The following is a 64,062-nucleotide window of genomic DNA, read 5'->3' as shown; positions in this document are numbered from 1 at the left end:
AAAGCAGAGTTGATCAGGCAGTTCCTTGTAGGCCTTGCCAGGCAGTGCTGCTTCTGTTCCAAGTATGCTGGAAGCCACAATCCTTTTACAGGTAGCAGTCAGGGTGCCGAGTGAGGGGTGGATTGGGCAAGAGAAGAGAAAGGAGCAAGAGCTCAGACATCGTCCCATTGCCTGGTCTACATGAGAGATGTTAGGAATCTGGCTAGTGCAGAAGCCCATAGAAGATAAGAACCTGATGGATTCCGAATACATTTGCAAATAGATCCCACCTATTCACTTTGATCTCCAGCAAACCACAAGAACCAAATCAAAGCTATTCCTAAAGAATGTTGGAGTGAGCATGATGTGCATTTGAAAAATTCCTCCTTCATGCTTATTACCTGACAAAAATACTCCCAGAAAGAAGCAATTGCCTAATCAGATTAAATCAAAGCAAAAAGATGTTGACCCTAGTCTGCAGCTTATATAAAAATTTTTTAGATATGCAGTCACCTATAATCACCCTTCTGAAGTTTGGGCTTCAATCAATATATGATAAAAACTACACAAATCTTTTTAAAGAAATAATTCCAGGAATTACAGAAACATAGTGAATCATGTTACACACCATCTAATAGAAAATCGGATTAACAGCTCTATTTTCACTAATTATTAAAGTGCAGACTCTTCTCTGCTGATGTACAATTATTACATTCTCTGACATTTCTGCATGCCTTCAGGTATGATTGTAATGGAAGAGGTCTGATTTCCATGACCTTGAACAACCAAGGGTGATGGGTCACAACTTTTGCAGGCCATTTCAAGATATACGTATAATTCTGTTAATGCATGATTTGTGGAACTAGTATCTTAATTCATGGATTTTGGATATTCAAGAACGATTAAATACAAGAAAGTAGTAATGTCTGACATATAAAATATATTACATACATGTTTCCAGTCAAAACAAACAAAAACCAGTGAAGGCAAAGTCTCATTAACATACTCTACTTGGTGAATAATAGAATTGTTATAGATAATAAGGGTTTAGAAATCACAGAAACCTCAGAAGCTACCGCCCACTTGAATAAATATTCATTCTTATTGCTTCACTCCTTATGCCGTGGTTCAATTTTTAGCAAACTAAGGAATGGTTTCTTTAGCTTTATAACCTGTGATGTGTCCTACTGTCCAATTGTTATATTTTCAATATGGTGCATCAGTTGAACCACAATATACGCATACAACGGAGCTCCCTTCTAACGATTATGGTTATTATTGTTATGATCCTCATTTCTATTTCAGCCTCTGGAGTAAGAGCCAGTTTTAAGTTGGGTTTAGGTTTCCAAAGCCATTATTCAGAGAGTAATAACATAACCACTCAACAGAAACCACTGGAAAATGCTCCCTTCTTTCCTTTTCACAAACAAATGAAATGGCAAGTGAAAACACTGCTTAGTCCAAAGGCATTATGCAAATGCTCTCCCTTGCAGAAGTAACCTCCACTACCTTCTCATCACCATGTAAATCAGGCCCCAACAACATGTTTTATTACCTTACTGAAGTCTCAAATCCTCCAAACAAAAGGAAGTGTTGGCTTAAAGTATTGTCAAGAGCACATGGAAGATCAGAGAGCACTGCCTGCCTGTAGAATGCACAGTGGGATTTGTTGTGGATTTCTACAATCCTCCCTGACTGGGACAAGTAGATGGAGCCAGGCTGCAATAGGCCAAGTCGGGTATATTTCTTCCTACAAGGATGCCCATAGCTTTTACATACCACCTGATCAATAATCTGGAACTGGTATTTTAAAATACAAAAGTAAAATACTTCCTTACCTGTGTTCAGGTAGGGAAGGAGTGGAAGCCCCTAATTAATTAAAGTTGTCAAAGAACTGGAATTTTAGAACAGGTAAATCAGAACAAAGTAAACCATGTCTAGAATCTAGATTCAATGCAACTTATGGGTATGACTAGGAATATCATAATTCACTGTTATCATCTTTTTAATCTCTTTTGTCTTTATTTTTTTAAGATGTATTTATTTGAGAGACAGAGAGAGAGACAGCATGAGCAGTGGGGAGGAGGCAGAGGGAGAGGGAAAAGCAGACTCCCCACTGAGGGGGGGGGTCAATCCCAGGACCCTAAGATCATGACCTGAGCCAAAGGCTAGCTGATTGAGCCACCCAGGCACCCCTCTCTTTTGTCTTTAGTACAATATTTTGAAGAATTCCAAGATATTAAAGTATGGGAAAGAAAAGAATTCATTAAATTTTTCTCTTCTTTCCTGCCCCAAAGTTTACAATGTTATTCATAAAAGGCTCTGCACAACTCTTCATTGTACCACAAAAGCAGTCATTCGTAACACATAAACAAATGGGCATGTCTATGTTCCAATAAAACTTTATTTACAAAAACTTTATTACAAAAACACAACATTTTTCTGGAGATGGATCTTGGTGATGATTGCACGGCAATGTGAGTATACCACTAATTCCACTCAGCTTTACACTTAAAAATGGTTAAAATAATCAATTTTGTTATGCATATTTTACCACAATTTAAGAAAAACAAGAGTTTGCCCACAAGCTGTTTTTTCCCCTAACTTTTAGACTAGAAATAATTTCTGTCTAAAATACTCCGTGATTCATTCAAAAACTAATGATGTACTATGTGTTGGCTAATTGAATTTAAATTTTAAAAAATTAAAAATAAAATAAAATACTCTGTGATTAAATGGTTTCCCTGAAATTAAAACGCTTCCAAAACCTGATGCACAAATACTTACAAAGATAAAATTGTTCTTCTACCAAAACTTTCTTTAAATATTCTGGAATATTTAGGGGCACCTGGGTGGCTCAGTCATTAAGCGTCTGCCTTTGGCTAGGTCATGATCCTAGGGTTCTGGGATGGAGCCCCATATCAGGCTCCCTGCTCAGTGGGGAGCCTGCTTCTCCCTCTCCCACTTCCCCTGCTTGTATTCCCTCTCTCACTGTCTCTGTCAAATAAATAAATAAAATCTCAAAAAAAATGTTTTGGGGCGCCTGGGTGGCTCAGTCATTAAGCGTCTGCCTTCAGCACAGGTCATGATCTCAGGGTCCTGGGATCGAGCCCCGCATCAGGCTCCCTGCTCTGTGGGAAGCCTGCTTCTCCCTCTCCCACTCCTTTGTGTTCCCTCTCTTGTTGTGTCTCTCTCTGTCAAATAAATAAATAAAATCTTTAAAATAAAATAAATATTCTGGAATGTTTAAAAGCGTTTTTAACTCTAGTGTTATAAGCAAACTAAAGTGGTGTTAGTAGATTTTCGCCTATCCCCTAACTTAGGTTGGCGTCCACATATTTAGAAGTGCATAAATATATGGCAGCAAGAGGGTTTACTGCTCCGGAGGAAATGTTTTGAGTAATTAAAAGTGCACAAAGATAACCTTCACTAGGCAACCTACCGTTTAATTTATAAATTTATAAATGAAAAGGAATACAAGGGGAAAGATGTCATCTGATTATTATCAGGGATCTGGTTTTGCAATGCATTATTTATATATTTCAAATATCCAAGGCACCATGTAACTGTTTTACTCCAATTTTATTCCTACTTATCTTCAGTTATTTCTAATTATTTTTTTGATTGTTTTTCAATTATTTCTATTTTTTTTCCAAAACCTGTATTAAGAGTTGCTTAATGCGATGGTTTTCTTCTTCGAATTTGTATGACTTTCAATAAAGTATATTATTACTTCACACTGACATTTCGCTTAACTTTCAATCTGCCCACATATATTCAGACTAAAAACAAATGATCTTCCACAAGTTAGGTTTTGGGGGATTTTTGTATGTTTTGTTTTGCTTCTCAGTTTTAATTGTAACCCCGAAGAAAAGCCAACTAGATTCTTTTTCAGTGTAGTCAGGACTAGCTTTGCACTTCCACACCATGATTAATTTATTATTCATCTGGAACCTTCAAGACAAGTATACCTTGTCTTCAGCCTGTGGACTTTTCTTTCAGCTTCCAACAAAGGATTTCATTGCTTTTGGAATTGAGGTGTGTCTAAGTTTTTACCTGGGAGCAAAAATGATGCAAGCGTTTCTGGTGAGACCAATCCTTGGTTTAGGGTGGGGAAGAGCTGCATAACAGACTATCTGTAGACTCCAGGAAGCAGAGACGCTACCAAAGGGCTTTTCTTAGACATCATATGCAAACAGTTGGAAGGACTGAAGCAGCAGCTTCCTTGGATTTGTCCACTAGGGAAATCAGAGAAAATGACTTGGCTCCTTTTCAGAACATCAGGGGCTCTGGCTATTTTAATGGTAAGTCCAATTTTTTTTCAAATAATTGCAACTTTCCCTGTTTCCTTCCTTGTTTGATAATACTCTCTTTGATTGCTGAATCCCTCTTATAAATTCTAAAAGGAGTGAAGTGGAAATAAACATTTTGGAATAAAATCATAAAGATTACCAATTTCCTCCTTTGGGTGGTTTTTATTTTTTTTTTAAAGATTTTATTTATTTATTTGACAGAGAGAGACAGCGAGAGAGGGAACACAAGCAGGGGAAGTGGGAGAGGGAGAAGCAGGCTTCCCGCCTAGCAGGGAGCCGGATGTGGGGCTCGATCCCAAAACCCTGGGATCATGACCTGAGCCAAAGGCAGACGCTTAACGACCCAGCCACCCAGGCGCCCCTTGGGTGGTTTTTAAATGTTGTATTTTACATTGAAAAATAAATCAGAGAGAAATAGAATTTGAAAGTAGACATTTAGCATTTCTTTAGTTAATGAATTAAATAATCCTGATCTTAGATCTATTTTCCATAACACCTTCACTTTCTTCAAAGTAATGCTTTTACTCATCTTTCCAATACACAAACTAAAACACATGAAAGAGAACCAGGTCTATTTTCCAAGGTTACATATCTCTTAAGCATATGCTAAGAACTGTACGTGCCTGGTCTTGATACCTGACATGCTTTTAAAATAGACAGACTGTTGAATTAAAATCAAAGCAATGTTTGATTCTAGAGAAGTTGAAAGTTATTAAGAAAACTATGTTTAGCCATTATGTGCAAAAAATATCCCAACTTTGGGGGGAAAAAGACATACGACATTTTAGAAGCCATTTTTTTTTTATTCAGGAGAATAATACTTCTGTTGGTTGAGAAAGATTTATATAATGTTATCTAAAAGAGAAGTGGGACCTGAAGAGCTAAGCACTAGCCAGAAGGTTACAGACTAGTTTGTTCCTTAACTATGTTGTTTCAGTGAAGGGAAAAAAAAAAAAAAACAAAATTTTATCAATTACATTAGGATATCAAAATAGTGACATATACCATAAATGAATATTAAAAAAAATTCCTAATACTAATTCCCACATCATAATAAACTGAGTTGGCCTAGGCACCAGTTTCCCTCACCTCCTCAACTAAAAAAATTGAGATGATAATTGGATTTCAAGAAGTTTCAGGGAGATAGATCTTTAGAAAGAACTTTCTAAAAATTAAAGGTGTCTAAAATTAGAATAGGCTGCCTTATGAGCCAGTTTCCCAGCTTCCCCTCTCAGGACAATGTCCAAACAGAAAATTGTTATCTTCCCTTCTGCTAGAGTCTATTTTTATTAAACAATGTAACAAATTGCTTTGGTTATCTAATGAGTTTATTTGACCCAAGAATGTTGTCAAGAGAAATGAGATAGTTGTATGATGTTCCCAACTTCCCAGATGGTCATTTCCAGACTAAACCTCAGGTATCCTGATAATCCACATGTCCAAGCCAATGACCAACTCAGGAAAGGTGGCAGAGGGTGTCAGAAGGTGTCATAAGAGCACAGAATTGGCAGACCACAAGCGTAGGGGAGCTCTTTTCCCTGCTTTGACATAGACCATTCTCAAGTACCCCTCGGGTTCTACTAAGGGCTGTTTAAGTTAAGATCGTTATACTAAGGGCTGTTTCATTCATCTTTATATCCCTAGTGCCTCCTATAATATCTCTCTTACAGTGGGCACACAGTTGTTTGAAAAATAAATAGATGAACAATTAAACAAGGCCTCTCTAAACTCTAACTTCCCACAGTGCCTTTATAATGCTGGTCATGAAGGAAATTATGAAAAGTAAGACATCTTCTTCCCCTTAGAAAAATTTTACACACACACACACACAAGCTATTTAAACAACAATATAACTTCATAGATAATTATTAAGCTGAATGGTCCAGACGCTGTCCAATATGGCAGCCACTGGCCACATGTGGCTAATAACCACTTAAAATGTGGTTGGTCTGAACTGAGATGTGTTGTTAAGTATAAAATATACATCATATTTTTGAAGACTTTGTATAAAAAAAGAATGTAAAATGTCAACTTTTATGCTGACTACAATGAAAATTAAGTATTTTGGATATATTGGATAAAAAATATATTGTTGAAATTAATTTCACCTTTTTAAGCTTTTTAAATATATGAATATTAGGGGACGCCTGGGTGGCTCAGTCAGTTAAGCATCTGCCTTCGGCTCAAGTCATGATCCCAGGGTACTGGGATCTAGTCCTGCATTGGGCTCCTTGCTCAGTGAGGAGCCTGCTTCTCCCTCGGCCTACAGCTTCCCCTGCTTATGCTCTCTCTCTTTCTCTGACAAATAAATAAAATCTTTAAATACATAAATATATATATAAATATTAGAACATTTAAAATTATATATTTGGCTTGCATTTGTGGTTCTCATTATATTTCTATCGAACAGTGCTTGTCTATTATTAATGCTGTTAGTGGAATGCAGTATCAGTCAAGAGTGAGGTCAGAAAACAAGGCTCCGTGGACTAGGTGAGATTTGAGCAGTTTTTTGATTAGTACAGATGGGCCAAAGGGGGATAGCCTATATCCTCAGTTGTCAGACCAGCATGAGCAAAGGAAAGCGCAATTACGGCATTTACCTAGGGGCAATGGACATACTGGTTTTGCTAGAATGACAGTTTGCATTGGACATGAGTTGGAAAGGTAGGTGAGGGTCAGATTGAAAAGCATACTCCATGAAGGCTAATGGAATCCTTTTAGAAGCAAGGAGCCACCCCGAGTTTTGAAATAGTGTGGTAAGGGGAAAAAAAAAAAAAGTTTTTAAAAGCATTGTGGAGTGGGAATGTACATCTTTTGTTGTCGAAGGGTGAGGTCTGAAAGTTGGAAGACATAATTGGAGGTGTTGAATTAATTCCACCATCCTATGACCATAGGAGGTTGCCTAGAGAAGTGATATGATAGCAAAGTCACAGGCTTCTGTCTATGCCTGTATGACTGACTCACTCCAGGCTTTGTTTCCTCAACTGTCATATGACAACAATCACAGTACTCTGCTACAGTAAGAATAAATAGGCAAGTTCTGAGCATAAACCTCTTAGCCTTTGGCTCTTCCTTTCCAGTTAAGAGTCAATCTGAGAGCACCTGGGTGGCTCAGTTGGTTAAGTGACTGCCTTCGGCTCAGGTCATGATCCTGGAGTCCCTGGATCGAGTCCCGCATCGGGCTCCCTGCTCGGCAGGGAGTCTGCTTCTCCCTCTGACCCTCCCGACCCTCCCCCCTCTCGTGCTCTCTCTCTCTGTCTCTCTCTCAAATAAATAAATAAAATCTTTAAAAAAAAAAAAAGTCAATCTGATAGCCTAAGGTAAGGGTTTGTTTTGGGAGGTTCATCACAAGAAAATTATATGGGCAACTTGTTACTATCCATAATTACACTATAAATAATTTAATCCATCTAATATGCACACTTTTCTTACTTTGGCCACTGCACAGTTGGCTAGGCTAAACACTGCACAACTCCAGGAGACACATTCACATAAACTACAATGTGAACAGTACCCCTGAAGTTGTGCAAGGAGGAACCCACACAACTGTACAGTGGAACACTGGTTCTTGATTCTTCCCGATGCTCAAGAAAGAGAAAGTTCTTATGTGCCTTGACGTGAATAGTAATAAAAGGTCACTTCATAGTAAAATGACTCTCTTACACCTTTTATTAAAGTTTGGTGATTGTGCTCACTTCGGCAGCACATATATTAAAGTCTGGTGACAGAAATGATTAACACTTGGTAAGCACTTACTGTGGACTAGGGCTCATCTATGTGCTTTAGACCGACTAATTCATTTAATCCTCACAATAAACCTATAAAGTAAGTAGAATTATTATCCCTATTTTACAGATCAGAAAACTGAAAGATTCATGTTCCCAAGTTAGGCAACCAGTAAATGGTGAGACTGGGATATAAATTCAAGATTCAAGATCTGGTGTCCAATTTTGTATTACTACACTTGACTGTATCCTACACAGCATTTAAAATAAGCATTTGAGAATATCCAATTTGTTGAGAATATTAGAAAGAGAATATGTTCATTCTCCATAGTTTAGAATTTGTCCTTTCTTTGCTTCCCAGGAAAACAGAAATGATGCCTTAATGTCTATTAGAAGAATCCTTCTCTGTGGGGCTAGTGCAAACATGATTCATATTTTCGGGATGACTCTTTCCAGTTTTTCTGTAAAGGGAAGGGTGCCTGGCCCAACCCTCCCCTCACATATAGCTGAGTCGGCCTTATGAAGTGAGAAATTAGTGCAATTACAACAGTGCTCGTGCCTTCTCTCCCAAGTAACTCATGACAATGTTTAATAAAGAGAAGCAAAACTGTAAAATCACTTTGAGACATGTTATAACCATATGCAATGGTCCCTTTTCACGACAATTTGCAGACCCTTTGAAATAAGGATTTCAATGAAATTTTTAGAATGCAAGCGTCCTGGCATCCTATGTCTGTTGTAGTTACTTCTTTGGTTCAGAGTTCCACCTGCCTCTTTATTATAGCCTTCCAAAGTAAACAATGTAATAAATCTACATTGTTTCAGCAGTAACCTCCACCATTGCCAGGAAGAAATCTAAATTGACTATCATATGACTTTCTTTCTACCACTAGTTTTTTTTATTTATTTATGCCAACTTTGGCTAAAATCTAATGATGATGTACACATCATCATTGTGTGTGTGACTTTGGAGTCAGGCTGCAGAGGTTCAAATCCTGGCTCAACTAGGGCTGTTGGGCAAAGTACTCATTGTCTCCTGGCTCCATTTCTTCATCCATAAAATAGGGTATAATAATAGTATCTCCATCAGCTGGCTACTATAAGTATTAAATGAGATAATAAATATAAAGATCTATAAATAGCAACTGACACAAAAACCATAATAAACTTTAACTAGTAATATTGATCTAATTCTTTTTCTTCTGATTTATTTTTCACAATCCTTTCCCTACCAGATTCTCTTCACATCAGATAATCAGCAGGTCAGCAAATATTTGTTAAATATCTGCTGAGGAAAAAGTTATAACAATTGCAAGAAAAAAATAACAGAAACACTGATCCAGAAAGTCTACAGTTCTCTTGGCTTAACATCATAATGTACATAAAGCAATGAGAAATAGTAAATCATGGCAAACCCTTATGGGTTAAACTGCATGGTACAAAATACATGTTGAAAAAACTCAGAAGAGAAGACACCAGTAAGGACAGTTTCGTGGCAATTGTTGGAACTTGAACTAATTATAAAAGATGAGCAATATTTAAGTGGGTAAAGGGGAGATATCACCTTACCAGTTAGAATGGCTAAAATCAAAATGACAAGAAATAAAAAGTGTTGGCAAAGATGTGGGGGGAAAAAACCCTTGTACACTGTTGGTGGGAATTGAAATTGGTACAGCCTCTGCAGAAAACAGTATGGAAGTTCCTCAAAAAATTTAAAACAAAATTACCATATGATCCAATAATTCCACTATTGGATACTTACCCAAAGAAAACAGAACATGATCATGCATCCCTATACTTACTTCAGCATTGTTTATAATAGCCAAGATATGGAAGCAACCTAAGTGTCCATCTACAGATGAATGGATAAGGAAGATGTAATGGAATATTATGCAGCCATAAAAAGGCTGAGATCATGACATCTGAGACAACATGGATGGACCTAGAGGGTATTATGCTAAGTGAAATAAGTCAGACTGGAAAAGCCCAATATGATATGATTCCACTCATAAGTGGAATCCAATAGAAAAAGAAAAGGAAAGGAAAGGAAAGGAATGGAAAGGAGAGGAGAGGGGAGGAGAGGAGAGGGAAGGGAAGGGAAGGGAAGGAGAGGAGAGGAGAGGAGAGGAGAGGAGAGGAAAGGAAAGGAAAGGAAAGGAAAGGAAAGGAAAGGAAAGGAAAGGACAAACAAAAAGTAGAATCAGACCTATCAATACAGGGAACAAACTGATGGTTGCCAGAGGGAAGAATGGCGAGGGGTTGAGCAAAATGAGTGAAGGGGGGGTGGAAGATACAGGCTTCCAGGTATGGAATGAATAAGTCACAGGAATAGAAGGCACAGCATAAGGAATAGTCAATAATATTGTAATAGCAATGCAACAAGACACATGGCAGCTACGCTTTTGGTGAACATAGCATAATGTATAAACTTGTCAAATCACTAAGTTGTACACCTGAAACTAATATAACATTGTGTGTCAACTATACTCAAATTAAAAAAAAAAAATGCATTCCAGGTAGGAAACAAGATGGAAAGCGACACAAATGAAGATCCCATATGTTCTTGAGAAAGTAAAGAACCTAGACTGCCTGACTTCATTTTATCCTCATTTAATTTTTTCAGATCAGTGTGAAAATTAAGCTCAACATTTAAGGTGAAATAACAGGGTAGGAATTAGCAGGTCCACGTCCCACATAAACAGTACTTGTGATTGGAATAGCGTATCCCCAACTTTTATGTTCCACTCTCTAAACCTGACTAGTTCTATTCTATCCTCTCCACTGTCAGACAACTAAGAAAATGCAGCTAACTAATAGCTTATCACAATGATGCTCACCACTGTTTCCCAAAGCAATATCTCCCATGGTTCTTAGAAAGTCTTTATGGAACAGCCAAGTAAAATATGTCTGGTTGCTGCAACTGGCTGTTAGGCACGGTTTTGCATAATTCAGTAGATTCTTTTGTATACCATTAAAACTCTGTAGTCAGGGGCGCCTGGGTGGCTCAGTTGGTTAAGCGACTGCCTTCGGCTCAGGTCATGATCCTGGAGTCCCGGGATCGAGTCCCACATCAGGCTCCCTGCTCGGCAGGGAGTCTGCTTCTCCCTCTGACCCTCCTCCCTCTCATGCTCTCTGTCTCTCATTCTCTCTCTCGCAAATAAATAAAAATCTTAAAAAAAAACTCTGTAGTCAGATTAAAAAACTGGAAGAACTTGTTTATATTGAGAGTATTTTCTTTTTCCTGAGAGGATTTTACCCTTTGAATACTGCTTCCCCAAATTCACTTCTTTTGAAATAGAAACAAGCTACAATATGAACAGGATTATCTTATGCAATTACTTATTTGAAGAATTCACTTTTAACTTGACTTTATTTAAATGTCTACAGGTGCTCATATTGGTTCATGGAGAACTGCGAATAGAGGTAAAGTATGAAAAAGTTTTTGTAACTAAAATGATAGTTCAGTTCAAAAAATTAAAATTGTATTGGGGAAAAATAAATATTTTTTTAATGTTTAAAACTATTAAATAATTGTGAAAATAAAATTAAAACTAACCCAATTTTAAATACCAAGAATGTATAAATGTCATTATTACACTTTATCTCATGCATTCTTTCTTATTTTAAACAAATCAACAGCTTTTTAGTAAACAGGTCCTATGTGCCCAGAGCAGTGAGATATTATGGAATATATAAAGGAAATATAAAATATGATCCAATGCCAATATTAAAAATCATATGGTTCTGTAATTATTTTAGATATTTAATGTTCCTTCTTTGCTTGACAAAGTGTGAGGTCAAGCAAAGTAGACATTCAACAGTCCTAGATACCATGAAACACAGGGGCCTCTGAACCTAGGTGTTGATAAGCAATACTCAAAGCAAAAATTTCCAACAATGCGCATAATAAAATGGGATACCTTTTCACATAAGACAAAGGGCCAACACGGAGAAGATGATACTGCAGTACAAGGCAAAAGGAGATACAAGCGTGAATGGGTGAAATTTGCAAAACCCTGCAGAGAAAGAGAAGACAACTCGAAAAGAAATCCGATTGCCAAAGTAAGTCATATCAGCAGGGGCAATGTGAGGTTTTAGAATAAATGTAATAGATGTAAATTAAAATGATATGGCAACTCCATTTATCAAAATGTAGACTGGGGAGTGCACAGAACAAATAACCTGGGATCTTCAACCAAAAAAATACAATAATAATAATATAGAGGGAGATGAAGGAACTATGGCTTCTAGAGTAATAAAAAATAATTAAGAGACAGGTGGACCAACTTCAATGAGTATGCCTTATTTAGATCTGGATTCTAGCAAACAAATAGAAAAAAATATATGGATAAGACAATAAGATAAGTGGTTGGGGGTCCATGTATTCATAATGATTAAAACTGGGTGATGAGATATATCAGGTTCATTACTAACCTAACTTTCTATATATTTGAAATTTTCCATATTAAAAAGCTTGAAAATTATAATAATAAAAATAAAATAATAATAAATAATAATAAGCAATTTATTTTAATAAATATATTTTTTAAGATTTTATTTATTTATTTGAGAGAGAGAGAATGAGAGAGAGCACATGAGAGGGGGGGAGGGTCAGAGGGAGAAGCAGGCTCCCTGCTCGGCAGGGAGCCTGATGCGGGACTCGATCCCGGGACTCCAGGATCATGACCTGAGCCGAAGGTAGTCGCTTAACCAACTGAGCCACCCAGGCGCCCTATTTTAATAAATATTTTTAACACTTACTGTATAATCCTTTCCCCTTTTTCTCCTCCAGCTCCCCCTATTTAAACTAAAATAAATGTCTTTTTCAAAAAAAAATGTTCTCTGTTAAGGAAAGGAGCATTCAGAAGTAGTCTTGTCAATATTAAGTATCCATGACTTTCTCTCAACCTTTTAACATCACCATGGTGGCCATAATCTGGGCAAACATTCTAGAGCCAAATGATTAATGCGTATTGGTCCATGCTGGTCAATAGAAACAACAGTTTGAAATATCTCACATTCCCAGTATTCATTAAGGCAAAAGTAACCATCACAGGGTCAGAAAGAGTGAATAAAATAAACAGAAGACTTAAGACTAGGAAGGTAGAGAAAAGGGGAAGGAAAAGGTCTGATTGCTGATCACATTCACATTTTGGGTATTTGGGGCTGCAGATTACTTCAGATTTCCAAGCAACCCAGAAAATTACCTACCGAATTTCTGGAATGGGAATTGATCGACCCCCTTTTGGAATCTTTGTTGTTGACAAAAACACTGGAGAAATTAACATAACAGCCATAGTTGATCGTGAGGAAACTCCAAGCTTCCTGGTAAGTTTGTGTTCTCACGATTGGGCACCCTTGTTTGTGCCCGGTGGCTTTATAATGTGATACTCTTCTACTGGTTATTTTAGAAGAAAGATCAGTGCACGAATCAATCCACCAATAAATAACAATTTTCATCACTCTTTTAAAGAGCCTTCACTTACAGTTGTGCCCCTGAAGGAATATACCAGGAGGGTGCAGGAGTACGCATTGAAATCCAACATGCATCCTGCAAAGAGCATCACCCTCTTTGTACCATAAGACAGTACCAGCCTGGAAGAAGGGGCAGCTTGCCTAACAGGCCTGCCCAGTGTGGGCACCTTTTCTTCCTTTATCTACTTTTTGGGGAAACATTTTCCTTCTGTGCACAAAAAGTCTGTACATGCTAGTAGAGCTTTATTTCTACAAGTTTTAGTAGTATGCAAACTGAGTTTGTAGAGTAATAAGTAACAATTCCCTCCTTTTTCTAGATCACGTGTTATGCTCTAAATGCCCTAGGACAGAATGTAGAGAAACCACTTGTATTAACAGTTAAAATTTTAGATGTCAATGACAATCCTCCAGTATTTTCACAAAGTATATTCATGGGTGAAATTGAAGAAAATAGTGCTTCAAGTAAGTCTTTTACATTATCTACCACTTCTAATTTTTTTTATTTTAAAATACAGGTATCACTATAGTATATCATTTTTATAAGCTAATTTATTCTCCTAGTTTTATCAGTAGTTTTGCAGAAAAATTCATCCAAATATCCTGGGTCTTCCTTTCTAATATTTGTACTTGAGCTAATTATCCACTGCCACTGTATTTCTAGGTCGTGGTCCTGTTATCAAGTCAATAGTATCTTACTCTCTATATGTAAGTCACATGAGTACCTGGTAGTCATAAAACTAAAGGGGTGGCCTTAGGTAGCCTGGATGCATCAGCTAGACTTTTTTAGATTATAAAGGACAGAGACACACTCAATTACTTAGATAATTTGGGGAAAGGGGAGAGTGACAATGCCACCCATCAAGGGAAGAAATAAAGACAGAAAATAGTCTCAACTCCAACACAACCAAGGCATAAGGACAACAGAAAGATTTTTACAGAAGGCAGCACAGTTCCACCTGATTAAGAGAGACAGTAAGAGATACTGCAAATGACATGTAATTTGTTTTTGTGCATAACAGATTTAAGATTTTAAAAAATAAAGGTCAATTTGAAATTGTGTTGAATATTTAATGTGAAAAGAATGTCAATTCTTACATATTCTTTAATGAGCTTCTTCTGTATTCCTAGATTCACTGGTGATGATATTAAATGCCACAGATGCAGATGAACCAAACCACCTGAACTCTAAAATTGCCTTCAAAATTGTCTCCCAGGAACCTGCAGGCACACCCATGTTCCTCCTAAGCAGACACACTGGGGAAGTCCGTACTTTAACCAATTCTCTTGATCGAGAGGTAAAGCAAGGCACTTGGGCACATTCAATAATAAGATCTGATTGTAAGAAAGCCGAGAGAGGTGACCCCATTTTACCTGAGAATGAAAGGAGAAAGGAAAAGAAGTTCTCCATACTCAACTGGGCCAATCTAGGGAAACTGTTTGCATTTCAATATGGTTCTGGTGGGGTGAGATGTGTACCTAAGAACTGTACAATCAATTGTACCCTAAAAACAAGTATCAGCATATCAGTGGGAGGTCAAGTGGAAAGTAAAAGAAGGCATTGAGGCATACACAGACAAAGACTGAACTGTGACTAATTCCTTATTTGGTGGAGGAAAAGGAAATTTCTCAGACAATGGAAGAAATTTCTCCCTGGAATAAAGCCTTCTCTGATGTTACACTTTTTCTGCTAACTAGTTTTAATGTCACCCTTGCTTCCAGAACACTAAAGAATCCTCTTTTTCTCTTCCCCATCACCACCACCACCATTTTACCACCATACAATACCCTGTCAGACTTTATATTACTTCTATGCAAATGATTCTCCAAAAAGACCAATAGGAAAGCTCTGTAAGTAAACTTCCCTCAGATAAGCATCCCATCATCCTCACTGCCCATTTTTGCTCCAAGTGTACTTTCTTGCCCTAAGAAGCTCACAAAAAAGACCTGGTCTAGCCCCATAAAAACTTGTCCGACTATCCAGGACCCCAGATGCCTCCTCTAGGCTGGACAATGGAACAACTCATATGATCCTTCTAGAGAAGAATATTTTCACCTCTTTACCCATAGGAAGCAGGTAGTTGTTATTTGTATTCCTGGCACTGGAGATTAATTATTTTTCTTTATTTTTCTCCAAATTCAGCAAGTTAGCAGCTATCGTCTGGTTGTGAGTGGTGCCGACAAAGATGGAGAAGGACTATCAACTCAATGTGAATGTAGTATCAAAGTGAAAGATGTTAATGATAATTTCCCAATGTTCAGAGAATCTCAGGTATACCTTGCCCTCCTTGAAGAATAATTTATATATATATATATATATTTTTTTAAGCGTATATTTTGCCATTCTAATTCAGTATTTGCCTGTTCCTGGCTTCTATTTAAGTTCTCTGCACTTTTCTTAAAAAAAAATAAGCTTTTGTCAAATGTAAGAATTTAGTAACCAGCAAGAGGCAACACATAATTTGAGAATTAATGGTTAATGCTATTCAGAATAAAATATAATCTCTTTAGATAAAACCTGACAATAACTCTCAAATTCTGCTTCTTTCCTTTTTAGTATTCAGCACATATTGAGGAAAATACTTTAAATTCTGAGTTGCTTCGATTTCAAGTTATAGATTGGGACGAAGAATTCACAGATAATTGGCTTGCAGTGTATTTCTTTACCTCTGGAAATGAAGGGAATTGGTTTGAAATACAAACTGATCCCAGAACTAATGAAGGCATCCTGAAGGTGGTTAAGGTAAAGCCTATTTCCCTTCCATGGTAAAAATATTCCATATTAGCCCAAACTATCATTTCTACAAATAAACTTTATTCACTTATTAATAATAATGCCACTTCTTTACAGAAAACTTAGAAAATACATAGAAGTAGATAGAATTTTTTAAAGACACACACATAGCCCCACTACCTAAGGACAGCTTTTTAAAACATGTTGATTTATTTCCTTCCAAGCTACCCTACTTTCTATAGTAAACACAAATACACTAAAATACATATATTTATAGGTGTGCTTGCTTTAAGCACAAGAATGTAAAACACATTTCTTAATCTCATTTACTCCCTACAACTGAAGTTAGGAAAAGATAAGAATACATAATATTGTGGCTTGTGAATTTGTCAACTTGCTTTAAGTGAATTTAGTTACAGTCATAAGGGGGGGAATGCAACTTTTTGAAAATGGGAATGTATAATTAAATCTGCAATATAAGGGGCGCCTGGGTGGCTCAGTTGTTAAGTGTCTGCCTTCGGCTCAGGTCATGATCCCAGGGTCCTGGGATCGAGCCCCGCATTGGGCTCCCTGCTCCGCGGGAAGCCTGCTTCTCCCTCTCCCACTCCCCCTGCTTGTGTTCCCTCTCTAGCTGTGTGTCTCTCTGTCAAATAAATAAATATCTTAAAAAAAAATCTGCAATATAAAAAACAGTAATTGAGTAATCCTTGCGTTTAACATGCATGGCTATAACAGACACCCCCCCATACACAGAATCCTATCTGGAATAACATGAGGATATTTCTGCCTGGACCCTGTATAGACTAGAAAAAATAACCACTATTTGAAGACATTCTTTGGCACAGGACACTGGACTATACGTTACCTTCTTCCTTTATTTCTTTGAGTCCAGTGGAGTGACAGACCCATAATATCCCATTAACAAGGAAATTGCTGGAATCCCCAATTGCTGGAGCTATGCGAGCAGTTCCTATTACTCTGCTTTTCAGAGAGAAGGCTATAACCATCACTTGCAAGGGTGTGTTATAAACTCCCAGCAATCCCTGAAAATGAAGCCTTCCCTCTCTCCTGTCTTGGTGTCATCTAGTCTTCCAAACTAGCAACCTGGGCCTTATCCTTCAATCATAACATTTCCTCACAACAGGCCTCCAATTCTGCCCTGGAAACTGTCCTTCAAGTCTGGCCCTGGTCTTCCTTCCTCTGGCCTGTGATCTACTGGGCCTTGCCTCCTTGCTCCTAGATGACTGTAATCCCCTCCTGATGGCTGTCCTTACCTCCTCTTTCTACTTCCCTACATCCTCCTACTGCCACCAGACTCCTGCCATGTTTTTCTTAAAACCAGTGTGGATTACTCTGTTCTTTAAAACCTTTCCTTGTTCTCCATTGGCTGTGAAAGTGGCCCTCCAGTCTTACTGCTCATTTGCATCCCCAGCAACTTTTCCTCACCAGTGGGAATATAGGAACTATTGGTTCAGTTGGTCTGTGGGCAAGTCCAGGCAATGGCAGGTCTTAATGGCTCCACAGAGAGCTCTAATTGCAGCCAGGATTGATGACCAGCTGCTGGCCTTGAAGATGACCTTCAGTCTCCTCAGAACTATAGACTAGGCCTCTCACCATCTGCAGCCAGCACCCTGTCACCTTCTGTAACTCTGGGCATTTGCAAATGTTTCACCTTTGCCTGAAAAACTCTCTCATCCTTCGACACTCAGCTCACTTGAAAGCTCTCAGAAGGTTTCCTATATACTATGGGACTAAATTTGTGCAGTCCTCACCATGATCTGATGAGGTGAAGTTTTGTGGTTTTTTTCAGAAGTGAAAATTTGAGAATCAGAGAAATTAAATATTGTGCCATGAGTCACACAAGCTACTAGGCAGCAGAACCAGGATTCAAGCCACACTACCATAGCAAACTTGGGATTCTTTCCATTGCACCATACAGCCTAAAGACACTATAATGATGTTCTAGTAGTCTAAAGAGAGGTCTGCTCTTTTGTAAATATCGGTTACCAAGCTGAGGTCTTTTTTTTTTTTATTTGACGGAGAGAGACAGCAAGAGAGGGAACACAAGCAGGGGGAGTGGGAGAGAGAGAAGCAGACTCCCCGCTGAGCAGGGAGCCCGATGCGGGACCTGATCCCAGGACCCTGGGATTATGACCTGAGCCGAAGGCAGACGCTTAACGACTGAGCCACCCAGGCGCCCCCCAAGCTGAGGTCTTATGAGTTAAGAATTTTAATGGTTTCCCCACCTCATCATTACAATGATTTCTGAAGCCGTCTTGCTATATAGAAATAAAAGAGGCCATTCATAGCATGGGACATAGAGTTCTCTTGTCCTGTTCTGGGTTTGCTGGATTGTATCTCTGTGATACTTCTTTCCTTCCAATTTTATTTTATTTTTTTACTCTAGGCTCTAGATTATGAACAACTACAAAATGTACAACTTGGTATTGCTGTCAAAAACAAAGCTGAATTTCATCAATCAGTAATTTCTCAGTATCGAGTGCAGTCAACCCCAGTCACGATTCAAGTAGTCAACGTGAGAGAAGGAATTGCATTCCGTCCTGCTTCCAAGACATTTACTGTGTGGAAAGGCATAAGTAGTAAAAAACTGGTCAATTATATTCTGGGAACATATCCAGCTATTGATGAGGATACTAACAAAGCTGCCTCATATGTCAAGTAAGACTGTTTTTATATTATTCCTTGATGTGGTTTTAATTTATAAGCTACTACAAAATAATACCTAAACTATTATATGCCAAGAATACAAAGAGACACAAAGTGGCCAACTCAAGGAACTGTCTAACTCAATAAGAGACTTATAGCCAAATCATTGGAACATATTGGGCTATGAGCGAAGATAACATAAGCATAAGTTAAAGTGGAAACTAAGAGAAGAATGCCTTAGCCTATGGAGAGAAATCAGGAAAAGATCTCACAGAAACTTTCAGTTGAGTTTAAAAAGAGTAGTTCAGCGGAAGACCAATCAGATAAGACCGCACATACAAAACATATATGCCCCAAAATATAAGAACACCATGCAATGTAGATGCTGTAAGAGCAAGAAAACAATTATTTTATTGCACAAAATAGAAAATTGAAAAAGCAGGCTTATACTTAAGGATTATGAAATACTGCTTGTCTGTGCTAATATGCTAATTCTTTGCCATTGTTTATAAGAGTATATTTTGATGTCTTAAATTAACTATAAATACATTAAATATAAAATGAGTTATTTCCATTAAATAGGTAAACATTCCATATTTGAAAGAAAATTTTATTTTTTCTGTCATAAAACAGGTATATCATGGGACGTAATGATGGTGGTTTACTATTCATTGATTCAAAAACTGCTCAAATCAAATTTGTCAAAAACATCAATTGGGATTTTACTTTCATAGTTAACAAGACAATCACAGCTGAGGTTCTGGCCATAGATGGTAAGAAAAATATTTCAAAATGGGGTGTCTGGCTGGCTCACTCAGTAGAGCATGCAACTCTTGATCTTGGGTCCGTGAGTTCGAGTCCCACACTGGGCACAGAGATTACTTAAAAAATAAAAATCTTAGGGGTGCCTGCTTTCGGCTCAGGTCATCATCCCAGGTTCTGGGATCAAGCCCCGAATTGGGATCCCTGCAGGGAGGAGCCTGCTTCTCCCTCTCCCTCTGCTTGTCACTCCCCTTGCTTGTTCTTTCTCTGTCAAATTAATTAATTAATAATAAATAAATAAATAAATAAATAAATAAATAAAAATCTTTAAAAAATATATTTCAATCATTTTTAGAGAAATGTTAACTCCAATTGGCATTTTTTTATGAATAGATTCTGATTATTTAACGTATTACCTTTATCACTACATAAAGTTACTTACTTGGGGCCTTGGGTCTCAAATCTGAGGCAGCTGAACCCAGAAGACTGAGCATTCCAACTTCTCATGGAGTTTTTAGTACCAGTGAATTCTGTGTTCAGTCCCTGTGGTCTGCTGTGTTGAGGCAGAAATTTTGAGACCCACAGGAATTTCTGTGTTTGAGAGGATGGATAAAAATTGATACAGAAGGCCTGTCAGGAAAGCTCAACTCAAATGCGAGGTGCCTTGGTGAGTTACTTATAAAGTGAGTCACTTACAGAGACCTCATGCGACCAGATCATTGAACAATAAAATCTTTTGGAATGTTTCAAAAATAATATTCTTTGGGTGCTTTGTGTTTCATCAAGTATAAATTAATTTATGCTCAGTCAATAAGTGAACAAGAAAATAAAACAAAAGAATAAACACTAAAAATCGTATCACCCAGGAGAAGAGCAAAAAGCACTAAGGGAAACAACAGAAAGTATTCATAATCCTACCACAGAGAAATTTTTACTTTATTTCTTTATTGTTTTTGATTGTCAACATTGAAAAAATTTTCTTCAGTAAACTTTTGTATCTTGGATAGTAAAAATCAATCATTGTTTATTCCAAATACTTCGGCTCAAGCTTTAGAAGCAAATCTTTCACACAGTGCTGGGTTCATATAGTAGGATACATTTAAGAAAACTATTGTTTTTATGTTGATTTCATTTGTAATCAGTGAATTCATCACCTTACAGGTCTTGGTTCCAAGCATATTAAACTAATAGCTAATGCTACTAATTATAGACACCAGCCAAGTTGGCAAATTTAAATTTGCTTTTTACAAGATGTGGAAATTAAATGACATCTTTTTACTTGTAAGAATAATGAATATAATTTCTCATGAGAAGACACACTAAGTTGGCTGCATGCAAGAGACTTTTTTTTTTTTAAAGATTTTATTTATTTATTTGACAGAGACACAGTGAGAGAGGAAACACAAGCAGGGGAGGTGGGAGAGGGAGAAGCAGGCTTCCAGGGGAGCAGGGAGCCCAATGGCGGGGCTTGATCCCAGGACCCTGGGATCATGACCTGAGCCAAAGGCAGACACTTAATGACTAAGCCACCCAGGCGCCCCATGCAAGAGACATTTAAAAGGTTTTGGGGGGGGGTACAACATATTCTGTGTATTTCTTTAATTCTAAAATGTTATTCCTACAGAAAACACAGGTAAAACTTCTACAGGCACCATATATGTTGAAGTACCTGGTTTTAATGAAAATTGTCCAACAATCGTCCTTGAAAAGAAAACAATTTGTAGTTCACAGCCTTCTGTGGTAGTCTCAGCTAGAGCACTAGACAATAAATATACTGGCCCCTACACATTTTCTCTGGAGGAGCAACCGCTAAAATTACCAGTTGTGTGGAGTATCACAACACTCAATGGTGAGTAATGGTAAACTTGCTTCCGTAAATGAAAAAGTTGCTGCTTCTTTATATTTCCAGAGGGATAAAAGGGCTCATTTGGGAACAAGTATCTTCCAAGAATAGCTGAAAAAAACTCTTTAAAGGCAAAGAAGATGCGGTCCTAGCCTCATGAATTTCTTCTCTCTTCAGAAGAGGAATGATACGATATATTTGTACTATTTAATATTTTGTTTTTTATGTGCAATCTAATTGTTTTGTATTTTTAATGTCTTATTTCTACCTCCACAACACACCATAAAAAGAATAGAGTCAGCCATCAATTCTATTGCAAAGCTGTTTAAATTTCTAAATATATAAACTTTTCCTAACTGGGCAGACTGTGAACAGATATGAAGTACTGGATGGGTTGTCCGTTCAAGGCTCATAGGAGTGGTACTTAGTCTGTCACTAGTTAGGAATCTTGACAGCATGGTGGACTAAAATTCCCATTAGCTCATTAGCCAGTGGGAAAGAGTTCATCCATCCTTTCTTTTCTTCTAACCTTTATCATGCTAATTTTACATTTTTAATGTTTTCTAGTAGTCTCCTAGAAATAACCATTGGACTTAATAAGAATCTTCTCACTTTTCTCTGGTTCTTTGCTGAACCAATCTTGCTTCCCTCCATGAATGTGCTCTATGGTTCTCTAGTCATAGGTATCGGCCATTGCTAGAATCACCAAAGGGATCTTGTCCTCCATGGCCTTCTTTCCGAGGGCCTTATTGATCTTGGTGTAAGTCCCTAGTTCCAAAGTGTTCATGTAGCTTTTGGATCCAAATGGGTTTACCAGCACATGGACAATGAAAAGTTTGCAAAAGAAACATCAGAGAGAGACAGGACCCAGCACTAGACATACCTGCTTGAGTGAGGCTGGACAAGGCAACAATGGTTGGACTGAGTGGATCAGGCATAATATCAAAGGGCAGGGTCAAGAGTGATACAGTTGATACAACTCTGCAGCTTACAAGAGCTGCTACTGGAGTCCACTTAGAAAGGGACAACATAGCAATGGAGAATGATCAATGTTCATGAGTTAGATAGGCAACAGGCCCTCACCTCAGAGAATCCCATACAACTGGCTTTTGGGCACATGGAATGAATGCTATCAGCAACAGCTGAGGTAGTGGAAGCCAAAGCAGAAATTCAGTCTTGATAAGTCAGGCAAAAAAACATGGATTCAGAGGGAAGGCATACGTCCAGAGGGCCACACGAGAGTCCAGGGAGTTGGTGAAGACATAGAGGAGATTGGTTAAGCCCCAGGAGAGGGAGGGGGGCTGATATTGAAATGTTACCTGCCTCCCATCATCCTTCAGGGGAAAATCAGGGTAGGACTGAGTCTTCATGGGAAGCAATAACAGGCCCATCTGGGGCAGAAAGAAGGACAAGGAGGAAATGCAACCTGATTTATCCAACTGAACCCCTTATCACTCTCAGAACTGCTCCAACCTCACCCTACTATCAGCCTCCCTATCTGTGACAATGATGCTTAAGGCAACCCTGGGTCTGTTAACAAAAATAAGTAGTTTTAAGAGCAAAAGACACCTTGTCCTGCTGTTGATTTGTGTGATTGTTTGTCTTCAGCTACTTCCGCACTCCTAAATGCCCTGCAGCCCCTATCTCTTGGAACGCACAGCATCGCCTTCACTGTTACTGACAGTCAGGACAGACAGTGCGAGACACCAGAGAGCCTGACTCTGGAAGTCTGCCAGTGTGACAACAGGGACACCTGTAGAACTCCTAGTGATAATGATCGCATAGATGGAAAGAGATCATCAGTGAGGCTGGGGCCTGCCGCCATCGGCCTGCTACTCCTTGGTCTTTTGCTGTTGCTATGTGAGTATGCCAAAGCTAACTTCTGTTTCTGATGGGGAATCAGCCTTTGTAGGGGCCTTCAGGTTGCATGGGCAATGCTATCTTTGTAATGTACAACCATTCCTTAACTGTGTTATGGGCAAAGGTGGGGGTAACATTTTCAGGAAGAACTGGACATGTTGAAAGTTAATGTGTCACTTGCCAGCAATCTATTCATAATACAACAAAGCAAGTCATATATATGTTAGACAGTTAGAAAACAGCACAGGAGAATCAACAAGAGAAAAGTTAAAGCATGAACACTTTCTATATACTGCCAGTGATGTTCATCATCAAAATAATGCCTTTACCCATAAAGAAGTCCACAGACATAGAATAGAAAAAGAACCCCTGCCAAATAAATCTAGGGAAAAATATAGAGGATATATAGCCTTTGAGCTTTATAATGAACATTAATACATCATAGGCTCTGAAAAGTTATTGCTTAATCCAGCACTTTCTGAAAATAGCTGACCACTATATATACACCCTCTTAAAGGCTTTCACTTAATAAGATTAAGCTTACTGAGCACATTTAGGGAAACTACACACATGTTGTATTTTTCAATAAAAGTAAAATTTATTCAATGGATAGGTTTCTAAAAGTTTCAATTAAATTAAAATCTTGTGAATCAAATAGTATTTTTAATGTAATAGGTCTATATTTAAAGGAAATTCATGCCAAATTCTTATATAAATAAGAAAAATCCTTGATAAATTCACATTCATTTCCCAAATTTATTATAGAACTGTAGGCTTTTAGAATTAAAATGATTGTTCATGATAAACAAGTCTACTCCAGCCCCTTCACTTAAATTTTTTTAAAATTTGCAAACTATTTTTAAACCACAAAGTGCACAAAATTACATGACAAGCACACATATAACCATCACTCAGATTTAACAGATCTTAATATTTGCCGTATCTTTTCAGATCTCTTTTTATAAAAAAAGAAGTTGATATCCATACATTTAGTGGCCTCCCACACATGCCGTATATTCTTCTTCTGCCTTCCCCAAAAGTGTTTACTATTCTGCAGTTAACATGCATCATTCCATTTCACAGCTTGAAATCGATTCACCTTTCAGTTTTTCAATATCTTATTAGTCAATTTCAAAACCAAAAGATTTTTCAAGTACATAGATGTGAGTCTTGACACAAGCAGCCAGCTGGGAAGGGAACCTGATTCTGGTTTTCATTAGTTCACAGATTTATGCGTGTCTAACTCTATGGAAAAAAAACTATACCATGATGCAGCTATAATAGAAATGAATACAAAGGGGTATTATGGAGACTTTGTGGAGTAAGAGAATCAATCATCAATTTGAGCCTTGGAAAATGAGTAGGATATAGAAAGTACAAAAAAAAAGGGAAATGTGTTGCCAAAGGGTGACAGCATGAGCCAAACCCAGAAAATGCTTTGCATGTTTTAGGAATCACACCTCCCTGCTAATGCAGGGAGATTGTGGACAGTCAAGGAGATGAAACTGGTATCAATTTGAAAGGGCTTACGTACATATGTTATGGTATTTGTGCTTTAAGCTATGAGAAAAAAGAGTTGCTGAAAGTATCTAAATAAAAGCCTCGCATGTTCATATTTGTGTTTTAGAAAGATAACATCGGCAGCGCTGTGTACTGTAAATTAGAAAGGAAATAACAGTTAGGAGGTTCTTCTACTAGTTTCAAAGAGAGATAAAAGCCAGATTTAGACATGAGACTGGAAAGGAAAGGATAAGTGTGTGAGGCATTACATGGAGAAAATTTGGAGACTAAGGAATATGAAGAGTGGATAAGAAATCCAGATGAACCACTGAATTCCGTTGTCACTTAAACCATTAAATGAAATTGAAAACATTAGATGAAGCACAGATACACAGGGTGGCAGTGATGAGTTTCATTTTGACTGTTAGGGTGTAGATATATCCCAGAGGCAAGCCATTGTACATTTGGGATTGTGGCTCAGGATGACAATCAGAGAAAGTACACCATGTTATATTCCCACAATCATATTTGCTTCCTGTGCTCCTACCATTTGAAAACATGCCATGTTTTGATTTTTGTGCAGGATAAAACATACATTTTTCAGTCTGTAGAAATGCACTCAATACTTTGAAAAACTTTTTCTGGATACATATATAAAAACCAAATATATATTGCAGATAACTATGATAAGCAAGATCTCTAAAAGACAATTTATGCCCACCTAAAAATACTCACCATTTAGGTGTACATTCATCACCTTAAAAACTAATTTGCCAAAAAAAAAAAAGGGCGCCTGGGTGGCTCAGTTGGTTGAGCGACTGCCTTCAGCTCAGGTCATGATCCTGGAGTCCCTGGATCGAGTCCCGCATCGGGCTCCCTGTTCGGCAGGGAGTCTGCTTCTCCCTCTGACCCTCTTCCCTCTCATGCTCTCTGTCTCTCATTCTCTCTGTCTCAAATAAATAAAAATAAAAATCTTTAAAAAAAAAAACTAATTTGCCAACTAACAATATTCAATTCTTCCCACACACTTAACAAAGTCATAGAATTGACAATGGCAATGAATAAAAAAAAAAGCCTGTAGAAGTATCATTTATTTATTATATTAAATTTTAAGAAAATGCATTATGTCCAACCTATTTTATTTATAATATAGGACCAACCTAATTTGCATAACTGATGTAGCCCTTCCAGAAAATACTAGCAAATCCTCAGAGCACTCACTAGGGTCCTTTACTTATACTGCTAACTCAATTAATCCTCACAACTACCTGTGATGTAGATAATATGTATTCTCCCACTCGCTGTATGAGTTACTAGAGGCAAGAAAGATGATCAAACTTACCCAGCTGGTGAGAGGTGGAGCCAAAGTTCAAACCCTACAAGCCCTCAATAAACTACCTCTAGGCAGACAGAATTCAAACATGAGGATTCAACAGACCTTGAGAGGCCAGAGGTGGGGGTGGGGTCACTAACTACTTAGCTTGCCAGAACTTCCTTTCAAGAGAGAGTTTAGTATTTAGCTCTTGGTCCATTAGCATGAGAATGATGTTAATCTAAAGATTGCTGAGATGTGACGGATATGCACAGAAAGAATGAAAATTACCCTGACAGGAAAGGCCCTCCAAGCTAGGGATTCTTAAGTCACAATTAAGAGTGCAATGGTATTAGCTCATCACTCTAGTTGCTGAGGGAGTTTGCTGGTTAATTGCTATTTACTAAGAGATGAGTAGAGTCCAGATTACAGAAACATTATCCTGCCCACCTAAAATCCTGACCATCCAGGTGTGTATTCACCTGACATAACATACATTGCCTCAAAATGGACAAATAAATGCAATAAATATATATATATATACATTTATATATATAATATATATTACAGAAAAGGATTGAGGACCTGAACAACTGAACAACCATCTTTATCATTCATCAAACTATTTCAAGAAAATATACATATCACAAGAATGATCCGATCAGTCTTCTCCAGTTTCATAATTGTATGAAATTTTAGGATGCTTAGTTTACATTTTATTTTGTAGAAACTAATTTTGCTTTCTATTAGATTTTCCTGAGTCCTGAAAATACTGTATTTTCTTCCTAATGTTTCAGACAATTGTCATGTCTCATTGTTTCCAAATGATTCAAATGTTCCAATATTTTATTTTCCTTTATAACTAGTGGCCCCCCTTCTCCTGCTGACCTGTGACTGCGGGGTGGGTCCTATCGGGGGAGTGACAGGAGGATTTATGCCAGTTCCTGATGGTTCAGAAGGAACAATTCATCAGTGGGGAATCGAAGGAGCCCATCCTGAAGACAAGGTGAGGACCCAGTTTCTAAAACATTTATTTCAATCATATAGAGCAAAATTAGATTTATATTCAGATAGGAAATGGGGTAATGGGGTATAAAAATAAGACACTCCTTGACCTTTAAAGACCTTTGTGAGTCAGTACTGAAATAAATGGAACCTTTTAGAATCATAGCTCTTCAGATGTCTAATCATAAAAATGGTTACTCCTGCAAGAATTTGGCCTTCTCCTAAAGTCACCTTTTGCAAAGAGCCACATTTCACCCATAGTACCATGAAATCTGGTTCATTTTGAAATGTATTTATTTTTTGAACACGGTTTGCAGGAAATCACAAATATTTGCGTGCCACCTACCACTGCCAATGAAGCCGATTTCATGGAAAATTCTGGTAAGTGAACATCAAATGGATTTTTGAAAGCAATACTGGGTTAAATAAGAAATACTGAAAAATAATAAGTGTTCTAAATCATTCTCTTAATAATTGGCATATATGTACACATGCTGGGAGATGTTCCCACTGAAATAGGGTTTCAATGAAATGATTTACTATTAGTATATTAGTCAATTCCGGGGCCAAGCTTGGGTTTCCGTAAGTTCATTGAAATTCATTGCCCACTGATGCCACCATTTTTAATATCCAAAGATTTGTTATACATTTTCCAAACTTTAATAAACTGAAGTATATAGCTCTCAGTCAATTACTAATTTTTTAATTAGAAAAGATTTCACACATGTAGAAAAATGTAAAGGAAGATATCCCAAATACTATGTACCTACCACTCAACTTTATTCTTAACTTTGGTAATATTTGCAGTTAAACCTCCTGTGTGCACATCCTCTATCCTACTGCCCTTCTTCCTTCCCCAGAACTAACAATACCCTAATTTGAGTTCAATTACCAATTTTAATTCAGTCATAATGGGACAAGGTTGTTTATGTTCTCATAGAGGTGAAATTATTTCTTTGGTTTGCCAAAGGACTGTTTTATTCATATTGTCTCAGTGCCACAATTAAGGCATAAACTAGAGAAACAATAAGACCTAATGCCTAATATTAAAATTTATATTAATTCCATACTTAGCAATAGATTGTTTTTAAATGTCTAGCCTGCAAAATCTGCATGAGATCACCCCAAAATGTCTGCCTTTATCAGCTACCCCATCCTCACCTGCTTTTCCCATTATAATTACATAGCAAAAACTATATTCAGAATTCTCTAGAAAAAAATTAACTTTCCATGAAAGTGTAATGTAAAGGTAATAGGGAGAATAGTCATAACTCTTTAAATTTTCTTCAGGCACCAAGACACTAAATTAGCATCTGCTAATTTGCATGATTACATTATGTATGTTTCCTCTTTGATTTCCATATTGAAAGCAATATGATAGCTTAATTTTAATTTCTTTTTTCCTGAAAACAAATAAGCATTGCACTAGAAGCTTTCCGCAGCTGTGTGCTGAATATTCTGTTTCTACTTTTCTATTTCTGGCTGTTGTCACTGAAAATCCATTTCCTGTGTATATTTTTTAATTTGTATGTTTCCAGAGCTGTTCCATCTGCTAAGACCCTCTGTTACAGCCTCATCTGCTCTGTTACTCTCTCATTAACAGACCATAGGATGTTCTTATTATCTCCAGTCATATAATTGTAATTTCTCCCACTTATTTGCTTTACTTGGTGTTTACCTATCGATATCAAAAAACAGTAAAAAAAAAAAAATTACAGCATAAGATGCTACAGAATTTTCTCCCCTGTTTTTAGAAGTTTGTACAAATACCTATGCTGGAGGGACAGTGGTGGAAGGAGCCTCGGGAATGGAACTGACCACCAAGCTTGGAGCAGCTACAGGATCTGGAGCTGCTGCAGGATTTGGAGCAGCCACTGGACTTGGCATTGGTTCTGCAGGACAGTCCGGAACGATGAGAACAAGGCATTCCACTGGAGGAACCATTAAAGACTATGGTGAAGGAGCAGTAAGCATGAATTTCCTGGACTCCTATTTTTCTCAGGTAATTTGGTGGAAAGCTCTGTGGCTTTGTTATCTTATGTACATCAGAGATCTTTTTACTTGACTTTACTTCAGTTTTGCAATTCATTGTTGTTGCTGTACTTACAGCTTGTTAAAATGTAAGAAAAAAATAGGGTTCTTTGCCGAAATAATGCAGATAACCTAAGATGGCTGCCAAAATTGGGCTACTAGTCAAAAGGAAAAATGGTAGGTAGACACAAAGGGAGATAATACAGCAAGTGGAACCTCTTCCTTCTGACTGAAATAACAATGGAAAGCAAAATCTTCTGCGTGTCAGGATCAGCAGCATCCTCTTTAGAAATACAAAGCAGCTTATTTTGTGTTTCCTACACCATAAAGTATGTCAAATGTGCATGTTTTTCTGAGACAGGCTTATAGTACTCTTCACATTTTCAAAGGAGTCCATGCCCCAAATGCTGAAGAACCATTTAATTAATTACCCAAAAATAAAAGTGGGGAAAAAAGGGATGTGATCAAAGATCAGATGAAGTGTCAGGAAGCAGAGAACTGAAAGGAACAAGGGTTTAAGAACAGAGAAGACTTTAAGAGGCAGGTCTTGCCTCTTGGTTGGTGCATCATTAGAACAGATTTCATACAGAGTTTTGGTGTGAGAGCTGGTAAGTTCCAGGATCGGACCTGTTGCTGAGAAGGTGGAGCCTCACACTGATTGGCAGGGAGGGCCTGTTTGGGATGAGGACTCTTGGGATATTCTGAGGTGTGGTGTGGGCCTTAGTTATGGGTCAGGCTCCCGCATGGGTTGGGGAGTCTAGGCAAAGACCCCAGACTGGCTGAGAGCTGGCTTAGATGGTGCAAGTGGGATGCCTGCCCCCCACCCACAAACACAAAGACAAGGATAAACACAAGCACACACAGGGACCCCCACACTTGGCCCAGTGAGTAACCTCCAAGCTTTGAACACATTGGTTTTGTAGGTCTAAATCCATGTAAGTGCCCTCAAAACCCATACTTAAAACGTGAGCCTAGGCCGGACTCAGTTTTGAAGGAATGTCAACCACACTGTTCTCCAAACACCCGATAATTTCTGTAACAAGATTATTGATATACAGAGTATGCCTTTACTTCTATGGATTACCTAAATTATGCATTCATGATCAGTCCTCGAGTTCTATGAACAGTATTGTATTCTTCAACTGAGACTCTTCTAAATTCATTTTTTCCACTTTTCTCCATCTTTAGAAAGCATTTGCCTGTGCAGAGGAAGACGATGCCCAGGAAGCAAATGACTGCTTGCTGATCTATGATAACGAAGGAATGGGTGCTCCCAGTTCTCCCGTGGGCTCCTTGGGTTGTTGCAGTTTTATTGCCGATGAGCTGGATGACAGCTTCTTGGACTCGCTCGGCCCCAAATTTAAAAAACTTGCAGAGATAAGCCTCGGGATCGATGATGAAGCCAAACAATCTCAGCCGCCTTCCAAAGACAGCCATTTTGGGATTGAATCCTGTGGCTACTCCCTAGGAGTCCAACAGCCAGAATCTGTTAGGGGCCAGACTTTGTCAGGCAGTCAAGGAACTTCTGCTTTGTCTGCTTCCGGCTCTGTTCTCCAACCAGCCATTTCCATCCCTGACACTTTGCAGCATGGTAGTTATTTGGTAACAGAGACTTACTCAGCCTCTGGTTCTCTCGTGCAACCTCCCGCTACAGTCTCTGAGCCACTTCTCACGCAAAATGTAACAGTGACAGAGAGGGTGATTTGTCCCATTTCCAATGCTCCTGGCAACCTACAAACTCCAATGGAGCTACGGGGGTCACATAATAGGATCTGTACAGAAGATCCTTGTTCCCGTCTAATATGACCAGAATGAACTGGAATAATATATTGGTTGAATATAATTATTTAGACCAAATTGTTAAAAGGAGCATAAAAAAGCTCACAGTACTTGTCTAATTGGGCACTTATTTGGTACTCTCCTAAACTGAGCTTGATTCTTTTAATTTTCTAGTTGATATCCCCAAACTGGATATGCTGTCACTCTCACTTCTCAAATACCATTCAAGTGGTAGTAAATCTTGATGTTTTTCAAAAAAAAAAAATCTTAAGATCATATCCAGTGGGATATTTTCAATTAATAATTAACAACTTTAAAACTTCTGCTTTTGCAGTACCAAAGAAAGGTATTTGTCACTTTAAATAAAATGCAGCATGTTTTAGTGGATTAAGCACTTGTAGTCAAGAGCCCCAGTTCTTGTCCCTGTCACCTTTTCTTACGTCACTAATAATAATGTAAAAGTCATAGGTCTTTGCTAAAGCATTTTGAGCTGCTTAGAAAAAGGAAGTAGTTGCAGCTGAGTTTTTGCCATCTTCTTGGTGTTGGGAGACCCTAAGTGCATCTTTTGCACAAGTTAAGGGCTATTGGCTTATGCATTAAACTTGCTATATCTATATTCCTCAATTCTCAAAATAAGACAGTTTGGTAAGAAAATATCGTAGAACATTTAGGAAAGTTTAGTATGGTGTAAATAATATTTTGTGTTTTTCTAAATTACTTTGAAAGGATCTATCCAAAGAAAATATCTTACACTGAGCTCCTTCTTACACACTTCTCAGTACAAAACCTGTGTTAATCGTTCTCAAAAATTACTCTCTATTTTTTAAATGACAGGGGGTAGATGTAACTTGCATATGACATATAGTGATGTTTATTATGCTAACAATGTCTACAGACTTTGTGAGAATACAAAACCTGGTTTTTCTCATAAGAAAAAGATGCCTCTGACTAGATTAACATATGGTGACATTTTTGAATATGTATTATAAGCCCCATTTCAAATCAAAAAGGGAGATGGAAAGGGATTATCAGTAACCTCTATTATTTTATTAAGCCTCACTCCTTTGAAATAGCTACAGCAACTTAATTCTCTAGCATAACAATGAAGATTCCAAATTTATTACTTCATGCATGTTGCCCTAATAGCAACGCAGTTCTTCAAATCATCTGTGGTCATTCATTCCAGACCTTCAGCCTTTAGCCCCTAGAGAACACCTTCTTATCAACATTCTTGTCTTAGCTGAGTCTTTACAAGGTCATTGTCCAACTCCATTATCTCTAATTGTATGTAAAATACTCCTCTGTTTTGTTTTGTTTTGTTTTGTTGCCATATTCAAAACCTCTTTGTTTTTCCAGATGGAATGCAAAGTAATAAAGTATGTTTTAACACAGAAGGATAAAAGTCCTAAGGATCCCGGGGTGGGGTGGGGGAAGACACCTCCTAAATGTCCCTACATCTAACATCCTTCCCTCTCCCTGGCGCCATGACTACCAGGAAGGTATGTACTAGGATGGCCAAGAAGTGCAGGCAATCTGTTCTTTCAAGACAAGCCCACTGTTTCAACAACACCTGCAGTGTGCCCAGCTTGAGGTGAGGGGAATTAGACCCCAGGAAACAGCTACAAGGTCCTGAGGAAGTTGTCTTGCTATTACCACTGAGACCTCTCCTTAGTGGAAGCTTGTTCTGGGGTCTGGATCACACATGGTTGATTTGTGTCTCTATGATGCATGAGAATTACATTAATAATCATAATAATCCTTATTTCAAGTTCAAAAGTGTCTTCAGGATCCTCAAAGTATTTTGGTGTTGACTCTTAAAACCCAACTTATCATGAAATGGGAATTTTCTGCCTTGCCAAACTACAGAGGAAACTATGTCATCGCAGTGAAGGCTCTGTAAGGGAAAAATTGAAATTAAATGTGTTTTAAAATGAAAATAGATTCATCTTGTCTAGGAGGACCTCAAATTGATTTGCCATGTAAAAGTAAATTCAAAGCAAAAATGTATCTGTATTTTTTCACCAAAACTAAAAATTGTTTTAAGCAAAAAAAAAAAAGTTTAAAACTGTCTTTTTACTGGATGTATTATAAATTTTAAACAGTATACACTAAAACTTTAACAGTGTAACACTGTTGTAATAAAACTGTTTGGCAACAAACTTATGAGTACTTCCTTAACTATTTAGTAAAAGGTGAACTACTCTCTATAATTAATAGTTACTAAGAAATATAAGGTAGGAAACTGACTTACATATGTATTTTTATCAGTATTTTACATTTTTTTCCAGCCGATACCCTTTGTCCATCCTCCCAGAAAGGAAGGAAATACCTGGGGACTCCAGATCTCTTCTTCAGGTGGAATAGTGCTGAATGAGGTGCTAGATGAGGTCAGGGCAGACTTTTATTAACTAGATGCTTTAACTTGTTTATTATTTGTTTGGTAGTTTGGAACGATCTTTCAGGCAAAAGTTCTGACATGCTATGATGCCTCAGAGAGCAAAGTTGGAGTAAAGAGAAGGTAAGGTTGCTAACCTAACATGACGAAAAATGTACCATGGCTCTGGTAACCGTTATGAGCCCCTAGCCTGGGTCTGTCTCCCAGTAAATGTCTTTTTTTTTTTTTTTATGTCTTCCTTTAAAGGGATGCCACAAAAAGTCCCTTTGGAACTTCAAATCTTGCCTTGGTTGACCTTCCTCATTCTTTAATCTGTACAATTCAACTTGGATCTGCTGTATGAGGAGCAGAAACTGGATTAGAGTGGATGTTGAGTGAAGAAAAGTGGGAGGCTTGACTCTGATGTTCCCAATCAATTCCAGGAAATATGAAGCCCCTGTAGGTAAATTCCAAAAATATCACCTGATCCTCCAATTTATAGAAAGTTTGAAGAATAAAAACAGCAAGATCAATGTACCCTAACTTTCAAAAATCAAGGAAGAATGTGAAAAAAACACACTCAACTGACAAGCTTCAATGCAACTAACAATTAAGAAGCATGTAAACGTTAAGGATTTTCCCTTCTTGTTATTGGCAATTCAGCTTTTTCTGTACTCCTTTACTGGGTCTACAAAAAGTAACTCTGAATCAGAGATTATATGGTTTAATACTTGTTGGACAGCACAGTCTGAGATCATTTTTAAGTAAGGGGGATAATTGATAAAGAAAAGAAGATAACTGATTTCCAGGTGCCAGAAGCAACACGTTTTCCACAGTGAATACTGAGATTCCTTCTGCTCTACCTGATCCCTCCGTGACAAAGACATGGGCCCTTCAAGGTTGGTGCCTTTACTTTCTTTTTCTTTTATACATAGACTTTCTTTTTAACAAATGCAAAACAGAAAAATCTAAATACAATGGAGATACAATTAAAACTCAAGAAAATGATGGTCTAAAAGAACAAGCGCAAATGGATACAGTTACCAGAGCAGGAAGAAACTAGACACTGGTAAAGCCCTACCAGTGGCCAAGACAGTTCATTACATATTCTAATTTAATTCTTACAGTAACCCTGATTATAGTCAGGAAAACAGAGACCCAAGACGCAAATTACTTCCTCAAGGTCATTCAGTAAAGTGACACAAATGTAAAGGTTTATCTATAGGTATTCAGTAATAATAATACATATTATTACTCTGTCAAAATAATCTGCTTGCTTTCAGCTCCAAGACTTGAGTAGAGCATGAAAAATTGGAAGGAATACAAAGAAAACAATGAGAATAATTTTTAAAAGACTAGAAATCTAGATATAATTCTAAAGATTAAAGAAGCAGTACATTGTAGGCAAATATATCTATTTGGGCATAGAGGACAGGGCAATCTATATATTTCTATATATATCTAAGATTAGGAGGTAGAGAGAGATAAAAAGGTAGAGACAGAGGAATAGATAGAAAGAATGCAAATACATGATTTGCTGCTATTTTGAAGTATATGTGAGGTTATTTTTCAGGGCACAATGGCATCTCTTCTACATTTAATAAGAAAAACAAACTACCCGAAAGTCATGGAATCTCTTTTCTGGTAAACTCCTTAAGGATTACTTTGATAGCACACTATTTAAAAGAAGTTATGTGTGACATGTAGCTAGATATAAAAATAACTTTATATAGAGAGATTTTGATTCAATATTAATATATATTGTGAAATGATCACCACAGTAAGTCTAGGTAACATCCATCACCATAGATAGTTACAAAAAAAATTTTTTTCTTGTGATAAGGACTTGTAATATCTACCCTTTTCGCAACTTTCAAATATGCAACTCAGTATTATTAACTATAGTGACCGTGTTGTACATTATATCCCCATGACTTATTTATAACTGTAAGTTTGTACCTTTTGACCCCTTTCACCCATTTTCCCCAGCTCCCATGCCCCACCTTTGGCAATCACCAGTCTGTTCTCTGTATCTAAGATCCTGATTTTTGTTTTATTCCGTTTCATATTTTTTAAATGATAACTTTAAATGGGTCCTTCCACTTCAGTGTTTCCATGATTTGTGGAAAACAACACATTTGAACAACTACAACTATTTTACTCCTCAACACTATCTCCCTCTCCACTTTTATTCCATGAAGTGCCATCATATTTTTAAATTTATGCTTGGAACATCTCTGATGTTTTCTGTGTGCTGAATTTGTCCTTATTAAATTAGCAAACAGTAAAAGTTGTGTGAAAACACAGAGCGGCAAATTCTAATATAAGCAAACAGTGAGATTGAAAGAATATGTATGTCCTCATTTCTTCAGAAGGCAGAGGAAGTATTTATATTCTTTCATAACCAAGAGAGGATTGCAAAGAACTCTCTTAATTATAAAGCAGCACAGAATCAGGTAATCTTGTATCTATTTAAATGGGATAATGATATGGTTTCTACTCCTGCAAAAAGGCATTGTCACTAAGTCAAAAATGAGTATTTAAACACAAAAAGTGAGATTAACTTCAGTCATGTCTCCCCATGTCCAACTGACTATGTTGATAGTAAGATTTATGTGGTCCTGACCTGGAGGTAAAATGCACACACACACACACACACACATGCACGTACACGTGTGTGCGCACCTCAGGTAAGCAAGTAGCTTGGTGTAGCTGAAGGAGTGTCTTTCCATCATCAGACCCATGGACCAGACACTGATGCTTGGTTTATGTTGCAGATACAAAGTTTCTGCATGCAGAGTCTGCTCTCTAGATTTATTATCAAAAAGAACAGCCTCACCTAGATTTTCCACCCAATTTTCTTCAGTAAGGCATAATGAAAAGACCTTGTTTGACCAAACTCTTAATTATTCTCATCCAGGGCTGACATCCACAACTTTAGATCAGTGGAAAACTGTGTCATAGGAAGTGGAAGGATTAGTCAAAGAGCACAACGTTTCATTTAGACAAGATGAATAAGTCCTAGAGATCTACTGTATAGCACAGAACTGATAGTTAGCAATACTGTATTGTATACCTAAACTTTGCTAAGAGGGTAAATCTTATGTTAAGTGTTCTTGTCACTAATAATCATAATAATAAGAGAGAGGGAGAAAATTTTTGGAGGGGATGAATAGGTTCATGGCATAGACTGTGGTGATGGTTTCATAGGTGTATACTTACCTCCAAACTCATCAAGTTATACACATTCATTATGTACAACTTCTTACATGACAAAAAAATTAGTATGTAATAAACACTCAGCCTAATAAGTTCCGACAATATTTCTTCCTGCGTCTTCCCTCTTCCTCTCAGCTGTTATAAATTGCTATGAATTTTTCCTCACAAGTTATGGCTGCTACAGTTGAAACAGAAGTTGATTTTCTAACTTGCCACTTTTCCTCCTTACATTTTCTTGGACCCTGCAACAGAAGGGTCTGTTGTACTGGTCTTTGGAAATTCTTTCAAAGAGACAAACCAACAACAAAGACATTTGCTGCCAAGATGATAGAAGCTCTTCTACTCTATACAACCCTATTTCACACCCGAGCCTCCAGAACAAGCCAATGCATGCTATTGCTACTTCTGCCAATTCTGGCTAGGAAAGGATGTCTCCACTGAAAGAACAAGTCAGGAGATGTTGTTGAATATTTTGATAGGAAGCATCGAGTTGTCGGACAAAGAAAACCTGCTAAACTTTGCACAAAATCAAAGCTACTACTCGAGGGCCTATGAGAAAATTATAAAATGTCATTCCAACCATTAGTCAATCAAAATAATTGTATTATGTTTTAATGATTAACAAAAGATAAATTTGAATTTTTTAATGTGGTTTGTTTTTTAATTGTGTGTTTTAAGTTAACAGTTAAGAGTTGAAGGTTTGAAGACAAACTAGTTGAGTTCAAACCCCAGCTTCACCACTTACTAGTTGTGTGTCCTTGGGCAAATTACTTAACCTCTTTGCACCTCTCTGGACTATTATTATGGAAATAACAGTCCCTACCTATATCATGAGGTTTCTTAAAAGAGGTTACAAGCATGCACTTAGGACATAGTAAGTGCTCATGAAGATTGTTATTTTTTACTGTTTTTATCATTATAATTTAAATCTTCAAAATGAACTCAAAGTTAAGAGTACTGACATACAAAGTATTGAAACCATACAAACTCAAAACATCTATATTATCTGATTTTAAGCCTTGCTTTGCAGACGTTCAAACAGGCTGAAAAGCAACTTGTTGATCAAAGGTAGAGTGAGGAATTGACTAGGTTAATTCTCTTCCTGCAACTCCAAACTGCCACTATAATATTTCTTTTTCACTAATCTTCTGCCTCATTCACAAGGCTTGTCCTGTCTAGGCCACTCCACACTGAAACTCCTCTGAACACACAAGCAAAGAGAGATGAATCCATTCATATCAAATTGTTATCTTATGTAGCCAAAATGATGAGGATCACCAGGTGATTATAATTTTTCAGTTGAGCTTCCTTGGAAAAAGGCAGAGTGGAGGGCTTTTTTCCCTAAGAGTTCTATTTTTTTTAAGTAGTTGCCACACCCAGCACGGAGCCCAATGGGCTTGACGCTGAGATCAAGATCTGAGCTGAGATCAAGAGTTGGATCTTAAATGACTGAGCCCCTCAGGCACCCCCTAAGAGTTCTAATTACATCATTTCCACCAAGTAGAATAGGGCAGCTAGGTGGCTTTGGGGAAAATAAGTTACTTGAAAATTAGCATGAAAGGAATGATGCTCCTAACCCAACCTCGGGTAGTATCCATTTGCTAGGTAATGTCAATAGAAACATTCAGTTTCTATGATATATGGTGCCAAGTTGCTAGCCACGTGAAAAAGAGATTTATTTGCAAAAACTAGCTGACCCAACATAAAATGGAAGGACATGAAATTTTTCTTTTCCTTTGCATTTTTTTTTTACCTTATTTCTAGAACACGATATGCTTCCTGCTTCCTTTAAAATGCTGAACGTAACGAGTTCACAGGTTTTTAAATTGTTTTGATAAGTTAATTCAAGATAAAGTATAAATCACAGAAGCACTTTATTATTCCTCCTTGGAGTATATATCTTCAATACTTACGTTACCTGCTCACTTAGAAAACAAAGTGAAAGTCCATTACCATTAGGTCACAGGTCAGGAGGTGAGGTGTTTTAAGCATAGACACTTTCCAACGTCCCTCAAATCACATATTTGATATCTGTTCATGTAGAGCTACAGGACATACCTGGGACTCGGGTTTCACATTCTGATGAACTGACCTAATGCATCCAGTCTCTAAGAAATAAAAGTAAATGACATGCTCCATAGACGTCCCACCATCTTATTATTCCTCAAAACCTAGAAGCCACAGGGCGCCTCGGTGGCTCAGTTGGTTAAGCGACTGCCTTCGGCTCAGGTCATGATCCTGGAGTCCCGGGATCGAGTCCCACATCGGGCTCCCTGCTTGGCGGGAAGCCTGCTTCTCCCTCTCCCACTCCCCCTGCTTGTGTTCCCTCTCACTCTGTCTCTCTCTCTCTGTCAAATAAATAAAAATCTTAAAAAAAAAAAAAGAAGTTAGTTTGCAATACTTTTTAACAGGGCAATATTTTTCCCATCATTATAAGGTCATTGATGATGAGATGTCAAAAGAAATCATCATTCTATGTCCCAACAATGAACTAAACAAAATCATTATTAAAAATCAAGCATAGAATGGCAGTTATTCTGAAATATTTCTTTAAAAAAATTCTATTCACTCTTCCTAAAACCATCTTTTTCTCTCTCTCTTTCTCTCTCTCTCTCTCTCTCACACACACACAAACACACACACACAGGGTGACTTATTCCACCAACTAGGACATGCAATAACTCCTCCTAGAAAGACAAATAAATGCTTGACTTATCCTCTTTTACTACAAATTTTCAGCATAATGGATTATTTTAATAGTCACCTCTGGACGCTTGGGAGGCTCAGTTGGTTAAGCGACTGCCTTCTGCTCAGGTCATGATCCTGGAGTCCCGGGATCGAGTCCCGCATCGGGCTCCCTGCTCGGCAGGGAGTCTGCTTCTCCCTCTCCCACTCCCCCCTCTTGTGCTCTCTCTCTCACTCTCTCTCTCAAATAAATAAATAAAATCTTTAAAAAAAAAAAACAAAAAACCTAGAAGCCACAGTCTTCCTCTGATTTTTTTGTTTGTTTCAGACAGCTTATCCATACTCCTGAGGTGAAAAATCTAAGGTATAAAGAACATAAGCCATACTCTGTAGACTTAAGATTCCAACTATTGAAAATTCTAACATGTAGACTGATTCTCCCACAGTGCCAAATAATGGCAACTCAAAATGGCACTTTTATGAACCATAAAGCAATTCCTTACATGAGCTTTCACGTGGGTTTTACTTTGTTCACCTCTAAGTCTTCCCTGTAATACTGCTCTGCTTAATTTGTTGACTTGTCATCAAATGTCCTGATGACTTCAGATGAATGCTCTAATTCTAAAATTAAGAAAGAACTATGATGATACACTCTCTTCCTCTTTCATACCCGTAGAAGTATTAGTCACAAGAAGTCTTTGTTCACTGACTTACCTCTATTGTAGCTGATTTTACATGAAATGGGTGTGACTTCCCCCAAAGGTATGACATCATTCAGATATTGTTTCAGTAAAAGTTGGGAGGTCCACCTGAAAAAAAAAAAAAGTCATAGTAAATTAGCAGACAATTGCCTAGTCAAACAAAAGGTCTGCTATCAAGGTATATATTAATGTTCATAATGATCATTATGAATTAAAAAAATATCTTTAACCACAAATGTCCTTAGAGAAGCTAGTAAGGGTTACTGTGATATTTAAAGCTAAATTATAATATTTTTATAATGTGAAATAATGAATAATGAATTTACTCAAAATAAAACATAGGTTAATGAGAAAAAAAATAAAGCTAAATTATCAAGAGCAATTTTTTTTCCCATTGCCTTCTTTGTATCAACGTTTTGCTTAACTGGTTTGCTTAGCATTTGAACATATTTCTGTCTAATAAAATCTCTAAGTGGGAACTAGAGAGGGAGATGAAATTCAAATTCGGTCCACTGCCAAAACAAAAACAAAAACAAACAAACAAAAAATGTACAGCTCAAACAAAACAGGTTTAAAAACAAACATCTTCCTAAAATGCTCAGGCACTAGAGACATTTTGAATCTCTCTTCTTATATCTGAAAGACTGCTTCAACTCTCCAATTCCCTGGGTGTGTAATAGATGTAACTGAGTTAACTAAATTATTATTTATCATATTAAGAGATTTTCAATTATTTTTGTTACAAAAGTAAAGTTACTACACGTATATAATCTGCCATTCACGATATCTAATTTGGGACTCAAGAATAACAACATTATAACTTTTAGTCAGCACAGCTCACATAAACGTGTTCCAAAATAGTGGTTTCCCCATATTTTTTTTCTCCATGACACGTGTGACAGACGACATTCACAAGCTCACATCCTGGACAAGATCACCTTGAGGCTGCACTGGCCTTCCCAGCTGGAATCAACTCTCTCCACCGGAGATGGATGTCAAAATGAAAGTAAGTAACATCATTACTGAATAACTTTAAATGTGCTCTAATCATTTTAACAAGTAAACCACTCACAAATTACAGAGCTTGATTATTAACAGATTACTACATCGACAGGTATGGTACTGAAATAAGAAACCACCACCACCAAGATGAATTCTGAAAGATAACGAAAATGAGTGATTTCATTTCCTCGAATCCTTGCTTTTTCTTTAAAATGAAAATTGTTCACTGTTTTTGAGATTCTGCTTCTCTCTACTAAAGTATTTATAATTATCACTCCAAATTATTTTGAAAGATCTTTAACAACCATTGTTACACTTCCAAGTTTGCTCTCCAAAACTATTGAATCGCTTCTCTTTCAGTTTTTCCTTACACTTAAGGACATCCCTTGTCTACATGCACATGAATGAAACAAACTGCCAAGAAACCAATACTCCTTTTTTGTCTTCTGAGGGTTTTTTCTGTGTATCTCCGTAGGCTCATTAGTCACATTGAGTCAGCTTGATGGTTTCTGCCTGACACCCTCAGTAAACACTCCCATGCCTGCCTGTAAGCCCGGCAGGTCCTGTCATGCTGGGGATGGATTCCAGCCCAGAGCTCTTGTTAACAACCAAATACTCTCCTCCGACCGTCCCCAGCCACTGCTATTTTCCTTATCTTTCCAAGAATTCCCATAAATAAATCCTGGGGTAAAAACCAAGCCCAGAAACTTATTCTGAAAAAAAATTTTTTTTTCCAGAAACTGCAGTTGGGGGGCACCTGGCTGGCTCAGTCGGTAAAGCATGCAACTCTTGATCTCAAGGTTCTGAGGTCAAGCCCCACATTGGGTGTGGAGCCAACTTAAAAAAAAACAGAAAATGTAGTTGGGCAGATAAAATCAACATTCCCAAGTGTCACACTCCTGGTAATGAATGCTTGCTTTGTTCACCTCCAGAAGGAAAGAGACTTTCCATTTGGTTTATGGTTTTACACTTTGTCCCCCCTGCAAGAAAGGAAGTCTTAACACAGCAATGTTCTCCACTGGCCTCTGAACTCCACTTTACGCTGTTCAGCCGGCCTTAGCAAGGCCCATCCTTAATAAAAGGGTGAGGGAAAGTGATTTTTGTCCACCTTAGTTTGGAGACATTTACTGACATCCTTCCAGGAGTATAATTGTCTCTTGTTCGTTCCCCTTTACTCTCACTTTAAAGGCGCACCCACATACGCGTGCGCACACCCACACCCTAGCCTCCAAAATATCCTCAAAGATGTATTCACTTACTCATTCACGTATTCAACTAATATTTACTGAAGACCTACAAAGGCTCAGGCAAAGTTCTAGGTGCTGGATACCCAGCAGTTCACAGAGAAAACCCCCAGCCCTCATGAAGTTTACATTCTAGTAAATGACAACAGATAATACATAAAGGCATAATCTTTTAGATTGTGATGTGCCAGGAAGAAAAATGAAACAAGGAAGGGACATGGGAAGCTCTGGGGGTGGGAGTAATTTGATTTGTAAATGAGTGTTCAGAGAAGGCCTCACTGATAAGGTAATATTTGAGGGGCACAAAAATGAAGAGTGAGGGAGTAAACATTGTACATGTCTAGAACAGAACCTTCTAGGGAAAAGGAACAGAGAGCGCAAAGGCTCTGAGGTGGAGCATGCCTGGCCAATCTGTGGTATCTGCTATGGCGTAAATGACTGATAAGAGATTAACATGCCATCCTCCCAGGACGGTGCATGTAACAGCTAAGGGGACCTTCAGCTAAAGGATTCCAGACATTAGTCATTGGGAGGGAGGGGCATCTGATGGGACCCCAGAGGCTTGCTGAGGCCAGACCCTGCTGCTTTGGGCACCCTGCGATCCAGCATTATTACAGTCCTATCACATTTTAAAACTAGTGTGATTCATTTCAGGAAAAAAAAAAAAAAAAAAAACCTCTTAAGATGTCATCAGTACTCTACTAAGCCCAAGAGTAGACAATTTTGGTTTCTGGGCTGAGCCAAATAGTATTTTGCGACTGTAGCATCCCCCCACTGATTCTCCTAGGCCCTGTGAACAATGGTAAGGCTCTCCTTCAGCCATTTGGTTCGGGGACTTTGCATCCAAACAGCCAGTCCCCGTATATTGACTCACAAGGAGGAGCCTGTGGGGAACAACTCAGCTAGACACTGTGACTCACTGCATGGGGCTCCCTCGCTCTCTCGGGGTGTGGGTGTCTGCAGCTGTGCTCCCAGGGCTGACTGCTACTGCCCCAGTGTGGTGAGTGTTCATTAAGGACGTGCTGGCTCCTCTGGGCTAGACCACAGGGCTTGCAGTCTGCTAGGCTTGGATTATTACTCTGTAAATTCTAGTTCAGGAAGGCAGGGAAGCCATCCTCCACCCCAGGTCAGCCAGTTCTCCTCTCTCACTGCCCAAGGTGGAGGTGGCTCTTGATCCATCTAACTGGAAAGTCCATGAGAATCTCAACATCCCGACTCTAGTGCCAAGATGCCTTGGCTTCCGTGGAAAAGGACCAGGGCTCCTTCCCCAGCTCCTATTTCTCCATACCCAATGTAATACACTGTCTTCTCAACTGGCCCCTAAACTCCTCCAGCTTCATCCTGTCCATCCCCTCGTGCCACACTCAGTTCTACGTGTATACTGACACACCTCTTAACTATCAGCCAGGCCACGCTGCAACCCTAACTCACATCACCGTAAGCCATCCTTCTCCTGTTCTTGAGCTGCAGTGTGGTTAGGGGAAACACACATACACAGACCAACACATGTGCATGTATATGTGCGCATGCATGTACACATGTGCATCACACACACACACGTACACACACACATACACACACACACAAAATCCCAGATCAACATTTTCTGACCAGATCCATCATTAATTCATCCACAGGGCATATTTCAAACACCTTCCCTTATTACTGCTTTTTGCTTATAATCAGTTCCTTCTAGTGTGTGGGCTCAGTTCAACAAATCTTTATTGATCATCAAATATTTGCTGGATACGAGGGGCTGGGCCCACTATAAATATGATATGGTCTCTGCTTTCTAAGTACTAAGAGTCTTGAGAAAGAGAAATGGGTGGAGCAGCAGACATGGATGAAATCAGCATTAGCCACAATGTGATGGCAGCTACAAAGGTTGTGTGAATCATTTCAAACAGAACCACAGAGAATGAAGGGAAAGGTAACTAATTGGAGATGGAGAGTATGGAAAAAGTTGAATTGAGAATGACTCTCATGTTCTTGGCTTGGGTGGCCAAGTTGACAAGGCATGTGAGAGGCATATGAGGAAGCTATAAGCTTGAATTGGGCAGGTGTAGAGGGTTGCAGAACTCTTTTTTGTCAGTATGTGAGTTTGACATCCCTACAAAATTATGATGGTACTTTGAGGTCCCCATGAAATATCCAAATGGTAATATTCCCATGTTTGAAGCTCAGGAGAGAAAGCTTGCACTAAGAGAGTGCCCATAGAATCATCTCAGTACCAAGTAAGAAGAAAAGAAGGAAAGGAAAGAACTCAAAAGCCATAAGCATTTAACAGGGGGGCAGACAATAAGAAATGGATGGAGAAAGAAAGAAAATTAGGTGACTCTTTCCGCCTCCTAAATCTACCTGCAATTGCATTTTCCTTCTCATTTCAAACTACTTGCTAGACTTTTCTAATTGGATATTGCTCTAATACCTCAATACAATTTTCACTGGGGAAAAAAAAAAAAAGCTTTTACTTCTGACTCCCCTGTTTGTGTTAATGTGATTAAAATAATGCTTTCTTCACAGAAATCTGAAGCCCCTGACTCTCCACCAACAGTGTCTATGTTTTGAGTTACTCTGTCCTGGTGGGTTCAGTGTCTCCTTCACAATTACTCATCTTTTAAGAATCAGGTCACCACACCACCCCCATAGTCCCTACTGAAAGCCTTCTCTAATATCATGGTCCTCAGTGTGAATTAGGGACACTGCAAATCCTAGGTTTTCATTATACCCTGCATATAGTTCTACCACTGCGTTTATAATACTTTATAAGTTCTGTAGTTATATTATTTCATGAGTACCTATTTTTGTTTCTTGGGATGAAGAAATACTTATTTATCTTTGTATTCCCAATAAAATGCAAATGAAATGTTTGGTGAACAGGGACAAATTAAATGTTGAATAAATGAAGGAATAAGTGAGTGGAGCTACACCAGAAGAGATTCCTTCTTTTACTGCCCTTTTCACATTATGTAGAAGTATCTCATATTTTTTTCCTTACCTACATACCCTTTATCTAAGATGTTCTATAAGTAAGCCTCTTGACCATAATGACCATTTTTTATGTTGTAATGGCCATACATTATGATTTAGAAATCAGAAATCACCTGATTTAGCTCTCATCTCTTTGACATTCTCATACAGTCACTGGGATTTTCAATGGATTTAAAGGGTCAGTCATCTATCAAACTATTTTCCAAGAACTGTTGATGCATAAAGTGTTATTTGATGCTGGAATGTGTCAGGAATAAAGAGCCAGTGATAGTAAATAAAGGACACATTAATTTTTGTTTCTACAAAATTTTTATGTTGTAGATAATATTAAGAGATGACTCTAATAAGCCAATCACTTGAAGCTTATTCTTGTCTGTGTGTATGTGTAAAGTAAAGTATTGTGGGAAACATAACTCAGGTAGGTATTTTGAATATATCTAGACATTAAAGCTAATTATTTGCACAAAGTATAATTCAAACTGATACATTGTAAGTACATGTTTTTGTTTTTGTTTTTTATAAGTACATGTTTTAAGAAAAGTACATTTACCATAATGTTCAACTAATTTAGGGGGAAAACCCTGTACGTGAAATCTTTCACATCTTGTTAACACTCAGTTCATTTTAAGGCAATCAAGTGCTTCGTTGGTAACGGTGTTTGTTCCTGTGTACAGAGATTTATGAAACAGATTTACTTTCATGCCAGGAGAAAGAAGTCAGGAGCTAGAGAACTAGCTGTGTTTCATCTGACTCTCAACAAGTGCCTTCAACTCACTGAGTCATAAGTTTCAGAATTTTTAAAGGGGAATGATTTCAAGAATGACATACTATAGTACTGGATAATGCAGGTATTGACACCTTCTCTCAAAGCCTTGGAATAAATGTCTTAGGAAAGAATACAATACTGAAACTGACTTTGTCAGCCTCTGGGGGAGATGAACAATCCAACAGAAATAAAATTTGCCTTAGCTATTTCTCATTCTGGAAGCTACAATTATGTTCATTACTAAACGGAAACCAAACTCTTGATAATGAGGCATAAATACTTGCCTATAGGTCTCAGGTGCGAGAGCACTAATTTTAGGTAGGATTTATATACAGTCTCCAGGGTTGATTTGTAAAAGTGTTTTGGTAAAGCCTGCCTTCTTCATTTAGTTTTCCCAGAGTGATGGGGAATGAGAATTATCACCAAGGTGCTACCATCCACATTTAGCTCAAGAGAAAGGAATGGAAACTAGAATACAAACTTCTCTCCTGATTTAATTATGCATCCAACGCTTAAGAGCTTCCCTGGTACTCAGCACTGTTCTAGGCACTGGAAACACAGCAGACAACTAAACACTCTTCCTAGATACTTAGTCCTCTGCTAACTTAATCACTAACACTTAAATAATACTATGAAGACAAGTCACTCAGCAGTTAAGCCCTAACCAAATAGAGGAGAATGTGGTTCTCTCCACTCAGAGGGAGCGGTCCTTGGCAGCTAGGGAAGAAAGGGACTAAAGAGGAGATGCCAACTGTATGGAATCTGAAAAACTGGCAAGATCAGAGCTGGGGCGAGAAGGGTAGGATAAACTGGGAGAGGAACAAGAGGGCCCTTTTGACCACAGAAGGAACTCCGCTATTGTGTTCAAATTGAATGCTAAACTTCTCTTTCTAGCAGCATACCAACCCTTTATACTTCATAGCCTCTTCCACTACTCCAACATCAACAGTTAACCTTTCTTAGACGTTTCCTAACCTGGTGCTGATTCCAGTGTCTCCGTTTTTCAAGAAGAGTTCAACTTAACACTTACACTTGCAATAATAATTATACTACTAGCATCTACATTTATTGAACCTGATGTACTAAACACCACAAAAGGCTTCACATGGATTTTCTGGTTTAATTTTCACAACAGCCTTATGTGTTGGGTGCTATTAATCCCATTAAACAGATCTGGAACTAAGGCACAGAAAGGTTGTCCAGGTCACACCGCTAGTAACTACTGGAGCAAGGATTCTGACCTCTAGTTATTCTTTGTGTAAGAGATTTTGTATATCATATCGAAGAGTCTATCTTCCCCTTAACACCCCTAGAATATTCTCCTAGCTGTGTCTAGCTAACAAGGAGTCAAAGGACTGTCCCTTTAGATCATCTGTGATTTTTCTGTTTCTCCCTTAACCAGATAAAATGCAAACCTGTTGAAAGCAATGAAGAGGCACTGGGGAGAAGCAAGAAGCCTTCGCAGAGCCAGCCACCTAAATCCTGCTCCAGAACCTGAGCTCCCTGAAAGCAGGCCCCAGGCAGCCCTGGCTGCACTGAGGACTCAGGTGCGCGCGCCACAGTCTCCTCGGCGCCACCTGAGCTCCGGGCCCGCGCACATTCACAAAGCGCTGGACCCCTGAGCGGCCTCAGGCGGCCGGGGGGCGGCGTTCGCCGGACACCGCAGGTCTCGCTGCGGAGGTTGAGGTTTGCCCTTGGGCCGGGGCTCGGCGGCCCGCGCTACGCAGGCCGAGTCCCCGCCGGGTGACCCAGAAGCTCCCTAGTCCTGGCCACTCTCCTGAGAGGAGGGGACGGGGAAGGAGAGGACGGTGGGGCGGGGCCTGCCACCCAAACTCCCCAGCCCAGGGACGTCCCGGTCCCAGGTGCGTGAGCGACGAGGGGCGGGAATCCACCGCGCGCCTCCCTCCTGCGAGGAATTCCCACCTCAGCGCCACCTTCTCGGGCGGGCTCCCGGTTCCATTTTTCTCGCGGCGGCCGCACCTGGCACCGCGCCCCTGGGCAGGGCGGCGCGGCGGCCGCGGAGAGTGGCCCTCGGGGCGGGCCCTCCGGGGCGGGGCCGGGGGCGCGCGCTGGCGGGGACGCGGGGGAGCTGGGGTGCCGAGCAGGGCTAGCAGCCCGAGGCGAGGGCGCGGCGGCGGCGGCGGGGGCGCGATGGCGCGGAGCGCGGAGGGTGCCGCGCTGCTTCTCCTGGTAGGTGCGGGCAGCGAGGTCGCGAAGCCCCGGGCGGGCGCGGGCGCGGGCGCGGGCGGGAGCCGGGCTCGCGCGGCGACCTGCCCGCACCCGCCTGAACAGAGCCCCGCGCGGGGCGCTCCTTCTTTGAGCCGCGAGGTGGGGAAGGGCTGGGCAGGCTGTGGCGAGCTCGAACCCCGAGGCTTCGGAAAAGCCCGCTGGCGGGCGTGTGCGAACCTGCCTGCAGTGCTGCTCTTCGGCCGCCACACTCCGGCTCTAGCGCCTTTTCTGGCTGTGATCCGTGGGTGTCGTGGACCCGGAGCGCGGAGCACCTTTCCTGGAGATCGGGGCTTTGTTTGCTGCCTTCTCCCTCCGACCGGCAACATGGAGGCGGGAGAGGCAGAGGCCGTGCCTTCCTGCAGGTTCGGGGCAGTTCTCCACGATCCGGTCCGCGGCAGTGAACCGGAGAAAGCGGAGAAACGCTTTTATTCCTAGACGGCAACAAAGGGCTAAAAATAGGGTTTAAAAAAAAAAAAAAAAGTAAAAATTTTAGAGTTTACTTTTTTGTGTGTTAAAGCCACATTATTGTCAAAATCACCCACATAAAGATAGTTTTAACTTAAAGTTCACAAAATTGGTGTTCTAAAGCTGTTTCCGGGTGTTAAAGATAATGAAATATGTAATAGTTTGAAGATTTTTTTCATTTTAAAAGGTGACAGAAAAAGTGCGGAGCCACAGTCAAATTGGCTTTCCAGACGTTATTAACGAAAAGGGCTTGAACCGCTAGAAAATAATGTTGGGTCTCTAAAGCTACATTTCTTATTCTTGGTTTCAGTGCTCGGATTGGATTTTAAGTATCTTTGCTTTCTGTTTGGTAAAGGAATTGCACATGATTAAGAAATGTATCAGGCTTATGGGGTTTTGCTAAATGGGTTTTGATAAAGTGACAGCTATTATCCTGATATAAGTGCGGGTTCACCTTCCTGAGACTTAAACATATGTTCAGAGAGATTAGATACAAAATCATACTCAGTTTTTGTATATAATGGTAAAAATTTTTTTAAAACCACACAAGTTCGTTCCCTATATTAAAAGTTATAACTTCCCGGACGCCTGCGTGACTCGGTGGGTTAAACGTCTGCCTTGGGCTCCGGTGTTGATCCCAAGACCCTGGGATCGACGCCCTAGTCGGGCTTCCTGCTGAACGGGGAGTCTGCTTCTCCCTCTTCCTGCCACTCCCCCTGCTCATACTCTCGCACTCTCTCTCTCTCCCCCCGCTCTCTCTCAAATAAATAAATAAAATCTTTTAAAAATAAATAAATAAATAATAAAAGTTCTAACTTCCGGAAGGGTACCTTCTCTCTCCCAGAGTTGCAATGGAGGAGGGGAAAAAATACATATCTATTTTTATATTAATATATTTACATAGTATTAGTAGTAGTTAATTATGTTAATATATATTTTTTCCTGTTTTGTGTATGTGTGTATATCACAGGAAAAAAAAATGACTAATCCAATCTAGGGATTTTGGTGAACTCTCACTTGGAATAGCATAATTAAGACCTCCAGACCTTTGGCACACCAGTTCATTTTCATGCTCTGTTTATCGCTTTCATTTTGCTGAAGTCATTGAGGTATTTTCAGTCAAGTTCATTTTGTTAATAAAACTTTTCTCTGACAATTTAGGATTTTCTTTTTGGCCTCCAAAATAATAGAGCAACTATTCCCTCATTGTGATACCTCCTGGCTAAGTTGACTACCAAGCTAATAGCACCTGGCTTACTTTGAGGGTTAAATATTAAATTCTTTTCACATAGGAAAAGAATCTTCTTAATTCTCAAATGGTATAACAAGCAGGCCAAGTCACTTATATTTATGGAGAAATAGCTAATAATTTATGCATATTTTCTATTTTAACAATCCAGTATTTTTACTCTATCAGGCAATAACTGACTTATGAGGTGATTATAACTAAGCGAACTGGAACAGATTCTAGGCCATTCTTTGTATTTTCTATTATGCTTTTTGTGATACAAATTTGAGTATGTTTATCTTTGGTCAAAGAACAGTGGACAGTTTACCATCCCGCCCCCCCCCCCCCCGGGTGTTTGAAGTTGAAAGTATACTCTTTGGTAAAGAATGGAAAGCAACTCATCTGTCAGAAGGAGTTCTTGAGGAAATGGGTCTTTTATAGAAGGGAATATAAACTGTATTCTGCACGGGTCAGAGTTCAGTTGCAGATAACAGAATTCATTCTAGCTAGTTAAAGCAAGAAGGGATATATTTCAGGGCATTAAGTTGATTGCATAACTATAGGAAGGATTGAGGAAACGGACTTTAGAGTTGTCAGTAATGACTTCCAAGCCACACAGCCAAACCCAAGCACTTAAGGCGATCAGAAACCCACACTGCCAATCCCACAATGTAGAAATTGCCATGATCTGGATGCTACTTTTGCTGCCAGGTCCAGAACCATGCCACATTTACTAGGATGCCTGCCAACTAAATGTACCAGGACCCTGCCTCTTGGCACCCAGTAATCTAGTGGTGGACACTAAAACAATCTTATTTGCAGTAATAAGATTGCTGCAAAAACCCAACTGTGTCCCACATACTAGGCTCGCCAGCATACATACAGCTTCTACTTCACTTCCTTCTTTCAGAACTTATGTAAATGCTGATTGATTGAACTTAAATCACAGTTAAAACTTTAGCTGCAAGGGAGTCTATGACCTGTGATCTTTAGCTTTCCTCCGCAGTTCAGGGAGACACACAAGAAAGGAGATACTGAGTGGCACCAACACAAAATGGAAAATAGAAACAATTTCATGACAGTCTTTCCTCTTCAAAAGTTTTTTACCTGGGATCCACCAACTACCAAATGCTCCACAGATAGAATTCAGAGGGTCCTTAGACATGACTGGGAATAAATTACATATCTATGTTTACTAATCTCTATCTGAAATTTAGCATTTCTTTAAATTCTGAGTGTAAGAAAGACACTGCCTTAGCATTAGCAGTAACTGTGACTTTGTCACAAATGTTGTCACATCATACTACAGTTATCTGAAAATACCATTTGTTGTCATCACTAACAGACTTCTAAATCTTATTATTAATGTGTTGATAATGAAGTACATGATATCACTACATCACAAATTGGTGTTTCTTAAATTCTGACTATTTCATTGTATTGGAATTCATTCATAATCCAATGGTTTTTTTTCTTTTATAAATTTCAAAATATTATTTTGAGAAAGGGTCCATAGGCTTCACCAGACTGCTAAAGAGGGCACTTGGTGGGGGGGGGTAGATTTTCTGATGGTTGCCTCCGTTTTGCCTTTGACTAAGTAAGCTTGTTTTTAAAAACCAAACTACATTTTAAGGATTCAGTGATAACAAATTGTATTACGAACAGTTACATCTACTGGTGTATTAGTTTGCTAGGGCTGCTGTAACAAAGTACCAAAAATTGGGTGGCTTGAAACAGTAGAAATTTATTGTCTCACAGTTCTAGATGTTAGAAGTCTGAAATCAAGGTGTCAGCAGGGCTATATATTCCCTCTGAAATCTGTAGGTTTCCTTCCTTGCCTCTTCCTAGTGTTTGGTGGTTTGTCAACTATTTCTGGCATTCCTTGCTTTTTAGATGCCTCACTGCTATCCTCCAACTTCACATCACATTCTTCCTAAATCTCTTCTTATCATTTTACCTCTGCACATGTCTGAGTCTATGTCCAAATTTCCCCTTTTTGTAAAGACACTGGTCGTAATGGATTAGGGCTCACACTAATGGCCTCAACTTGGTTAAATCCACAAAGACCCTATTTCCAAATAAGGTTACATTCTGAGATATTGGGGGTTAGGACTTCATCATATCTTCTTTTAGGAGACACAGTTCAAACCCTAACAAATAGGTTCAGCTATCTACAAATTATCAATAACATTGGAGTTATGCTTGATGTTTTAATATACAACTGGATAATAGAATTTAGAGTAAATTCAAGCATAAATTAGATGATAAATATTGAAGCTTATAAGAGTAATCAGTTATATGCAGGGATTTTAGAAACATGTGCTTTCACATTTGCTTTTGTTTCTAAAAATTAATAGGTTATGGGAAAATGTCAACTCTTAACAAGTTTCTTTAATAAGAAACTTAGAGGGAAGTACTGTACAAAAAGGTATGCACATTCATTTGGGCTAAATTCTCCCCAATCCTAGACATACTTAATGAGCTAAATTAAAATCCCCATGGTTGGGGCGCCTGGGTGGCTCAGTCGTTAAGCGTCTGCTTCGGCTCAGGTCATGATCCCAGGGTCCTAGGATTGAGCCCCGCATCGGGCTCCCTGCTCTGCGGGAAGCCTGCTTCTCCCTCTCCCACTCCCCCTGCTTGTGTTCCCTCTCTCTCTGTGTCTCTCTCTGTCAAATAAATAAATAAAATCTTTAAAAGATAAATAAATAAATAATAAAATAAAATAAAATAAAATCCCCATGGTTGAGGTCCAGAAATATGTACTGATAGAAACTTTGCAGTTAATCTAATTATCAGACAGCTATAAGAGTGAGAATTACTGGTTTAAATTTTACAAAACAGTGTATTCATGAATGAAGCATACAAATATTTATATGGAAAAAAATTACACATTGAATAGGGTTTGGTATTTTTTAAACCGCCAAATTATAGAAAAATCAGAAACCTTAATTGAAATCATAAATGAGCTTTAGATCAAATTGAGCATTTCTTAATCACAACTTTTTCAAAGTGCCACAGATTTTAAAAGCTGAATAACACTTTTCAAACATATAGTCCATATATGAGAGATTGTTTTCTTAGTTAAGTTTATCTTAAACTATCAAATGTATACCACATATGACATTGTACTATTTTTGTTTATTTCAAATTATTAAAAATTATTGAGATTTTTATTATATGCAAAGCTTAGTGACTAAAGTAAAAGAAAGTAGAACAGCAGGATTTATACCATAATCTAATGGTAATATGGTGATGCTCACAAGAAAAACTATGTAGAAACTAACCATATAGGACCACTGTTTAGTAATGCCTTGCTCAATTTTAAACAACATACTAGACATTGGGAGACCATGAAAAAGCCTGACATGTTCTGCCCTCATGGTGTTTATGGTCTAGTAAACAAGTAAATGTCTAAATTCCAATTGGGTTATAGTAAGAAGAGTAATGATAAAAGAACAAATAATACTATGGAGCCTACAGAAGGAGCTCCAACACCGAACATCCCAGCCAAGATCTGAGAATAATTATAAATTAGTGAGAAGATGATATGAAGAGAAGGAGGGAGAAGAATGTTCTATGTAGAGAAAAGAGTATATGCAAAGGCCTGAAAACAAGGGTGTGGGTTCTTTGGAAGAAGTGAAGGACTTCACTGTAGCTGGAACATAGAATGTGAGACAAAATCCATGGAGAAAGATGAGTGCAGCCTTCTTGATACCAATGGAAGCCACAAAAGGCTAATTAACAAGTAAGCATTTTTAGGGAGGTGTTCAAATCATTAAGAAAATAAAAAGATGAATTTTGGTTGAGTTGGTCAGGAAAGGGTCAAGAAAGAAGTGATAGTAGTTGACCAATTAGGAACAGTTTTTTCCTTTTTTTTTTTTTTTTTTTTTAAAAGGAGATGTTCCGGAATTTGGGATGTTGTGATCAAAGACAGGCAGAAAAGTACAGAGAGTACAGGGGAGGGAGGGTGCAGCCCGGCAGGAGGGTTGGTTTGGGAGCAATGGTTCTCAAGAAAATATTGGGGGCCTGGGGTTTGAAAGGTGTACTTTGGTTGTCACAAGGCCCGGGATTATACTGGTATTTAATACCTCAAATCCAGGGATGGTAAGCCTCCAGCATTCTTCAGAACCTTCAAGAAAAATTGGCCATGCATTAATATTTTTTTCTTATTGGAAATGCCAGTAGCACCCCTATTGAGAAATGGTGATAGACGAATAGTGAGAGGTTCTGATTAGGGATTCGTCTTACTTATCTCTATTCTTTTGAAATTGCAAATATCTCTCTGGTTGATTAAGCCTTTATGCGTTCATTCATTCAACTAATATTATTGCGCTCCTGCTCTGTGCTGAACACTTCTAGGTCTCACATCAAAATTATACCTTCATGGGAATTATTTTCATCATTCAAGTTGGTGCTACCTGGCTGATTGGAGAATGAGAGGGTAGATTTGGGTAGAGATGAGATGAGAAGAGAGTTCAAATTCCCCCTATTCTACACTACCCATTATTCTTTCAAGTTCCCTACTATGCAAACTAAAAAATAAAATAAAACTAGGAGGAGGGTTCAGATGGCAGTGTAGGAAGATCCTGATCTCACCTCCTTCCACAGACACAACAAATCTACAACTGTATATAGAATAATTCCCTGTGAAGGGGACCTAGAAATTAGGTCAACAGAGCCTCCACAAAAAGGAACAGCAACAAGATAGGTAGAAGAGGATAACACTAGTAAAATCAACCATATCTATAATAATTCGTTAAGGAAGTCACAAAATAAGATATATAAATATCACATCAAAAACATAAAACGTGAGGGGCAGGGGCAAAAATGTTGTGCTTTTAGAAAGCATTCAAACTTAAGTGACCACCAACTTAGAACAGATGGCTATATATATAGGTTGTTATATATGAACCTCCTAGTAACCACAAACCAAAACCCATAATAGATACACAAAAAATAAAGGATTCCAAACAACACTAAAGAAAGTCACAAATCACAAGAGAAGAGAACAAGAAAAGAAGAAAGGAACAAAGAACTACAAAAACAATGAGAAAACAATTAACAAAATGGCAATAAATACATACCTAGCAATAATTACCTTCAATGTAAATGGACTAAATGCTCCAATCCGAAGACACGGAGTGGCTAAATGGATAAAAAACACCAAGACCTGCCTGTATGGTGCCTACAAGAGACTCATTTCAGATCTAAAGACACACACAGACTGAAAGTCTGTGATAGAAAACATATTCCTTATAAATGGAAGCAGAAAGAAAGCTGAGGTAGCTTATATCAGACAAAATAGACTTTAAAACAAAAGGTGTAACAAGAGAGAAAGAAGGGCATCACATAATGATAAAGGGGTCAATTCAACAAGAAGATATACCACTTGTAAATATTTATGCACCCAGCACAGGAGCACCTACATATATAAAGCAAATATTAACAGACACAGAGGGAGAAATTGACAGTAATAGAATAATAGTAGGGGACTTTAACACCCCACTTACATCAATGGATAGATCATCTAGACCCAAAGTTAATAAGGAAACATTGACCTTGAATGACACATTAGACCAGATGGACTTAATAGATTATTACAGAACATTCCATCCAAAAACAGCCGAACACATGTTCTTCTCAAGTGCACATGGTACATTTCCAGGGTGGATCACATGTTACGCCACAAAACAACAAGTCTCAATAAATTTAATGTTGAAATCCTATCAAGCATGTTTTTCTGACCACAGTGGTGTGAAACTAGAAATCAACCACAAGAAGAAAACTGGAAAAAACACAAACACATAGAGACTAAAACATGTTACTCAACAACCATTGGGCCAATGAAGAAATCAAAGAGGAAATCAAAAAGTACCTTGAGACAAATGAAAATGAAAACACAATGTTCCAAAATCTATGGGATGCAGCAAAAGCAGTTCTAAGAGGGAATTTTATAACAATCGAGGCCCACCTGAGGAAACCAGAGAAATTTCAAATAGGTAATTTAACCTTACACCTAAAGGAACTAGAAAAAGAGGGGTGCCTGAGTGGCTCAGTCCGTTAAATGTCTAACTTTTGATTTCAGCTCAGGTCATGATCTTAGGTCCTGATCAGGCCCCACATCAGGCTCTGAGCTGGGCATGGAGTCAGCTTGAGATTTTCTGTCTCCCTCTGCCCCCCCTCCTCAAATAAATAAATAAATCTAAAAAAAAAAAAAGGGAAGTAGAAAAAGAAGAGCCCAAAGCTAGTAGAAGGAAGGAAATAAAGATCAGAGCAGAAACAAATAAAATAGAGATTAAAAAAAAAAATAGAAAAGAAACCAAGAGCTGGTTCTTTGAAAAGATAAACAAAATTCATAAACTTTCAGCCAGACTCATCAAGAGAAAAAGAAAAAGGGCCCAAATAGAATCAGAAATGAAAGAGAAGTTAAAACCAATACCACAAAAATACAAATGATCATAAGAGACTACTGTGAACAATTCATATGCCAACAAATTGACAACCTAGAAGAAATGGATAAATTCCTGGAAACATACAGTCTTCCAAGACTGAGAATGTAAATTGGTACAGCCACTATGGAAAACAGTATGGAGGTTCCTCAAATATTAAACATAGAAATACCATAAGATCCAGTGATTCCTCTTCTAGGTATTTATCCAAAAATAACATATGCACTCCTGTGTTCATTGCAAGCCAAGAATGGAGGCAACCTAAATGTCCATCGATAAATGGATGTGGTGTGTGTGTGTGCGATGAAATATTACTCAGCTATAAAAAAATGAAATATTGCCATTTGCAACAACATGGATGGACCTTAGAGGATATTATGCTAATGGAAGTAAGACAGGTTAAGACAGAATACCATACGGTCTCATTTACATGTGGAATCTAAAAAACGAAACAGAAGCACTCATAGGTACGGTTGCCAGAGGGGGCTAGGAGGTTAGGCGAAATAGGTGAGGGGAGGATTGAGAGGTATAATCCTCCAGTTACAAAATATACAAGACTATATTCTCTATGCTATACATAGAGAATATAATCAAATATATTGTAACAACTCGTATGATGAGAGCTCCTAACTGCCTAGACTTGTGATGATCATTTCATAATGTATATAAATATCAAATGACTATGTTGTACATTTGAAACCAAATACAATATTATATATCCATTATTCTTCAGTGAAAAATAGTTAAAAACTTAAAAATAAAAATATTACATTAAATTAAATTGCCCTTACCCACTCTCTCATCTTAGAGATCTACTCTCCTTAGACCCCAAAAGTTCTAGCTGAGAAACTGGGCAAGACACCTAGGTCAATCATCATGTTTTAATACTGTTAATCATCTCTTCTTCAAATATCTCCTTCCTTTGCTTCCATAATATTCTACTGAGAGTCCTTTCACCTCTAGCAAGCTGCAGTGGTTCTCATCTCCTTTTCCAGCCCAGCACAGTAGAAGAGTATGCTGTACACACACCACTGGGAGACATATCAGATATGAGTGGACGTCAGGGGAGGTGCAGAGTGCGTGGTGACATCCGGGGCTGGGAGAGTACTGCCTTTAGGACAGTGAGTGCAACCCCTGCCTCCCTTTGAGCCGCAGTGCCATACTCTTTATTGTCTAATATCTTTCCCCAGGACCTAAGCCTAGCATGGCTACAAGCTGTGCCCTGAGAATTGCATCCTTCTAGCCACTCAGACTTACAATTTCAGTATCTCTGACCCCTTCCCCTATCCTCCGCACACAGGGCATTGCCAAGGATTAGTTGGGTCCTCTGAAAGTTTCGGCTTCACCCATCCATCGTCGTGCCATTACCCTATGCTGGCCCTCATTCCATCTCCTCTGGCTTATTACTTATGCTCAAACCGTCACCTGCCTTTCACCTTACACAGTACTGCTAGAAAACTTTCTGGAGCTCTAGTGTTACAGCATCCCTAATCAGAAGCTGTCAGTGAATTATCTTAGCATAATTTTTGTCCCGTTTTTTCTACTTGCCACCGTAAGATAGTCTAGGTGCCAAACTGCCAAACTTCTTGTTCATTACCCTCGATCTCCATGTTCTGGTACATGCTGCCTTTGATATAGATCATTTCCTTCCACCTCCAATCTGCACAGACATGGATTCTGCTCCCTCTCAAGGCCAAGCCCCGTGCCACTTCTTACCCTACACCTCTCCTGATTTCCCTAGCAGAAAGGGATTTCTGCCTTTCTGAGCTCCCCAGTTCCCCAGAGCTGTTTTTGCAGCTGTCATTCCTACAGTTAAGTTTTTCTACCTTATGTTATAGTAATTTATATACTTTTTATCTCTCCTACTAAACTGTAAGTTTCAGAGCAGAATCTACATGTCACTTGTCTATGTCACTAGCTAACTGTCTGGGACACAGAAGTATTCTTTAAAAACCCAAGAGTCGGGCGCCTGGGTGGCTCAGTTGGTTAAGCGACTGCCTTCTGCTCAGGTCATGATCCTGGAGTCCCTGGATCGAGTCCCGCATCAGGCTCCCTGCTCGGCAGGGAGTCTGCTTCTCCCTCTGACCCTCCCCCCTCTCATGTGCTCTCTCTCATTCTCTCTCTCTCAAATAAATAAATAAAATCTTTAAAAAAAAAAAATTTTTTTTAAAAACCCAAGAGTCAAAGTATCTTCCTATGTTTGGGAAAGCTGGAAGAATAACCTGAAATTCATTTGTTTAAAAGAAATGTTTACTGCCCAGTTAGTCATCAGTCTGGCCTGAACTTCTAGATCATTGGTTTAGTTTCATTACAAGTTAGAATTATTCAAAAAAGGAAGGAAAAGAGAGAGGAAATGTAAGTTAAGATTTGCCTAATTTCACAGATAATAGTCCCCCCAAGAAGATTCATACAACTTTCTAAAGCCCTTGATTTTCACTTTTTTACATTTTGCTTCCATTTATTTGAGACCAGTTGAAAATGCCTATTTTCCACTTTGAACCTTGGAGTCCACTGTTGCCCCACTGACAGACCAGTGCCATCAAATGGTGAAAAGGGGCAATCTGAAGCTCTTGGTTTTCTTAAACTTCTGGGGAGTGTGGGTGGAAATCTGGTTTTCTTCATTTTTTTTTAAGTGTAATTTTCAGGACTGTATTGCAGGAAAAAGGTGGAAACAACCCATCATTTTTGTCTATCAAAATGTGAGATGTATTATATATATTTACTAATATTTTGCCTGATTCCAAAAGCATTCATAGCAGTTACAGAAAACAAATACCAATAAAATGGTAAAATATTTCACAAATAATAAATGCTCAAGATCAGTAAAACTTAAACTAGAAAAGGTTTAAAGCGGTGGAAAACCCTATTTCAAGTAATCCTATTATATTATTACTTCTGAAGTGAAAAATCTTCTTGGGATAGAAATCACTCAATTACTGAATTTCCTAATTTAGAATCTGTTGTTTCACACATCTTTGTAGTTGAGGATTTATTATCCAGTGTATGAATTATCCAGGCTCTCTTCCTTTTCCTTTGCTACTCTGCTTTTATACAGTCGTTTTCAAGTATGATCCCAGACCATCAGCATCACCAGGAAACTTGTTAGAACACAAATTCTTACGCCCCCTGACTCCCAGACCGATGATCGATAATTGGAAACTGGTGGAGCTCAGTAGTCCGTGTTTTAACAAGGTGATTCTGATGCCACTCAAGCTTGAGAAGCACTGCTAACATCCCTATTAGAAAATAGTCGGGAAGAGAAAAGATTAAATATTTTAAAAGCTTACATTTAATCACTTGTTAGCAACTCTTGATTTTTTTAAAGTGCCTGGGTGGCTCAGTCAGTTAAGCATCCAACTCTGATCTCAGCTCAGGTCTTGATCTTAAAAAATAAAATAAAAAAAGTTTTAAAGGCCAAAAAATGTACACTAAATAAAATAACATTGACTTTCCTGGACCTTCAGTTTCTTTGTCTATATCAAGGAAGAAATAGGAGCTGTCTATGATTACACAAAACTCAACTTGAAATAAGAATTCACCATGTGACCTAACAACTCAAGGATAGCACACATTGCCAAATCCATATTTTAAAATTTTTTGAGGCAATAAATGTTGCCAAGGAAAATATCTTCCTCTTTAAAGGTAGCTTCAATATGACTTACTCTGCATCCTATTTGTTACATTAAGATTAGCCCAAACATTGGAAAAGCAGGTAAACGATTATGACAAATCATGTAATTTATTGCATTCAGACTTAAAGTATGTAGTTTAACTACCTAAAATTCAAATTCAGAATCAGGAGAAGCTGTCATTGGATGACTCATAAGGCCTCCTGGATTCTGCTTATTAAATCATCAAGGTGACTTCAGAACAGGAAGTCTTTTTTCTAAAAGTGCCAACCTTGAGAACAAACAGTACATTGATTGATAGTATTTTTGCAGTGATGACTTTTCCTAGTGCCTCTGCCAAAAGAAAAATTATTTCCTTGCCAGTTACTGGGAAGGCCAGTTTTGACAAGATGCATAGGATCCAATGGTAAAAACAAAAATTTGTTTTTAACTTCAGTAAATTGGATTGAAGGATTTGTCTGTTTCATCTAAAAACATTACTTCTTTGGTTAGAGAGACTAGAAGTTTATTTTTCCTCTTCAGTCTTAAAGGCATGTTGCACATGACTTCTGTCACCAAGTCCTGTGAGAAAAAAAGCTATAGATTTCATACTCAGGAGAAACCATAATGGTCATCATGTCCAGGCATTCTTCCAATGTTTGAACCCTTTTACAACATCCCTACAGGCCATCACTCAAACTTACAGAGCTGGAAATGTTCAAAGGGAAGTGGGAAGGAGTGGGGATGGAGGACAGAAGTCAGAAAATATCAGTTATTCCACTTACATTGTCTGCAATATGCTACCCATTTGGAAGTTTACATAAATCCACGGTCCTCTGCAATTTGTATGACTTTCTTGACTCTAGTTATGGTAACTTCCAATCAGAGATGCAAGTTCTAAATCAGGGTTTCTGAACCTCAGCACTTTGTCATTTGGAGCCAGACAATGCTTTGTTGGGAGAACTGTCCTGTGCATTATAGGATGTTGCGCTACATCTTTGCTCTCTACCCACTAAGTGCCAGTAGCAGCTCACCCTGGTTTGACAACCTCTCTGATCCTCCACAGGAACTTGATGACAGAAAATTGTCATGTGCTTGGCTTTAAGATGCACATCAATTTCTGTAACTTTTTAGTGTAACATGTGGAAAAGTGTAGATATCACAAGTGTACTGTATTACTGAATTTTCACAAACTGAACACAGCGTGTGACCAGCAACCAGATCAAGAAACAAGATTACCAGCACCCGGGCGCCTGGGTGGCTCAGTTGGTTGGGCAACTGCCTTCGGCTCAGGTCATGATCCTGGAGTCCCGGGATCGAGTCCCGCATCGGGCTCCCTCCTCGGCAGGGAGTCTGCTTCTCCCTCTGACCCTCCTCCCTCTCATGCTCTCTGTCTCTCATTCTCTCTCTCACAAATAAATAAAATCTTTAAAAAAAAAAAAAAAAAAAAGATTACCAGCACCCCAAAAGCCCTGACATCATCTCCACTGACTCACTCACCCCGCCCCTTACAGCACCAGCCTGGATCACCGGTACCATTCCCACCTCATGCCTGGCTCTTCCCTTTGCAGGAAAGTCTGCCTGACTTGTTCCCCCATTCTGTCCAGTCTCTATGAAGATAAAACCTCTTCTGAGAGCCTCCTCACAGTCCTCAATCACTCTCCACCACCCTGTCCCTGCTTTAGTTTTCTTTACAGCTATCCCAACCTATTTTTGTCTATCTCTCCATCAAGTAAGAATCCAAGAGGATAAGAACATTCTAGTAGCATATTGTAGGAGCTCAGGAAATTGAAAGCATGAATGAATTCAAATTGCAGAAATTTTAAGATGAGGGCCTCCTGGGTGGCTCAGTTTGTTAACCAACTGCCTTCGGCTCAGGTCATGATCTTGGAGTCCCGGGATCCAGTCCCGCATCGGACTCCTAGTTTGGTGGGAAGCCTGCTTCTCCCTCTGACCCTCCCCCCTCTCATGCTCTCTCTCTCTCCTTCTCTCAAATAAATAAATTTTAAAAAAATAAAAAATCTATTTTTAAAGAAAGTGGGTGCTAGATGATTGAAACTAGGTGTTGTTTAGTGGATGTTCATTCACTCTACTTTTGTATATATTTGCAATTAAAATTTGTTAATGTTAAATGCATGAAATATAAGATTCTCTGCATTCAAGATATTAGTAATTAAGAATGACAAAGTTTCATGTGTTAAGAACTGAGACTGTAATGAATAAGGTGAACTTCATTGTCTTTAACCATAGGCGAACAACTGATATTCCATCACATTCTACAACCTTGCTACTCAAGAACTGGCAATGTCAGCATCCCCTAAGAGCTGGTTAGAAAAGCAGAGTGGAAGGCTAAACTGCACACCTACTGAATTGAAATCTTTATTTTTAAACAAGATTCCCAGTGAGCAAAATGCACATTCAAGTTTAGGAAGCACTGTTTGTAACCATATGATTGTCTGTGTTTCTTAACAAATAACGTCTAGAAAGGATATTCCAAGGGGGGAAAAAATCAATGGAGATACTCTGATAAAGAATTTGCATTTGAATAGGGAACTATAAACTGCCCCCTTTTATTTATGTACTAAAGAAACATGATATTTAGTCAGGATGATAACATTTAATAAAATACCATGTAATTATTATACCTTTTTTGCTAGGCCAAGTAAGATTTTAAGGAAGAATAAATGTGGTAAATATTGGATTTAGCCAATTCCTCAATATGGCCAGTACAAACTAAAGAAATGGGTAGGCAAGAAATATATTACATTTTAAGAGTGTTTCCTGATGATGTAACAGTGAGGAATGTTGGATCCAGTCACTACTCTTTCCTTTCAAAAATTCCCACCAGAGAGACATGCAGGGAGAAGTAATCTATTCATCATTGCTTTCACTTGTTTTTCATACCATGCCATCTTTGAAAATACATGAACTTGGGGAGCACAACTTTGGCTAAAGATACCTCTGGCATTTTTAGCCAATAATAAAGAGGATGAGGTGCAGAAGAAATAATGTATCTGGCCATACAATAGAAAATGAGCCATGGTCATTTGTCTGCCCCATAGAGGCTCAAACTAGAGACTGAACATCCACTATCCTTGAGTTTCTCTTTACAGGGGTAGAGATAAGAATATGAACAAGGCAGAGGAAAGAGAAAGGGGAAGGATCCACATGTAGAACACACCCCACAAGAAGCCTTCAAAGAGAAGTGGATAGGTGAAAGAGACTTAGACATTTTAGAGAAAGCCTTATTTCCATGATTTATCAGTGAGGGCTTCATAGAACCTGGATTGTAGGTGAGAAAAGGCAAACAAGACAGAAAATCCAAATTTAAGGCAGATTATAATAAATTAATACACAAATAAAAGGTGGGAAAGTGAAGGCAATAAATATAGACAATTTCAGTTTGGAGTCATAGTAAAAAAAAAAAGAATACGTGCGGATTAAATGTTCACAGAAACGGGGAAGGTTTGTTTGTTTTTAAGGTAGGGAAGATCTTAATATATTTGGTTAGCTAATGGAAAGGAAATAAACATGTTTAATTAGCCAGTGGTGAGTAAAGATAAAAAGTTAGTGGAAGCAGCAATCAGACAACAAAAAGAAATAAAAGGCATCCAAATCGGCAAAGAAGAAGTCAAACTCTCACTCTTTGCAGATGATATGATACTTTATGTGGAAAACCCCAGACTCCACCCCAAAACTGCTAGAACTCATACAGGAATTCAGTAAAGTGGCAGGATATAAAATCAATGCACAGAAGTCAGTGGCATTCCTTTACACCAACAGCAAGACAGAAGAAAGAAATTTAGGAGTCGATCCCATTTACAATTGCACCCAAAACCATAAGATACCTAGCAATAAATCTAACCAAAGAGGCAAAGGATCTGTACTCAGAAAACTATAAAATACTCATGAAAGAAATTGAGGAAGACACAAAGAAATGGAAAAACGTTCCATGATCATGGATTGGAAGAACAAATATTGTGAGGATGTCAATGCTACCTACAGCAATCTACACATTCAATGCAATCCCCATCAAAATACCATCCACTTTTGTCAAAGAAATGGAACAAATAATCCTAAAATTTGTGTGGAACCAGAAAAGACCCCGAATAGCCAGAG

The 64,062-nt window shown here is 38.5% G+C and overlaps 2 protein-coding genes across 4 annotated transcripts in view; both read left to right on the top strand.

The window, feature by feature from the left end:
- The first annotated feature begins 4,126 nt into the window (after positions 1-4,126).
- DSG3 (desmoglein 3) lies at positions 4,127-33,145 on the top strand. 3 transcript variants are annotated; one of them, XM_021686081.1, is made up of 16 exons: positions 4,127-4,283; positions 11,405-11,440; positions 11,951-12,079; positions 13,190-13,345; positions 13,810-13,954; positions 14,621-14,787; positions 15,633-15,761; positions 16,047-16,232; positions 18,631-18,902; positions 19,524-19,663; positions 21,277-21,501; positions 23,104-23,355; positions 27,034-27,173; positions 27,490-27,553; positions 28,927-29,174; positions 30,392-33,145. In XM_021686081.1, the coding sequence occupies exons 1-16, from the start codon at positions 4,236-4,238 to the stop codon at positions 31,007-31,009; spliced, it is 2,955 nt and encodes a 984-aa protein (XP_021541756.1). In that variant the 5' UTR covers positions 4,127-4,235; the 3' UTR covers positions 31,010-33,145. The 3 variants fall into 3 exon arrangements, with proteins under 3 accessions (XP_021541756.1, XP_021541757.1, XP_021541755.1); XM_021686082.1 differs by lacking the exon at positions 4,127-4,283 and having other exon boundaries at positions 11,133-11,440; positions 30,392-30,632; positions 30,679-30,889; XM_021686080.1 differs by lacking the exon at positions 4,127-4,283 and having other exon boundaries at positions 11,133-11,440.
- Positions 33,146-48,076: 14,931 nt separating this feature from the next.
- DSG2 (desmoglein 2) overlaps positions 48,077-64,062 on the top strand; it is a 48,193-nt gene continuing 32,207 nt past the window's right edge. Inside the window, exon 1 of the mRNA XM_021686281.1 lies at positions 48,077-48,154. Within this exon, the coding sequence (XP_021541956.1) occupies positions 48,116-48,154 (39 nt within the window). The 5' untranslated portion in view covers positions 48,077-48,115. The remainder of the gene's footprint in view (positions 48,155-64,062) is intronic.

Source organism: Neomonachus schauinslandi, chromosome 14, assembly GCF_002201575.2.
Source record: "Neomonachus schauinslandi chromosome 14, ASM220157v2, whole genome shotgun sequence".
In the NCBI taxonomy this organism is placed as follows: Eukaryota; Metazoa; Chordata; class Mammalia; order Carnivora; family Phocidae; genus Neomonachus; species Neomonachus schauinslandi.
The sequence above is the reverse complement of the archived record's forward strand: the minus strand, read 5'-3'. Positions and strand labels throughout refer to the sequence as shown.

What these genes read in the sequence shown, in the direction of transcription:
- DSG3 (XM_021686080.1), top strand. Translation starts at nt 11,330, where the DNA reads ATGAACAGGATTATCTTATGCAATTACTTATTTGAAGAATTCACTTTT. An exon ending in CAATGTTCAGAGAATCTCAG is followed by an intron (nt 15,762 to 16,046) that starts GTATACCTTGCC and finishes TTTCCTTTTTAG; the next exon opens with TATTCAGCACATATTGAGGA. An exon ending in GAGTATCACAACACTCAATG is followed by an intron (nt 21,502 to 23,103) that starts GTGAGTAATGGT and finishes GTTTGTCTTCAG; the next exon opens with CTACTTCCGCACTCCTAAAT.